Genomic DNA, 62,769 nt, shown 5'->3' with positions numbered 1-62,769 from the left:
AGAAGGACATCATGCTTGGTAAAGTAGAGGGTCAGCAAAAAAGAGGAAGACCCTCAACGAGATGGATTGACACAGTGGCTGCAACAATGGCTGATTGTGAGGATGGTGCAAGACTGGGCAGTATTTTGTTCTGTTGGACATAGGGTCACTATGAGTTGGAACCCACTAGATGGCACCTGACAGCGACAGCATATCCTTGGTGGGCCCTTAACTCCATGTTTTCTCCTGCTAACCTCAGATGACTCCTGAACATTCTGCTTAAGTTCTCTACCTCTCAGTTGTTATCAGGAATTGACAAATACTTTGAGAGGAAAAATAGTGAGGTCTAACTTCTCTATAAGGAGCTCTGGTGATGCAATGGTTAAGTGCTTGGCTGCTAACAATAAGGTCGGTTGTTCGAACCACCAGCGCTCCGTGGGAGACAAGACCTAGTGATCTGCTTCTGTAAAGATTATAGCCTAGAAAACCGTATAGGGCAGTTCTACTCTGTTATACAGGGTCATTATGAGTTACAGTTAACCTGACAGCACACAACAATAACCTCTATGCTTCCCTTCTTTCTAGAATTTTTAGCTCCTCAGGTTCTCACTGCATTGGTAACCCTGTGATACCTTCAAACAGATTCTTAATAGAGATAATTGTAGGTTCACTTGCAGTTGTAAGATACAGTACAGAGAGATCCCTTGAACAGTTTTCCCAGTTTCTCCCAGTGATAATACTTTATAAAATATAGTATAATATCACAATCAAGATATTGACACAGGTCCCTAGGTGGTGCAAACTGTTTGCACTCGACTGCTAACCGAAAGGTTGGCAGTTAGAACCCACCCAGCAAAATCACGGAAGACAAGTCCTGGCAATCTACTTCAGTTAAGATTACACCCAAGAAAACCCTCTGGAGCAGTTCTACTTTGTAACACATGGGGTCACCATGAGTCAGAATCAACTTGACGGCAACTAACAACAACAATCCACTGATCTTTAGATCTCCCCAGTTTTAGCAGTACTCATATGTGTATGTGTGTTCATTAAGTTCTAGACAATTTTATCACTGGTGTAGGTATCCACTACCACAGTCAAGCTATCAAACAGTTCCAACACCACAGGATCCCTTGTGTTGCCCTTTCGTATCCACACGTACTTCCCTCCCACCCCCCACTGCATCCGTAACCTTTGAAAACCACTAATTTGTCCTCGGGTTATAAAATTTTATTGTTTCAAAAATTTTATGTATATATAACGGTATATAACATTTGGGGGTTGGCTTTTTTCGCTCAGTATATTTCTCTGGAGATTCACCCAGGTTGTTGCATGTATCAATACTTCATTCCTTTTTTATTGCTGAGTAGTAATCCATGGGTGTTGTAGATTGAATTGTGTCCCTCCAAAAGAAATGAAACCCTAACTTACCTATAAATACAACCCTGTTTGCTGATAGGGAGCTTTCTTTTATTATGCTAATGAGGTCATACCAGAATAGGGTGGGTCTGAAACCTAATCATTTCTGAGTGATGTCTTATAAAAAGAGCAGAATAGATATAAAGATATACACACAGGGGGAAGACAGATGCCAAGGAATGCCAAGGAGCTGCTGGGGCTGCCTACAAGGGTAGACACGCTAGAGCTGATGCTCTGATTTGGACTCCTAACCTCCCAAACTGTGAGACAATAAATTCTTGTTCTTTAAAGCCACCCACTTGTGGTATTTGTGTTATAGCAGCACTAGGAAACTAAGACAATGGATATGTACCATTTTCATACAGTACATACTTAACGGTAGTACATAGAGGGGTATGTACCATTCATGGGTTGAAGGACATCTAAGCTGATTCCAGTTTTTGGCTATTAAAAATTAAGCTGCTATAAACACTTGTGTATAGGTTTTTGTATGAACATAAAATTTCATTTCTCTAGGGTAAACGCCCAAGAGTGCATTTGCTGGGTCATATGGTAATCATAGTTCTGTTTTGTAAGAAATTGTCAAACCGTGTTCCAGAGTGGCCATACCACTTCAGGTTCCTACCAGCAATGTATGAGTCATCCGGTTTCTCCACATCTTTGCCAGCGTTTGGTGTTGTCACTATGTTTTATTTTAGCCATTTTGATAGGTGTGTAAAAGACTTTACAAAAATCTTTTTTTATCCAAATTTTCTAGAATTCTTCAAGAGGGATTTGATTTGTAATACGCTAAACCATTATAACTGATACTGAATTGTTTTTCTGAGAGACAGGACACGGGAATCTAGACATTTTAAAAAGCTTCTAGGGTGAATCTGATTTGTGGCCAGGGTTAGGAGACTCTGGTCTTGGAAGATACAAGGTTCGAAGGAAATGTTATCCTTTGAAGAAATGGCCGCATCCAGTGATGTGAATTTGATAGGCAATGAAAATATGTGGTGGAATAGTAGAGCTGAATAACATTTCAGAGATATAAACAAGAATTGACCCTGGAAAATAATATGTTTTGGAAAGTAATTTTTAAAACTTGAAAATTCAAAATAGACTAATTGCAAAGAGATCTACTTAGACCAAAAAAAATATTTTAAATGTGAATTTCTAATCAGAATTAATTCGATGGCAACCACCACCACCACCAACAAATAATATATGGTGACCTAGAACCATGGAAGAGTTCTTTATTAATAAAAAGGTAAAGAAAGAGAGAGAGCAGAGAGAAAGTAAGTTGACAAGGAGATGTATAATTTTCCGATTCACCTAGAATGGAAAAAAAAATAGAAAAAGTTCAGGTAGTGACTAAGCAAGTTAATTGACTAATTTGATGCCACCACAATCTCTGATGACCAGGAAAGTTTTGGACGGTGTCTCTAGGGGGAGCTGAACTACCCAAAGCAAATATGAATGGACTATGTTGAAAATTCCAAGAGCCAAAGAGTAATGTCTCAAGAACAGCAGAAACATCACTTAGAAAAAGGAGCAAGCTAAGAGCAAGAGGTTGAAGGGAAACAAGGAAAGAGAGAAGTGTCTTCCCAGTCCTCTCTCTGCCTTACTCTGGTAACAGACTCCATACTACTCCGTCTCTCCAGTGGCCTTCTGTCACATGCAACCAAAGCGTCCTAATAGCAGAAGCTATGTGCTACTTTGGAGAACTGGTGGTAATGACACCAGAATAGCTAGTCAGGGCCAGTCAGCGCAGATAAGGTGGGTCTAAGCAGTCAAACCTGCTCACCCCCTGTGCTTCCTGCCTGGATTTATAGCATGAGTATCCGCCCAGTCACTGAAGCCAAAAACCTGGGCTTCATTCTGGACTCCAATACTTCCTGCTGATGATGTGACTAGTTTTCCTACCTATCTCTCTTAGACATTATAGTGAAAAATTCCCTCTGCACGTCAGAATAATCCCTTTCACAACAGACTGTGGGACTCAACCTTCTGCTTCCTCACATTCCCCACTAACGTCATTGTCCTAGTACCAGTCTCTCCTGGAGATGCTAAAGGGCACTCAGGAGAGTTTTCAGGGCACCATCTACAAGCCCACACACTCCAGCTTGAGTATTATATACTTTTAAAGGAAAACATTTTAAGACTTCCAGGATTGATTTATTATTTAATATACTAAAATTATGTTTAGCATAAAAAAAAAAAACCAAAAAACAAAAACCAAACTCATTGCCATCGAGTTGATTCCAATTCATAGCAACCCTATAGGACAGAGTAGATCCGCCCCGTAGGGTTTCAAAGGAGCAGCTGGTGGATTCGAACTGCCAACCTTTTGGTTAGCAGCCGAGCTCTTAACCACTGCGCCACCAGGGCTCCGTGTTTAGTATAGTGTTGCTTAAATATGTCCAAACCTAACATTAAGTATAAAGTTCTTATGTTTATAGCTCTCACGCAACTGTAAAATCAAAACAAATCTGTATATTAAATATAAACCAAACTATGTTGTTGTTAGGTGCTGTGGGGTTGGTTCCGGCTATAGCGACCCTCTAGGACAGGGTAGAATTCCCCATAGGGTTTCCAACGACAGGCTGGTGGATTTGAACTGCTGACTATTTGGTTAGCAGCTGAGTTCTTAAGCACTACGCCAGCAGGGCTCCAACCAAACTATAGCTAACAAAATTAAAACTGATGACATTAATTTACTATGATGGCTGATGTTGTTTTGCTGGAACTAAGTTACCTCTAACATCCTGGATTTGGCACCAACTGCTTTAGAGCACTTTTTTTGCATTTGGCAAGTTGATATTACCTTAGGCAGAGCAGTGACTTGATTATGAAACTTTTCTCTAATTAGATTACATTCCCTTGGTTTATGCATTCTCAGTTAATAAAGTTTAGATTTTAAAAAGTCTGGATATTTACACCTGCCATTTATTTTAAAAGTTTTAGGCTTTGTGAGTTTTTCTCAAACCAGAGATACTCTGTGACATGATATGGAAGAGAAATTCAGTTGCTACTACTGTTGATACCAAAAAGATGTTTACCTGTGTTTGTTGACTACACAAAGGCCTTCAACTCTGTGAGCCATCAATGATGGATACCATTGAGAAGAACGAGATTTTCAGAACACTTAATTTTACCCATGTGGAATCTGTACATGAATCAAGGGGCAGCTGTTTGAACAAAACAAGGGTATACTGCGTAGTTCAAAATTGGAAAAGGATGCAGCAGTGTTGTATCCTTTCACCTTTCTTATTCAGTCTGTACTGGATCCATGAAGCTGGACGATATGATGAGGAATTCAGCATCAGGACTGGAGGAAGACTCATTAACAATCTGCAATGCGTAGATGACACACCTTGCTTGGCAAAAATGAAGACAACTTGAAGCCCTTATTGATGAAGACTAATTTACAGACTCCAGCCTTTAGTGCAGATACAGCTGAACATGAAGAAAATGAAAATCCTCACATCTGGACCAATAAACAACATCACAATAAATGAAGAAGAAATTAAAGTTATCAATGATTTGACTCTACTTGGATCAATAATCAACATCCATGGAAGCAGCAGTCAAGAAATCAAATAATATATTATGCTGGGCAAATCCTCTTTAAAGTTTTAAAAAAACAAAGATGTCACTTTGATGACTAAGGTGCATGTGAACTAAGGATTAATAGTCTTTTAACCCGCCTCATATGCATGGGAAAGTTGGATAATGAAAAGGAAGTCGGAAGAATTGACGTGTTCAAACTGTGGTGTGGCAAAGAATATTGAAAATGCCTCCAATTGTCTATACTGGACCACAAACCGATTGTAATTTAGAAAGGGAACATCAGATGTGAAATAAGCATTTCTGTGTACGCTAAGCATTGTTGATAATAAAACTTTTCTAATGGGAAGGGTTTTCTAAAAATACGCCACCCTGAGCTAAACAGTGAAAGAGACTCAATGTTCCATAGTAATATGCAGTCAAGCTGGCCTTAAATGCTTGCAAATCAGATTGAACAAACCAGGACCTCTGCTGGAGATGTTAAAAATAACCTGAAGCAATACGACGACAAAAGCACAAACAGCAAAAGACAAAATAGATAAATGAAACCTCATAAAAATGAAATATTTTTATTCATCAAAGGACTTTATCAAGAAAGTAAAAAGAGAAACTACAGATTGAGGGACAATTTTTGGGAAACATATATCTGATAAGATTCTCATATCCAAAATATATTTAAAAACTTCTACAACAACAAAAAGAAAAAATCCAATAAAAAAAATGGGTGAAGGACTCGGACAGTTCACCAAAGAGGATATTCAAATAGCCAACAAGCGCATGAAAAGATGCTTAACGTCACTAGCCATTAAAAAAAACCCATTGCTGTTGAGTCGATTCCAACTCATAGTGACCCTTCAAGACAGAGCAGAACTCCTCCATAGAGTTTCCAAGGAGCGGCTGGTGGATTCGAACTGCCGAAGTTTTGGTTAGCTCTTAACAACTGCACCGCCAGAGCTCCCATTAGCCGTTAGGGAGATGCAGATCAAACACACTAAGAGATACCACCTCATCCCTATTACAGTGACAATGATTTAAAAAAAAAAAAAAAAGGAGAACAAGGTGTGTTGGCGAAGTTGTGGAGAACCTGGAACCCTCATCCACTGGTAGTGGGAATATAAATGGTACAGCTACTGTGGGAAAGAGTTTGGTGTGGTTCTTCAAAAACTTGAACATAGAACTACTATATGACCCAGCCATCCCAGTTTTAGGTATATACTCAGAAGAAGTGAAGGCAGAACGCAAACAGAAACCTGTACACCAGTGTTCATTGCAGCACGTCTCACAACAGCCAAAAGGTGGAAACAACTGAAATGTCCATCAGCACATGAATGGATAAACACAATGTGGTCGTACACACAATGGGATATTACTCATTCATACAGAGAAGTGAAGTCCTAATGCATGCCACAATATGGATGAACCTTGGAACATCATACGGAGCAAAATAAGTCAGTTGCAAAAGGACAAGTATTGTAGGATCTCACTTATATGAAATAAGCAAGCATAGAAACGAAAGATTATTAGTGGTTACCAGGGGTAAGAGGAAAGTGGTAAGGGGGAGTTTCGATTTGGGGGGTACTGAGTTTATGTTAATGTGGTGGAATGACTTTGAAAAGGATAGCCAGAATGGGTGCACAACTTGAAGAATGTCATCAAACTCCCTGAATTGTACATGTAGAAACTGAGTTGGCATATGGTTTGTTGTATACATTTTCACAATTAAAACCAAAACAAAACAAAAATAAACCCGAGGCATAAGCAAAGAGTTCACTCTGGTTGCCAGGCAACCCTGTCAGGGAACTCCTTCTAAGCTGACGTTTTCTTTTTTTTTCCTACCCACATCTCTTCTCCACATTTTTGCCTTCTGGGCCTCCCTTGATTCATTTCCTATTAAATGAGTACTGTGTACGTGGGTAAGGAGCCCTGGTGGCGCAGTGGTTAAAGCACTCGGCTGCTAAGTGAAAGGTCAGTGGTTTGAACCCATCAGCCACACAGCGGGAGAAAGATGTGGCAGTTTGCTCTCGTAAAGTTGACAGTCTTGGAAACCCTATGGGGCAGTTCAGTTCTGTCCTATAGGGTTGCATGAGTTGAAATTGACTCAGTGGCAATGAGATTTTTTTGATTTGTTGTGTGTGGGTTGGGGTCCAGGGAGGTCACACCACACGCTCTGAAACTAAATAGGGCAGAGTCCTTGCCCTGAAGTATCTTACACTCTAATACAAATGGCAAGGCAAGTATACAAAACCAAATACCATGATTATATTCCTTTAACATAATCCTTTAAGATCCTTAATCACATCTGCAAAGACTTTTTTTCCAAATACGGTAACATTTACAGGTTCCAGGGAGTAAGACCTGATATCTTTGGGGGAGATTTTTCAGCCTACTAAAGACGGGGCGGAGCCCTGGTGGTGCAGTGGTTAAGAGGTCAGCAGTTCAGATCCACCAGCCGCTCCTTGGAAATGCTATGGGGCAATTCTACTGTCCTATATGGTCGCTATGAGTTGGAACTGACTCGACAGCAATAGGTTTTTTTGGAAAGGTGGGGCACATCAGAAGCCCACTTCTGAGGGTAAGCACTGAAGTTCTATTTGTCACCTGAGTGGCCAGATGACCACTACAGCTAAGACGTATTCAAGATGATATCCTGGTTCTCTGGGAGCCTAGGCTGAGATGTGTTCTTCTGCTGACTTTACCCTTGCTTCCTCAAACTCTCATTAACTCATCTTGGCACGTCTCTGTTGCTTGCAAATTGAGAGTCAAACGCAGCAAAATGGCTGATGCTCCTAAGAAAACTAGTTCATTTTGCATATAATTTTCATGCTGTAAATTTACTGCCAAAATATCAATAGTTGTAGATCTTTTGGGAACTGTTGGTTTAGCCTCCCCTCCCCTTTTCTGAGAATGACCACCTACGGGGATGAGCACCTTTGGTCATGATCTTAGTATGTGATAACACCCCCCGACCAGAGCTGACTGGACCAGGGGTGGTCACTTGACTAAGCTGGACCAATCTGATCCTTTTCAAGAACTTGAAACTTGGACTTGAAACATTCATTGCTCACTTGGTTCTCGGCATTGAATGGGTTGCTGATGTAGCCAGGAAAGGGCATCTTTTGCCAAGTGAAAGCTGTTAACATAGAGAGAAGCAGAGACAGATTTGTATCAGAGAGACTCAGAGAGACTAAAGTGCAGCTGCCTTGCTTCTCAATGGCTTCGCTGGTCAGAGACCCCAGTGAAGCGAGCTACATTTCTACCCCAGGTCAGACAGAATTCTGCCCCCTTCCTAACGTCCTGATAGTAAAAGCAAATTTCCCGTTTTGCTTAGGCAGTCTGAGAGTGTGTCTGTTATCAGTAACCAAAAGAGGTTTGATGAAGACTAATGTCTTAATCCTGGTTTAAATACTTCTTACCCTGCTCCTAAAAAATTATTCAGTCTCAATAGCCAAAATGATGCCATACTTGTGTGATTTTTCAAGATCCCTCTAGATTGTCTATGACCAGGTATTCCTTCCTGACATTTTAATAAATGTCAGAATCATTAGATAGGCACTGTATGCCCCAATATTATGATTGTGTTGTTTTCATTTCATAAAATGGTGGCATGAAAGCATGTCTTAATGGATGGCTAATCTCTTCACTTTCAAGTAAGGAAACTGAAGCCACAAACGGCCAAGAGTCTTGCCCAGCGCTGGGATTAGAACCTTGTTTCTCTCAATACTCAGCCAGGGTCCTTTGTCACTGAATTGTTTAGGGTCAAGAATGGTATTCCCCTTTCATTAAATTCTAAGTGAGATAACTAAACATTTACTAATTACTCAATTAATTGGTCACGACTCTTCGTTGTGATAAAAACCTAGCTCAAACTAAAGAAAAAAAAAAATTGGCTCATAGAACTAGGAAGTCCAAGAGTACACTCATTTCAGGCATAGCTGGTTTGAGGCTCATAATTCCTGAGGATTATTTCATACTCTTTCCACAATGCGGGGAACCTCCACACTAGCATCTTGTCAATTTAGTAACCGCAGCAGTACATGTCAACTTTTCCCCATTGTTCCAAAAGAAATGACACCCTCCCTGCCCCCACCAGAGGACTCTGACCAGATCAGGCTTGTGGACCCTCCCTCGGAGTCTTCCTGTTGTCAGAGTAGAACTGTACTCCACAGGGCTTCCAATGGTTGACTTTTTGGAAGTGGATTGCTAGGCCTTTCTTCTGAGGTGGACTTGAACCTCCAATATTTCAGTTAGCAGCCGAGTGGATTAACAATTTGTACCACCCAGGGACTCCTAAATTTAACAACAGCAGCTACTACTTATTGAAAACTGTTTCTGTCATGGTGCTGAGTGCTCTGTATATTTTCATTATTCTCACAACCCTTTAAGGTTAGTAATATTAATGCCCTATTTAATAAGTGAACAAATCTGTCTTGGAGGAAGCACAGCCAGAATGCTCCTTAGAAGCGAGAATGGCGAGAGGACGTATCATCAGGAAGGACCAGTCCCTGGAGAAGGACATCATGCTTGGGAGAGTTTCAGTGAAAAAGAGAAAGATCCTCAACGAGACAGACTGACACAGAGGCTGCAACAATGGGCTCAAACACAGCAACAACTGTAAGGATGGCGAAGGATTGGGCAATGTTTCATTCTGTTATACACGGGGCGCTATCAGTCAGAACTGACTTGACGGCACCTAACAACAACATTTAATAAGTGAAGAAACTTAGGCTTTAGAGAAGCAACTTGCCAAAGATTACACAGTCAGTGGTAGAGTTGGGATTCTACTAACGTCTAAAGTTAAGCTGTACTACGTATTCCAAAATGAAAGCTTTGGAAATAGTTCTTTAAATCCATTTGAACTGTTTTTTTGTCAACATGGCTTAACATTTTTTTCATCACATTTTTCTTTTTTGCCAATTGGATATGACGTTTTAAAACAAGAAATGATAGGGAAGTTTTTAGGCAAGATGAGCTTTTAGGAAAATATAATATTCCTTCTAGAATTAGCTGTATAATTTTAAAATCATCACTTTATATTGAAAAAAGCAATTTTAAGACTATTTAGAGATACACTTTTTTTTTTTTTAAATTATAAAATCACATGCTTTTCTAGAAAGATACTGCAGGCCATTATGTCATTATAAAGCAAAGTATAAAACATGAAGAATATATATGTCATTGAAGCTATTTAAAAAACAATAAAGAGGAGTTGTAACAACTTCATTTTATTTTAGTTACTTATGGTGCTAATTGGAGCCCTGGTGGTGCAGTGGTTGAGAGCTGTTGAAAACCCTATGGGGCAGTTCTACTATGTCCTATAGGGTCGCTGTGAGTCGGAATTGACTCGACGGCCATGGGTTTGGTTTTGTTTTTTAGATGGTGCTAATCAGTCTTCAGGGGAGCCTGACCCCAGCCACACTGAACTTTCCAAACCACCACCACCTAAACCTGTTCTGGGTAGAAGTCTTGTGCCATCTCCAAGGACTGAAACCAGTCCAACCAGCCTGGCTGTAATTGACCACACTGGAGATTGATGCCTGAGCCAAAGAGAAGACACAAGAAAGCCAGCTACCCCTGAAGATGTTTCACTTTAAAACTCTACCCAACCAGGGGCTCCAAGTGGATAGAGGCAAACAGACCCAATCAAACCTCTTTTGGGGGAAAAATATATATGACAAACAAAAAATATGGTTCCCATCAGGTCAGGTCTTATCTCTGAAGCAGTGATGATCAACTTTTGGCATCATCTTGGCTATTAACTTCCTGTGTGACCTTGGCAAACTAGTTACCTAATCCCTTGGCATCTCAGTTTCCTTGTATGTAAAATGAAGATAATAATCCTAACCTCATTGTATTGTGCATTCAATGAAATAATGACTGGAAAGCGCTTCAAAGATGTTGGTATTTTCTGATTCTTAAGTTTGGTGGTGGTAGCGGTGGGGTAACATGGGTATTTTATTATTATTTGAAATATACCTAAAACCTACACGGCACAGTTAAGCACTCAACTACTAGCTGAAAGGCTGGTAGTCTAAACTCACCAAAAGGTGCCTCAGAAGACAGATTCTGGAATCTTTGTCTTAGAAACATTAGTAAAACGTAATTTCAACCAAGTCTTTGGGCAAGAACATGTTTTCCAACTTGATAAGGCTCCTGACAACATCTTGGTTCAGTGGCAGAATTCTTGCCTTGCATGTAGGAGACCTGGCTTCGATTCCCAGCCAATACTCCTCAAGCACAGCCACCACCCATCTGTCAGTAGAAGCTTGTGTGTTGCTGATGCTGAACAGATTTCAGCAGATTCCAGACTAAGACAGACTAGAAAGGCCTGGTGATCTACTTCCAAAAATCAGTCAATGAAAACCCTATGGATCAAAATGGTCCCATTCTGTTGTACATGGGGTCGTCAAGAGTCAGGGCCCACTTGATGGCAGTTATAACTAATGTGGTGAGCACGTTTGGGTTATGATGTGGGCTTCCATTAGCCAGAAGGTTGGATAAGACAACCAAGGTCCTTTCCAGAAAAGTAATTATGCTTTCAATTTTCCTGGGTCCTCAAGTTACTTAACATCTGTGAATTTTGATTCCTGTGGCATTAAGATACAGGAGATCATCCACTTCATTGATATGGAATAAAACTGAAATGTAAGTAACATGGCTGGTATGTGGTCAGTATTCAATGAATATTAGTTGTCTTCCCCCAAATTTTAATGTCATCTACTATGCGAAGTATTACCCAATTATCTATCTTCCTCAAGTGTCCTAAAATTTATACAATGGAATGGTATGATTCTACACGCGACAGTCAGTTTAAATGAAGAATCGAGATTATTTTTTTAACTTAAAAAATGCAGTTCTTCAAATGTTTTTATTGGATTTAAATTTAACTTAAGGGATATACAGATATACAACTAGTCTGATCAGCTACTAAAACATTTTGGCATCCCTTTATTTTTGCACCCAAGAGCCAGTTCACTTTTTCTCCATGTTTAATAGTTAGCTTTGGTAAAATGTCACCACGTTCTTCCTCATCTGTTACTGAAGCACTAGTGGTTCCACCCTGCTTGGCATAAGTTGCTTTTTTAGTTTTCCTCTTGTGGGTATGTTTTGTAGGACTCTTCTGTTTTTTCTCAAGTTCACTGCTTACATCCCACAACATTATCTTCCCATCATTCCCTCCAGTAAGCAGCAAGTAGGATTCTGGCAGAAAGTTGACCTGGGATACCCCCAAGGTGTGGGCCTTAAATCCCAGTTTCTGTTCACACTTGACTCCCATCACCCTGAAGATTCGAACCTTCCCATCTTCTGCACCACAACTAAAAATATTGCCACATGATGCCACAGAGACAGAGTGGGCTAGAGCAGGATTTAGGAGCTGACCAGGTGATTGTGGGTCTTCCATGTCTTCTGACTCATCCTCCTGTAAATTTGTAATCCAGAGTGGCCGGGCTTTCTGAAGGTTCCACAGCATCACCTTTAAATAAGAGCAAAGAGTCACATAGTCAGAGTTCTTGCCATTTTGCTCAACTATCATGCTTAGCCAGCTTCTGGTAAAACCATCAAAGTAGTCTGAGAATGGTTACTAGGATACATCTCCAGCAATATTACAAAAACAAAAACTGGTCACTATCACAACATGCCAGTGGAATGTCACCCTGGGGCTAAAACCAGAATGCCAAGGGAAGTTAGGGGGAATTGACCACAATAATCTTGAGTAACTTCTGATTAACAAATCTCATGGAAGTGCAATACATATTTTTTAAGCAATGCCAGTTTAAGTCATTCTACCCTTATCTCTTCAAGTAAAACTAAAGATTATGAAATATATTAATTTTAGTCTATGGTAGTTACAAGTAAAAGCTCTATCAATTAAATAAGCTAAATCTGGAATTATCATTGAGATCATTCCAATCTGGAATGCTTTTCCTTTCCTTTCACATTACCCAAACCACCCATTCTAAGGGCTTAGCTCAAGTCCCTGTCCCTCCAAAAAGGCTTTCCTAACTATTCTAGCCCACTTCTCTCTTTGCCGTATCTAATTCCTACGGTGCAGACTGGTTATTACCCTATTTCAGTAATTGATGTATACTACTAGCTTGTCAGTATAATTCAACTCATGGTTTAATTCATCTTTGCTGATGTCTAGAGCCCTGGTGGCAGAGTGGTAAAAGAGCTTGGCTGCTAACCAAAAGGCCTGCAGTTCAAATCTACCAGCTTCTCCTTAGAAACTCTATGGGGCAGTTCTACTCTGTTCTATAGGGTTGCTATGAGTCGGAATCAACTTGGTTTTTTTGGTTGCTAATATCTAGTGTAATGCCCGGAAAAGAGCAGCAGAAATCCCAAACACGTCTATTGACTACACTCCCTGGAATGATATCTGGCTTTTTGTTGTTGTTCTCCTACCACTCTACTGGATCTGTTAAAGTGATTTAAACTGAAATGCTAATTAAAACCTGTTTAAAACAAAACAATAAGCTTTGTGAATGGACTTTACACTATAATCTAGTGATTTATTCTCTTCCATAGTAACCAGTTTGAAAAGGAAAATATTGTCAACACTTCCAAAGAGAATAGAGTTTTATTTTACCATCTAGTTTTATCCTTGAATTATGACTCTCAATTTAAAATGGACAGCAGGTTAAGAATGACCTTGTTTAGATGTCCAAAAGCATAGACCTAAAATGACAAGATTATCAACAGATGCTACTGAGGTCTTTGTTTTCTATTTAGAGTAACTTCCCTCACTACCAGTATGATTACTCTCATTCGAGCCTGTTTTCAAAAGAAGTGACAGCTAATAACACCTACATTCTATTTCTACTGGAGGAAGCACTGAAAATCCTTCTGGGTTGGATTTATACTATGTAGTGGTTAGCAATCACTATCTGGGCAAAGACAAAACGCTAACAAATTGAAATAAACTAAAGAAACAGAAAATATTCACGGAATCCAGACTTTCTGGAACCACTGAGGCTGGATGAACCCCCGAAACTATCACCCTGAGATCATCTTTGAACCTTAAACCAAAAATATCTCCTGAAGTCTTCTTTAAACTAGACAATAGTTCAGCTAAATTAGTAAAGAATGTCTTCCTTGAGCATTGTGGTGTTTTAAAGAACTATCTGTAAGGGATTAAATTGACAACAGCAACTCAAAAGGTTAGAGAAGAACTTGGGGGCAATGAGTTCATGTTAACGGTGGAGGAATAACTTGCAAAAGGAGGGTTAGAATGGCTGCACAACTTGAAGAATATAATCAATGTCACTGAATTGTACACACAGAAATTGTTGAATTGATGTATGTCTGCTGTGTACATTTTCAACTACAAAAATAAATTATTAGAACAAAGAAATACAGAACATAAAACATGAGTACTGAAACTAGATATGAAAATAGTCTCTAAAAAAACTGAACACAGACATTCCAGAATCTGATAGCTTAACTATATTGGCAGATATCCCAGTTTCTTTTACACAGCCCCCATAATTTCTGGATTATGTTTTCTGTCCTAAGACAAACAAATTACACCCAAAGTATTTTCAACATCTTAAACATTTTTGTATTTGACTTAAATCACCAAAACATGTTAATAGCCATCTCAGATTCTACCAATTCCAGAATCATGTCCAAATATTGAGGATTTCCAGATTGTTTCTGCCTGGACTTCCTCTTTATACTTCTTTATTCTTCCTAACTACCAAAGACCCAGAGGTGTTTCACACTCAATTTCTCAACCACCCATTCAAGTAGTAGCACCTTAAACAGGACAGCTAGAGATACGTAGGAAAAGCATGTAGGAGTTTGGGGTTTACGATCCTGTCAAACGACAAAGGGAGACAAAGTGGACAATTGGCAAATGTTCAGAAGTGAAGGCAATCATATCGAAGTGACCCTGCCCAAAGATTCTCCCTCCATAAAAATATTTTTCACATAAAGATTCATTTTCAAGATAAAGAGCCTCTTTTAAAAATGTCAAGACCTCCTCCTCTGCCATCCTGATCCTTAAAGTGTTGGTGTTAGAGATCTTACAAAGACCAGAAAGAACAAGCCTTTGAACCATTCACTTTCTGATGTGGAAATGTGAAACGAGAAGAAAAAAAAAAAAAATCAACATGTATGCTACAGAAATATAGGATGGTTTCAAATTTCCAAAGGTCCTTATGAGAAAAAACTATAGTTCAGTGGTGAGTACACAAGTATTTATTTAATATTATTGTAAAAATGGTGTGGCGGGGACATCTGACCTCCTCTAACTTCACAAGGAGGAAGAAGAATCAAGATCAGCAGCTCAAGGCTGATTCTTATAGGTAGAGGTCTGACATACCTCCACCCTCCAACCTTTTTCCCAATTCTGACACCAACCGTCCTTGCGACGTCACTCTCTACTCCTTTGCCGAGCTCAATAATTTGCTGCAATGGCCACACAGAACTCACCGACAATACTCATAAAATTAAGGGGTTAATTAAGGAAATAACAGGTTACAATTCAGGTTCTGAAACGCTCAAGATAGAATTCTTCCATCAGGACAGCCTCTCTCAGCCATGCCCGCAGGCACTCCTGTCTCTGGCACCTCGACCTCTGCCCTGCTCAGGCAAGTGTTACAAAGCTCTTTTAGCTCTGCCAATAAGTGCCCAGAGGCACGTCACTCTACCAGTAGCCTTGGCCTGAAGGTGCTCAGCTCTCTCACTCTGGGAGTTGGTGAGCCTAGCTCCACTGCCAAGTGCTGGGAGGCACCCCACTCTGCCAGGAAGCCTCCTGCCCAAAGATGCTCAGCTCTTTCTGTGGGTCGGCACACCCACTGCAACTGCATTGCTCTGTGGGCCAGGAAGCCCACTGTGCTGTCTCCTGCCGGTCTCCTAGTTCGGAGCCTCTGCTGCCGCTGTTTCTCTGTCACTGCTTCTAACCATCTCCAGTGTTGCAGCTCTGTCTCCTGGGTTTAGGAGGTCTCAGCACAAGGATCCCAGGTCCAATGGGCGTGCTCCACTGCCAGCTCTTCTTTCTTGATGGTAGCAGGTCCCCCTTTGCTCTGGACTGACTGCTGTTTTAAGCCTAGCAGGGTGGCAAAAGTGACCAATCCCCTCGTTAGGGTTCCACACACCTTATTTGCATGGTCCCACCCCTACAAGGGTACCATGCATCTTATTTACATTATTAGCAAGTTATCCAATCCCCTTGGAGGGACACGAGCACCTCATTTGCACAGCCCCATCCAGTCCTTTGGTGGGAGCTACAAGACTATGGCTAGAAGGGCCATATTAAGTAATTCATTGCACTGCAGTTTTTCTTTGTATCTTACACATAAATTATAAATATTATACCTATTTAATAAAAAATGAAATAGTCTCGAGTGTCTTAATAAATCACACTTTGTTCTTAAAATCTCTCCCTCTTTGAGTGAGCTTCGCCTAATTATTTAAACTTATCTACATCAAAGGATCTATGAGGCAGTGGTGGTTTAGTGGTAGAATTCTCCCCTTCCATGCAGGAGACCTGGGTTCAATTCCCAGCCAATGCACCTCATGTGCAGCCACCACCTGTCTGTCAGTGGAGGCTTGCACGGTGCTGAACAGGTTTCAGTGGAGCTTCCAGACTAAGATGGACTAGGAAGAAAGGCCTGATGATCTACTTCTGAAGATCACAATTGTACCATTCACAGTGGTCGTGGTGACGGTGGAGGACTGAGCAGCGTTTTGTCCTGTTGTGCGTGTGGTCACCATGAGTCGGGGGCTCACTCGATGGCAGCAAACAACAGTAACAAATCGAAGGACGAAATTTTATAACTTCTATAATAACAAAGATGGGTGTGCTGAACGTGGTGATAATTCAATTCCTGCCTTGAGATAAAATGCATTTGCTCAGAGAAATAACTCAAAATTAACCAGGTAAGAAGTTCCTTCCACTATTATGCCTATATTCTTGGGCTCCTCCAGAGGCCAGCTATTCTTAAACTGGATAACCAGATTTTAAGAAGTAAATGGTGGAAGAAATTACGGTTTCAACTTAAGTATGGAATCTCTTAAAAGCATGGTTGTGAAGAACGTAATCTACAGTAAATTTTCAGCAATTCTGGCAGTCAAATCAAATAAGCAATTACTTAAGCCTTACTTTTTACAAAATACTGGTTTCCTAGGCTGTTCTCCAGCTGTCTGCTACTAAAACCTCTGGTGCAGAACTGGAGGCAAAATGCTAAATTCAGGATGCCCACTTGTCATGGATTGAATTGTGTCCCCCGAAAATGTGTGTCAACTTGGCTAGACCATGATTCCCAGTATTGCGTGACTGTCCACCATTCTGTCATCTGATGTGATTATCCTGTGTTATGAATCTTAACCTTCACAGTGTTAATAAGGCAGGATTAGAGGCAGTTTATGTAAATGAGGTAGGACTCAATCTACAAGATTAGGTTGTATCTTGAGTCAAACTCTTTTGTGAAACAAAAGAGAGAAGCAACCAGAGAGACAGCGGGACCTCATGCCACCAAGAATGAAGAACCAGGAGGGTTCCTGCGCTGAGAAGCTCCTAGACCAGGGGAAGACTGATGACAAGGAACTTCCCCAGAACTGACGGAGAAAGCCTTCCCCTGGAGCTGGCACCCTAAATGCAAACTTCTAGCCTCCTAGACTGTGAGAGAATAAATTTCTCTTCGTTAAAGCTATCCGTTTGTGGTATTTCTGTTATAGCAGCACTAGATGACTAAGACCGTGCTCCTTGTCTGACCTGGAAAGTACAGATCACTTTCTGCACACTTAAATGTCTAGTGCCATGCCTAGTGGTTAATTTATGACCCAGTGACTGAAAGTTGGTATAGCCGACGGGTGAATGACTACTCAAAGACACACTGCTCAATCTGCCTACCTAAAACAGACATCCACCTGGCTGTGTAGGTGTTTCTGTACACCCATGTAGGCAGATACCACTAGGGTGCAGAATCTAGGATGCTTATGCTTGGTCAAGACCTAGGAGTAGAAAGGGAGCTTAGAGGTCCTAGGGTCACTATGCCTCATAAGGGTAGAGAGATTCCCAATAGAGGCATTATAGATATTTTGGTGGGACAATTCTTTGTTATTCTTGGACTGTCCCAGCACTGCAGGATGTTTAACATCCACTGATTCTGCCTACTAAATACCAGTAGTTTAGGGGGAGAAGGATGCAATCATTTTGACAACAAAAAGTGGCCCCATCTATTTCTAAGTTATAATGAGGGGGAAGGTGGAGGAGGACGTGGCTAAAAAGATGAAAAGAAAACCTCTGATATTATGAATAGGATCACAGAGTCTTAGATGAGATTGTATAATTGAGAATGTAGATTAAATGCCTGGAACACTTCTGGGCATATGGCTCATTAATAAACAATGGCTCTCTTTCCGGAAGTCACCTGTTCCAAAACCCAGAACCTTTGCTACCACATTACTGGTGACATCCTGCTTGAATATCTTTGGTTTCACATAAGAAAAAACATACATTTGAAGCCAGAGAGACTGTGGTTTGAATCCCAGTTTAGGCAGTTATGTGGATACTTAATTTAAGTCTCAGTCTCCTCATTTGCAAAAAGGGAATAACTATCTAGTAGGGTATGATTAGCGGGAAAACTAATATATGTAAAGCACTGGCAATTAGTAGGTGCTCCACAAACAGAAGTCATGATTATTTCCACTGCTGAGATTTACCCTCTTAAGAGGAAGAACTTCTCATTGCTGAAAAGATTGAGCTAGCTGAAAGCTCTTTCGTTAAACCAAAATCTGGTTTCCCGTGACGACTTCTGCTATGTAAACCATCATATTCCATTTTTCCCCCCTCATGAAAACCAAGAATTAAACACCTCCAGTTTCCCACATAATGGGGTTTCTAGATACATATACTCTACGATGGTCTTCTTCTGAATTTGGGCCAATTTGTGGATATTCCTGGACACCAAGACAAACATTTCCATTAATGCATCCCAGAATTTGGAAGTAAAACAGACCCAGCCCCTCCAACTTATTTTAAACAACAGTTTGTAGAGAATGGGTGGTAAACTCTGCCTTCTGCATTCCCTTTTGTTTATTTACACAGATATTTAGAACCAAATATCTGAATTCTCAGGTTTTATGAAGGTCTTAAAGCATAGAGAGAGGAAGACTAAAGGAATAATGAGTACTTTGTGAATAAAATCTACTAGGTTTTGTCAGACTGGCATTAAATGTGCACTCGAAGTAAAGCTTATGGTTCAGTAAATGGATAAGACATGTTAGTACAGGACAGAAAATACAAAGATATATTTAGCCAGATCAGTAATCTGATTCTGTTAACAAATCTCATTTAGCAATTACCCAAGTACTCCCTGCAAAAGCATCACCTGCATATCCAGTCCACATGACACCAGGCTTTGAGGTCTCTGAGGCCGAAAAGCTACAGAGGAACAGATATTGGAATGTCTCTTCAGGGATCTGCTAACTTTCTTATTTTCCAAGTCTAGGATTTTGATTGCCCCAGAGTCATCAGCGGAAGCCAGCAGGTTTTCAGTTTCATTCAATGACAGACAATTGACTTCTTCTTCATTTACATGGAAATGGTCCAGGGAACCTTTGAGGGACCTGACATCCAGTATGCTAATGGTTTCTCCATGTGACGCATAAAGCTTGGTGGGGCAGGTGTTGGAGAATACGACACTGGTAACATCATCAGCCCCTTGGAACTGCATGTGTCCTAACGGAGTTCCATCTTCACCCCAAGCCACGAGATCTCCACCTTCTGCCCCGGAAGCTACTGGCCCTTCTTTACTTGCATTCAGGCAGAGAATAGGAGAAGAATGTCCACCAGTCCACGTGACTGCCATAATGGCCCAGAAGACTCTGTAAAGAGGGGAAAAAACTATCATCTTGTGTTTTATACAAGAACTTGATGGAAGGAGGCAAATGCAACAATATTTCATTTAAATATTTTAAAAAGACATCTAAAAATTTTAAACAATTAAAAAAAAAAGACACCTAAAGATCAATTCTACAAAAATGTCTTCAAATATAGAGTTGTGGTGCACTGGCTGGCACATGTTTAAGTGAACTTCCCTTGCCATCAGGGACCCAGGTAAGCCTGGCTTTCCAGTCTTTAACATGAGACTCACATAAGAATAAACACTAAATATATTTATTTTAAACTAAGAAAAAGTCTTTTAAGTGGTAACTTTGGTGAAGGGTAAGACAGTACACAATACCGGGGAAGCCAGCACAACCTGTACAAGAAAAGGTCATGGAAGCTCCATAGACACATCCAAACTCCCCGAGAGACTGAATTGCTGGGCGGAGGGCTGTGGGGACCATGGTCTCGGGGCGCATCTACCTCAATTGGCATAACACAGTTTATAAAGAAAATGTTCTACATTCTACCTTGGTGAGTAGCATCTGGGGTCTTACAAACCTGTGAGCAGCTATCTAAGATACTCCACTGGTCTCACCCCTTCGGGAGGAAGGGAGAATGAAGAAAACAAGACAGAGGGAAAGATTAGTCCAAAGGACTAATGGACCACAACTACCACGGCCTCCACCAGAGTGAGTCCAGTACAGCTAGATGGTGCCCAACTACCACCACTGACTGCTCTGACCAGGATCACAACAGAGGATCCCGGACAGAGCTGGAGAAAAATGTAGAACAAAATTCTAACTCACAAAAAAAGACCAGACTTATTGCCCTGACAGAGCCTGGAGAAACCCCAAGAGCATGGCCCTCAGATACCCTTTTAGCTCAGTAATGAAGTCACTCCTGAGGTTCACCGTTCAGCCAAAGATTAGACAGCCCCATAAAACGAAATGAGACTAATGGGGCACAACAGTCCAGGGACAAGGACTAGAAGGCAGGAGGGGACAGTTAAGCCGGTAATAGGGAACCCAAGGTTGAGAAGGGAGAGTGTTGACATATTGTGGGATTATTAACCACTGTCATAAAACAATATGTGTACTGTTTAATGAGAAACTATTTGTTCTGTAAACCTTCATCTAAAGTATAATTTAAAAAAAAGTCTTTTAAAGAGAAGACCGCATAATCATTATGTGATACCTTTTATCTGCATAGTGTTTTAGAGAGCGAGTTGCAGAGGCAGACTCTCTAGGTTTGCCATGGCTCTACCACCTATAATCTGCATGACTGTGGGCAAGTTACTTAACCTCTACAAAATGAGGATAAAAAGAATATCCCCATTCCTTCTCTGTAAAATGAGGATGATAGTAATAGCATTTATTTCATAGGCTTGTTGAGAGGATTAAATGAGATCATATATGTAAAGCACATTTAATAGTGCCTGGTACGTAATGAGGGCTCAACGAATGTTACTGTTATTATTTTTCCTATTTTTATTAAGCTGATCAAAGTGGCATCCTATATACTACACCAGTGGTTCTCAAAGTGTGGTCCCCAGACTAGTAGCATCAGGATCATCTGGGAACTTGGGCCCAGGAGTATGTTTGAACAAACCCTCCTGGTGATTCTGATGTATGCTGAAATTTGAGAACCTATACTGCACCGATAATCATTTCGGGAACTGGTTAAAAATGCAGACCCCTGGGTCTTACCACCAGAAACTAATTCAGTAATCTAATGTTATTCTCAAAACTACCCTCCTGGTTGGCATTATTTCATTTTACAGATAATAAAACTGAATCACAGAAAGGCTAAATAATTTGCCCAAGGTCACCTGGCCCTTAGGATCTGTACATGAGATCCGGTATAAAAGAACTGCAAACTTTAAATAACAACCCTTTTCTAACAACTCCACTTGACAACAGCTTTATTTGTTAGTATTCTCTGAGAAAGGAGCCTGGTGATGCAGTGGTTAAGTGCTTGGCTGCTAATCAAAAGGTCGGTGATTTCAAACCCACCAGCTGCTCCATAGCAGATATGGCAGTCTGCTTCCATTCTGTACAGATTACAGAAATTCTACGGGGCAGTTTCACTTTGTCCTGTAGGGTTGCTATGAGTTGGAATTAACTCAACGGCAACAGGTTTTGTTTTTTTTAATACAACGGTGGTACTGATGTGCAAAATTTAGATTCTGGATCCAATTCCCCAGGCATCCCAGATCCATAAACTAAGAATTGCCACATACTACTACTATGCCATAACTGCCTGTCACGTAAGGCAAAAAAGAAACCAGGGCAATTTATCCACTTCTAATGGACACGTGCAGATGAAAGGAAGCAAACAGGTTTATCCGGGCAAATCTGATGTTTCACTTCACAAGCCGAGGAAGAAGTCGGCTAGTGAAAAGCTGCCACAGTTACTGTACTATTTTCAGAAAAGACAGTTGACTTTAGTCCAATGGTATGGAGATAAATTTCTTAACATTGCTTTAAAAAATTTATTTAAAATAATTTGGCAATCTGCCTAAAGTTTCCAGTCCCAAGACAGTTGTACTTCCTTCCCACTTTCAGTCACACCAAAAAAAAAAAAAAAAAAAATTGCTATCATTATACTGCAAAAATCCATTAATCCTTTAGTAATCGAGGTAACAGAAACATGGTCACAAAATCAGATAAAGCAATTTTCGTAAAGACAACAAACTAGGAAGACAAAAACATACTTTTATTTCATCAGCAGTACCAATTAGCATACAGAGGAAACTAAGTCAGTAGAGATTGATGTGAGTAAGACTTAAAGGACAGGCTTGGAGAGGAAATGACTCAGAGGGAGGCAAAGACAGGGAACCCTAGTGGTTTGATTTTTGCTGACAAGTACTGAAATAGATAATTTTCTGCCATAACACTGGCTCTTGCCAACTGCCCCAGATACACCAAGAAGAAAGGATGCTCAAATGAAAGGTATTGATATTACTATACAGGCTAAGGAACTGTCATCTGTGGTAACATCTGATTTACCCCATGATAAAGACAATACCTTATCTTCACCTATGAAATTAGAATGTAACTATTGAAAAGGCCATTTACGTTACAAATAATTTTGTTTAACCCTAATCCTTAGAGTGTTGATAACTTCTTTCCTAAGTTGCAGTTTTAATTTTGCTATGATGAATCAACTTTAAAGTCTAAACGTGTACACTCTACAGCTTTAAGATTTGCTGAGTTTTGTGTGCACACACCCCCAAGTATCTGTCAGTTTGCCGTACTATAAAAAGAACGGGGCATCAGGATTGGAGGAAGACTCATTAACAACCTGCGTTATACAGATGACATAACCTAGCTTGCTGAAAGTGAAGAGGACTTGAAGCACTTACTGATGAAGATCAAAGACTACAGCCTTCAGCATGGATTACACTTCAATATAAAAAAAAAAAACAAACACAAAAATCCTCACAACTGGACCAATAAGTAACACGATGATAAACGAAGAAAAGACTGAGGTTGTCAAGGACTTCATTTTACTTGGATTCACAATCAACACCCATGGAAACAGCAGTCAACTCAGACAACGCATTGCATTGGGCAGATCTGCTGCAAAAGACCTCTTTAAAGTGTTAAAAAGCAACGATGTCGATGTTGCTTTAAGGACCAAGGTATGCCTGACCCAAGCCAAGGTGTTTTCAATCGCCTCATATGCATGCAAAAGCTAGGTCATGAATAAGGAAGACTGAAGAATTGATGCGTTCGAATTACCGTGTTGGCAAAGAATACTAAATATCCCATGGACTGCCAAAAGAACGAACAAATCTGTCTTGGAAGAAGTACAACCAGAATGCTCCTTAGAAGCAAAGATGGTGAGACTTCTTCTCACATAATTTGGACATATTATCAGGAGTGATCGGTCCCTAGAGAAGGATATCACACTTGGTAGAGGGTCCGCGGAAAAGAGGAAGACCAACAAAGAGATGGATTGACGCAGTGGCTGCAACAATGGGCTCAAACATAGGAACGATTGTGAGGATGGCAAGGACCGGGCAGTGTTTCATTCTGTTGTACATACGGTCACTATGAGTTGAAACCTACTCGCCAGCACCTAACAACAAACAACAATAGCAACAACAACATTTGCATACAGGTTTTGGATCCTGACTGGGATTTTAGCTTTACTCTAAGACAAGAATGAGTAAGGGTTTCTAGTATTTCCATTTCTCCATCATAGTTCCACCCACAGGGATCCAAGTAAATGTTGACTGGCAAACAGAGTTTTAGCAGATTTTCGTCTTAATAAAAATCTTTTCTGGAAAGCTTTAACTCAATTTTTAAAGGTAAATGGATTTTGCACTTAAAGCGACTATTATAAGCAACAATACAGTTCCTATAACTTCTTCCATAATGGAACCAGCAGTAACTCTGGGTCTGTTCTCACAAAATCTAAGGACAGTTATACCTTAAACTCCATGTGTCAGAATAAAAAACAAATTAAACTTCTAATCTCTAAATCACATGGGTAATATTTACTGATCACCTAGCTGGTCAGAAAAAATAGACACCTATTATGGGAAATGCTAAGAAAAAGAGTTGGGAAAGCCCCAGAAATCCATATACTCTGTGAGGCTGTTAATTTTAGTCAATCAACATTCATCGTGAAGTGTACTGATTGATGATTAAAGAGCCTCCAAAATAATTTATTTACTTAATCTATGAAATTTATATTACTTGATTATATGAAACACACCATCAAAAAAGTGTTAAAGAATCAGACTGCTGTGGGTAGTGGGAAAAAAATGTAATTCAATCTGGGTTAAATCAAAACAATCTTTCATAAATAAGGTGTCAAGCTATTTTTGTTTTTCTATTACTGGGACTGGAAAGTCTACCAGAAATAGGTAAGTGCCACCATCCCCACATTTAGGTATCAAGTCAACAAGTGTCTCTTCTCATATGAAGAAACCTTAAACAAGGGTCAAGCACAACAATTAATCCTATTGAGTTTTTTTAAATTAGATAATAGATCCCTTCCCTCCAACACCTAATGAGACCACAGAGCGGGTGGTGAAAAGGTGCGGTAATTTGGGAGCATTTTTCGAAAGGGTGGGGCGCTGCTACAGCTGGCAGTTCTTTCCAGCCAGAGGGCAGACTGAGGGTACTCAACATGGGGGAGAGGGAGCATGGTAGGGGAGGGTGATGACTGAGTAAAAGATTTGTAGAAAGAAAAGGAGGTAGGGATAAAGGCAATCTTTTCCTACTTTGAAATTCTACCTGGGCCACTTGGGGAGTAGTCTGCCACCAAAAGTTACCTTAATGACTGAACTAGATTAGCACCAGAATTACCTCATCAGATCCTGCAAAGGCTCTACCTCACCTATACCGCGACAAACAGAATAAAGGCCAGCTTCTTTAATAACTGAATGATCTCTAACTACTTTTCTCCAGTTGTATCTCCACTTACCCACTTGTCCTTTTAAAAGAGCTGTGCCTTTAAAGCTGTTCATTCTGCCTGGTCCTTTGCCCCCTTCTGAGATGGACCAACTCTACTTATCCTTGAAGATTTAAAAAAAAAAAAAAAAAAAAAAACTGCCTTTCAAGACAAAACTAGGTCCTCCTTCCTTAAGTGTCTCATGGTTGAAAGCTGAATAAATGAATAATAAATCAAACTCCCTAAGCTTGCACTATCATTCAATTAATATAATCCGAGAGTCAGTATTACTGTAATCAGTATAGTTCAAGTATTCCCCACGTTTGGGTTTTCCAGGGTTGGTCTTGTGGAGAAGCTGGATTGCAACCAAAATGATTGAAGAGCTGTAGTACTAGTATTAGTAAGAATGAAATGAATCTGGGTTACTGAGCTTGGGGAAAGAAAGAAAAAAAAAAAAAAAACACCTGGGAAGAAGGAACTAGCAATAATCAAACATCGTGTATCAGAGTCCGAAAAGTAGTTGTCTTTACCAGAGAACAGAAATGGATTACACACAATAGGGATTTCAGGAAAGACTTCTTACTACATAATAGTTGCAAGACACTGGAGTTGACTACTAAGGGAGTCTGTGAGCCCTATTATTGTAATAATTACTTAACCTCATAGAGGTGTTTCAAAAATTATATAAAAATCCGCGTAAAAGATCTAGTGTAGTGCCTGGCTCACACTGTGGCTCAAACGATGGTTATTAATCTCTTCCTAAGCGTTCTTTAAAGACTGACTACCAGAAAAACTTTTTGGGCCACCTAGGAAGATGCAGTATGACCAAATAATGCTAAAATTCCTTCCCTTTCATGAAGCCGTCTGTAATTACAGCCTCCACATCTTTCTATTGGAACACTTAAATGACAAAAACACATTGCCTTAACACGCCTACAAAGCAGTGGATCTGGGAAAGATTACATTTTGTCCAAAAGAATGTCATAACTAGCACTTACACGGCACTTCGTAGTTTTCAAAACGTTGGGGGTTGGGCGGTTTGCAAATGTGGCCACCTTGTTTTTCGAATACACGCTGGGACACAAGTTCTAATAAGTACCGATGCTTAGACAAGAGGGCCTGACCAGGAAAAGACGGCCTCAGTTGCCGAAAATAAAGAAAGAGGCTCCAACTGAAGACGAAGGTGGCAGAGTCCGGACTTGGCTAGCAAAAAGAGAGGGAAGTTTCAAGCGTTAGGTTTGCATCTGAAGCAGGAACTTGCAAAGGGAAACCTCACAGGAAAAGGGGCAGAGGACAGCTGACGAGGGGCCACTAGGGCAAAAAGAGGAAAAGCACTGGAGGACAGCCAGGAACCCATCAGCGCCAGCCTCATACCTGCTCTCCCCGCTCGCCTCCTCGACGCCTCGTGATGACCTCACCTGCGGCGCCCAATCCCAACAAGCGTAGGGCGCGAGGCGCCTCAGCCAAACAGTCACATCCGGGGCCAAGAGGAACCGCGAGAGAGCGGGGCGTGCGTCCTTGCTTCGTGCCCTCAATTGGCATGGCGGAGCTACGGGCGCGCCGCGGGGAGGCCACGCGAGTCGGGCGGTTCCGGCGCCCGCCCTGAGCCTCGGGAGCGGGGGAGGGGCGGGGACGCCCGTGCGGCCGGCGCGTCTGCCCTCAGTGAGGCGGGGCGCGCGGTGGGCGCCCCCTGGCAGGGGCGGGAGTCGTGGAGGTGCCGGGCTGTGAAAGGGGCGGTGAGCAAGCTGCTCCGGTCTCAAGGCGAGGCTTGGCCTCCAGAGCAGAGACGGTGGAACGCGGCGGCGGCAGCGGCCTTCGGGCCGGCTGGTGAGGCGATGGCGGCGCCGACCCCGGGAGCTGGAGGAGCCTCGGGCGGCGCTGGCTGTAGCGGCGCGGGCGCCGGCGCGGGCTCGGGATCCGGGTCTGCGGGGGCCGGGGGCCGGCTGCCCAGCCGGGTGTTGGAGTTGGTGTTTTCCTACCTGGAGCTGTCCGAACTGCGGAGCTGCGCCCTGGTGTGCAAGCACTGGTACCGCTGCCTGCACGGCGATGAAAACAGCGAGGTGTGGCGGAGCCTGTGCGCCCGCAGCCTGGCCGAAGAGGCTCTGCGCACGGACATCCTCTGCAACCTGCCCAGCTACAAGGCCAAGGTGAGGGAGCCCCGGGCCACGCCGCTGCCCCCCGTCCCGCTGCTCGGCGCCGCTCTCAGTGCTTCTCATCTGAGCGTCTGAGTCAGACGCTCGCCTCCCCATCCCGCCTTTCCTTCGGTCCGGTTAAGACCTCACCTCACCTCTCCCCTCCACTGCCCTCCATAAAGATCCTCTTCTCTTTGGATTGCTGTACACAGTGTCACTGTTAAGTTCTGCTCTTTAACCCACCCCACTTCTGTGATCCACTCTGAAGGACCAGATGCTTTCCCATCACTGGCTTCCATTACTTACTCTACTTTCGACAGTCTTTCCCCTTAATAAATACCGACCACTCCCATTGTTGTACCTTTTAATACTATCATCCCATTTTTCTTCCTGCCCTACAAATAGACGCTATTAAATCATTTCCGCTGCCTTATTTTCTCTTAATATCGGCTTAGTTTCTTAGATCTTTGCTTTCACCTCACCTTTTCCTTTATTTATAACCATTTTTTCTTTATTTTCGCCCAAGTTTCCGTTAAGTCTCTCCACAGTGTTTCAGGCTTACAAATGAGTTCCCAGGCATCTTGCTAACTTTCAAGATACAGGCATTCATAGAACATCCTCCCATCGGTACCACTTATTGTCTTAATATTGCTTTGTCCCACTAGTATTGATTAGCTCCTTGCCAACTTTTTCATAGGTCCCACCTTGATGGTGTGTCTCTTCTGTTCCATTTGTCATCAGACGTGATGTTTCCAGTTTTGCTTCTTCCTTTTTTCCCTTCTAGATTCTTGTGCAGACTCATGCCTTTCTTCATATACAAAATAAAAATGTCAAGTAACAGGTTGTGGTAGGGGGTGAGAGCATTCTCCAGGCACGATAAACAAAGGGCTCGGGCTTGGCTTCAGCTGGACCAATAACAGCTCTCCAGTGTAGCATTCACCCAGAGCGTATATGAGAGAGGGTAAAGTCTGTGACTTGGAATGTGATAAACATACAAAATACATTAATAACTAAAAAGAGAAGTCCCTTTTTAATGCCAATGGGTGTCAGAATAAGAAGTAAAAAAAGTTCATGTGAAATAGATGTAAAATTCATTTTTTTGTAGTAAAACCAGATTTTAGTTTAATACAGTAAGGAACATTGCTGTTGAATATGTTCACTTTTAAGTAGTTTTTATATTAAGTGAAATAACATGTTAATTTCTTAGGCTAATATTTGTGCCTGCTAGATGCTCAGTGTTTGCTAGTTATAATTTCTGTGGTGGAGTGCAGAAGGTTACAGTTTTGTCCTACTTTGCCTGATAAACATGTAGTTTTCATAGGTTTTATTTACTTTTTTTTTCTCATGAAGTGTATTGGTTTTAAGAAATTTTTATAATTGATAATAAATAAGATGTTCACATGATTCAAGATGGCAAAGTGATATACAGGAAAATGTCTTCCTTTCACCCTTGTCACTCAGCTACCCAGTTCCCCTCTTCAGAGGCAACCTGTGTTATCAATGTTATTTATATTCTTCCAGAGTATTTTAGGTTTCTGAAGTTTGTTGTTTGATTTTTGGTTTCTGAAGTTTTTCATACTTGGCATGTTGTTGTTGTTGTTAGGTGCCGTCAAGTCAGTTCTGACTCAGAGCGATCCCATGTGACAGAGTAGAACTGCCCCCGTAGGGTTTTCTAGGCTGTAATTTTTAGAGGAGCATATCATGAGGTCTTTCTCCCGAGGAGCCAGCGGGTGGGTTTGAACAGCTAACCTTTGGGTTAATAACTGAATGCTTAACCATTGTACCACTAGGACTCCTGTAGATATTGTAGACTTATACTAATGACATGTTCATTCAGATGTTGCAGGGCATTTTGCTTGAATATCTTGAGGATAGATAACAAAGACTAAATCAAAGTCAGTCAGATAGTCAAACAGGTGAACCCTTAGTCTAGTAGAGGAGAAAAAAATGTATAGAAATAACTGTAATGCGTGATAGGAATTGCTCCTTACTGTTAAAAAACAACCAGTTGCCGTCGATTCAGTTTTGACTCATGACAACCTCATGTATTGCAGAGTAGAACTGTGCTCTATAGGGTTTTCAAGGCTGTGACCTTTTGGAAGCAGATTGCCAGGCCTTTTTTCCAGGGTGCCTCTGAGTGGAACCCTTTTGGTTAGCAGTCAAGCACTTAACTGTTTGCACCACCTAGGGACTCCTCCCTTACTGTTAACCCAAACTGACTCTGTTGGACAGAGGAGAACTGCCCCCTCAGGAGTCTAAGGCTGTAGTCTTCATGGAAACAGACCGCCATGTCTGTCTCCCGCAGAGGGGCTGGTGGGTATGAACCTACAGCCTTTCCGGTTAGCAGCTGAGCACTTAACCACTGCACCACCAGGGCTCCTTCCTTACTGTTAGGGGTATAAAAAAATATGCTAGAAGTTCAGAGATTTAAAAGTTGAGTTGGGGATTGGAAAAGATTTGAGGTTGAGGTTGTATTTGAGCTGAATTATTTTAAAGGTGGGGAGGATTTGAACATTTTAGGAAGAGGAAATACCCTGAACAGAAGCAGGACAAGAATAAAGCAAAGGGTTTGTGTAGCAAACATTTTTATTCAAAAAGTGTGAGTGCCAGACACTATTATCTTGGGGATACAGTGGTGAATAAAACAGACAGGAACTCTTATGGATGTCTTGCTTATGGAGCTTACAGTCTAGTGGGGAAAATAGATATTCATGAAATAATCACACAATTATTAAATTGCATCTATGAAGGAGAGATACATGCTGCTCTGAGTGTCAGTAGTGGAGAATTTGACCCAGGTAGGCTTTCTCTGAAGGAAATGATGTTTAAACTGAGACCTGAAAGAAAGGAATAAATAGGCCAAGGGGAGAGAGAAGACCTTTCCAAGAGGGAACCTGCTAAGTATTACAGGACAGAAAACAGATCAATGTGGCTGGAGTCTAGAGAGCAAAGGTGAAGCAGGTTTGACATTAGATGAAAGAGGTGGATTAGGGCCAAACTACAGGGAAGCCATTTGAAATTTTAGGAAGAAGGGGTTAGGAGGGTAGGGCAATTTGCAGTGTTTTTGAGACATCTAGGCTATTTCATTCAGGTAGGCAACTGTTACAGGTTGGAGCTTAGAGGAGAGGTGCGGGCTAAAGATGTAAAATAGTTCAGTTAGATTTAATTGAAGGGAAGTAGTGGGAAATATGATTGTAAAGGTAACCTGGAACCAGATATATCATGGAGGGCCGTGAAATACAGCTTTCATTCTATAGTTTGGGCTTTGTTCTACAGTTGGAAACCATCAAAGCTTGAACAGGGGAGTGACAAAGTAAGAGCTGTGCTTCAAAAAGATTAGGCCATGACATGAATTGGAGCAGGGAGGGGCTGTAGAGGTAATGCTGACAGTGTTGAGGCTAGAGATACTTAAGACCCAAACAGGTGTAGAGGGGATGAGGGGATGTCTGGGAGAGCTGTTGCAGAGAACAAGTCCACATAGGCAGACAGCTGATGGGATGAGTGAGACAAGGAAGAAGGAGTAGTCAGTATGATTTTCAGGGAGCCTCGGTAACAGAGAAGGATGGGAACAGGTTTCAGATAGCATAAAACTGCAAAGTGTTTGGATTTGGTCAGTCTATTCAGGAGTTAGAGTTCCCATCCTTCTCTGTGGGAGCAGGTTTGGAATAGCAGAGTTTGGAAACCCTGGTGGTGTAGTGGTTACAAGTTTGGCTGCTAACCAAAAGGTCGGCAGTTCAAATCCACCAAGAGCTCCTTGGAAACCCTATGGGGCAGTTCTCTGTCCTGTAAGGTTGCTATGAGTAGGAATTGGCTTGACGGCAATGGGATTGTTTTTTTTGGTTTATTCAGGAGTTGTCTTTTAAAAGTTCATATTTTACATGTTACCAAGTAGAATCAATCAGTGCAATCACACTTGGAATCCAACTGCCATTCTCTAAATTTCATTCTTAGCACCTAAACTAGGTCTTAAAGCTGTTTGCTATAATGTAAAATCCAGGTTGTGCATGGGACTGTGAGACAAAACCATGGATTGTTTTTATTAATTTATGTATGTATCTTTCCATTTAATCTGAAATTTGCTGTATCCATCTCTAAAAGATAAGGATACTTTAAAAATACATAATTACAATACCATTATCACATCGGAAAAGAAATTAACAAAAATTTCTTAATGTAAAAAATGAAGTGTACAAATTTCCAATTGTCTCATAATGTCAAAGTTGTGGTTTTAATTTGCAGTTTTTTAAATCAGTTCTATATAAGGTTCCTATTTCAAACAGTTGATATGTCTCTTAAGTCTTATTTTAGTGTAGATTCACCCTCCATCTCCCAACTCCTACAATTTCTTTGTTGAAAATTGTTTACTTTGTAGAGTTTCCCTGGTCTGGATTTTGCTGATTTCATTCCCATAGTGCTGCATAACATGTTCTTCTGTCCTCTGTATTTCTTGTAGAGATTTGAACAATTTAGATTAGATTTTATTTTTGTCAAAATATTTTTTACTAGAATCAAGCAATTAGGCGTGTGTTGGAAAATAAGATCTACATAATTAAGTGTTGTATATACAGACTATGGTGGCTAGAAATTCAGGAGACAGAAACGAGGGGGATTGGATGACCTTAGTATAGCTTCGTGGAGGTGGTAGGACTGGAGCTGGTCTTAGAGGACAAGTGAGAGGTAGAAAGCAGGTTTGATACCACAAACAAGGAGAACAACACAAAGATAGAAAGGGGAATAGGAGGAACCAGATCAGGAGGGCTTTGAAAACCAGGCAGAAGAACTTAGAATTGATATGGTAGTAAATGTGGAACCATCAAAAATGTGGAAATATTGAACTGGGATGTGATGTAATAAAGGTGCTACTTTAGAAAGACTTGTCTAGAGAGAATTCAGGTAGAAGGTTAAGGTCTGAGTCTGGAAAATTTGCCGGGGGGTGGGGGTGGGGGGCAGAGGTAGGGTAGTAACCAAAAAAGGATTCAATGAAGGATCAGTTCAAGGAAGTAGGAAGATAAAGAAGTTTGAGGAAGAGGTTGTGAATGGTGTCATTGTGACAGAGAATAGGATCAGAGAAAAAGCAGTTGGAGTTGATAAGAATTGGGGAATAAGCATGGGGAAGTATTAATTAAATATCTTATAATGAGGAATTAGTCTCTTTATAATATTTTCTTCAGTTATGTAGCAATAGTGAATATTTTGGGGATATTCTCCTCCTTCATTTAATCCTATGTTCTGATATTTCACATACCTTAAAGTGTTTGTGTTATAACAGGAACAGATAGGAAAAAGTTTAGAAATACTTCACTTTTACAGTAAGCCTCCTTATGAAAACATAGGATACCTAAAACATGCAGATACTGTTTTAAACTCTCTGCTCTGCAGTGCAATAATGAAATAGTAAAGTATGGGCTAACGAGACTCTTGCACTAACTGGCTGTTGACTTTGCCCAACACAGCCTTTTCGGTCTGTGTCCCTGTCTTTGTGTTGGACTAGGTTATCTTTAAGGTCCCTCCCAATGCTGACATTCTGTGACTCTGGAATTGATTTCCCAGTTTAACTAGAGTGATAAGTCCCAACCGTAGGCTGCTTTTTTCTAGTTTCAATAAGGTACAGGGGGGCTTTTTTTTTTAACATACAAACCAAAAGTTTTAAATTATTGAAACATGAGAAATTGCTATTATTTGTATAGAATAGCTGTTTCATAATGTCTTTATTTTAAAAGCTTAAAAAAATCTCTAATTATTGAAGGGTCAACTAACCTGTCCTATCAGTGGTGGCCACTGCTCTTAATGACTCTTTATAAATGCCAGCGGTTGAATTTAGAGCTGCTGACCAAGGTCTCTATTTTACTACATAATTCTGTTTGGTGACAGCAATGCTAACATGGAAACTGTGTATCTTTAACTTTTCAATATAAAAATATCAAGCATAAACAAAAGTCAAGAAAATAGTTTCATGAACCTCCCAAGACTCTTCACTCAGCTTTAACAGTGAGTACTTTGTGGCCAATTTAGTGTCGTGTGTATCCCTTTACTATCCCACTACACCCCTGGATTATTTCAGAGCAATTCCCAGACATCAGTATATCATCCATAAACAGTTTAGTATTCTCTCTAAAATACAAGGATTCTTGTTTATGTCTTTGTGTTAGTATTTTTGTCAAACGATGAAGAACCAAGTTGGCAATTATTTTTAATGTTAAACATTTTATTATATTAATATCCCATCCCGCAACTTTAACCATTTTTTGGAAATAACTTTTTACATTATTTAAAAAATATATAACATTGTTATTTAAAAACATGTAGCCTCGGGTTTGGTACTGTCTTAGTTTTCTAGTGCTGCTGTAACGGAAATACCACAAGTGGGTGGCTTTAACAAACAGAAATTTGTTTTCTCACAGTTCAGGAGGCTAGAAGTCTGAATTCAGGATGCTGGCTCTAAGCGAAGGCTTTCTCTCTCTGTCTGCTCTAGAGGAAGGTCCTTGTCTCCTTTGAGCTTCTGCTCCTGGGCGATCTTCATGTGGCTTGGCATCTCTCTTCCCCTATCTCTGCCTCATGGCTTGCTTGTTTAATCTCTTTTATATCTCAAAAGAGATTGATTTAAGACACACCCTACACTAATCTCATTAACATAACAAAGACAACACATTCTCAAATGGAATTGTAACCACAGGTGTAAGGGTAAGGATTTACAACACGTATTTTTGGGCGACAATTCAATCCATTACGTTTTACGATTTAAAAAAACTCCAATTTCTGTTTCTTTGGTCTGTTTCTCGTCTTTTCAGATACGTGCTTTCCAACACGCCTTCAGCACTAATGACTGCTCCAGGAATGTCTACATTAAGAAGAATGGCTTTACTTTACATCGAAACCCCATTGCGCAGAGCACTGATGGTGCAAGGACCAAGATTGGTTTCAGTGAGGGCCGCCATGCATGGGAAGTATGGTGGGAAGGCCCTCTGGGCACTGTGGCAGTGATTGGAATCGCCACAAAACGGGCCCCCATGCAGTGCCAGGGTTATGTGGCATTGTTGGGCAGTGACGACCAGAGCTGGGGCTGGAATCTGGTGGACAATAATCTGCTACATAATGGGGAAGTCAATGGCAGTTTTCCACAGTGCAACAATGCACCAAAGTATCAGGTGAGAGACTGGGTATTTTCTCAGATATGGGCCTTAGTCAGATAACATTTGAATTTGTTTTAAATTTACAGATTGTTATATAGCAGCTTTGTATCTCTTTTTGGTGTAACTCAGCTGTTGTGGTAATAAGCTTTTAATATCTCAATATTTGTTTCCTAATACATATTCTCCCTTGAACAATTCATATTTGCTGTAGATCAGGGCTTGGCAAACTTTTTCTGTAAAGGGCCAGATAGTGAATATGTCAGGCTTTGTAGGTAGCATAGTCTCTGTCACAGCTTCTCAACTCTGCTGTTGTAGTACAAAAGCCGCCATAGGCGATATGTAAATAAATGAGCATGGCTATGTTCTAATAAAACTTTATTTACAGACTGCACACCAGATTTGGCCCAGGTGCTGTAGTTTGCCAACTCATACTCTAGATTGTCATCTTTCCAATATCGAGGCACATCCACATCTTTCCAGAGACCTCATCCCCACAGATGCACGTGTGTGTGCGCACACAAACTAATCCTCTGCTACTTATTAATCTGTTTGTGGATTCAAATCCCCTGAAGGCTTCAGTGATTTCTGTAGTGATAGGAAAGTTCAGGTAAACTGTATTTTTTCGTTCTTTTCTTCATTTTAGCCTTAAGCCATACTCACTAGACTCTAGAGTCAGAATTATAGTTCCTATTTATAAAAAAATCATATTATTACCATCGATTCAGCAGGGTCTAAAATACAGTAGTCTGATAAGAAATGGAAAGTCTTGAAGAACTATAGATTATGTATTTCAGAGCCACATGTGGCTTGAAAGCTCTAGACTCAGTAATGATGTCAAGTCAGGCATACTAAAGTAGAAGAACTAAAAATATATTCCATTTCCTGAGGTATAAAAGCCTGGAAGGATTCTCTTTTATAGAATCCTTTACTTGCTGTCCTTTCAGGCACTGCAAAGACCCTAAGGAGAAGGGTGTCTGAACTTAATAAATCACTGAAGATAAAGTCCTGTGACTAGTCTTGTTATGGTTTTGTAGTGAAAGTCCTTAATTCTTTGTTTTTTAGAGAATATACTGTATATGATTTCAATTCTTTTAAATTTATTGAGACTTGTTTTATTCCTAGCATATGGTGTTTCTTGGTAAGTGTTTCATGTGTGCTTGAAAAGAAAGTGTATTCTGTTGTTGAATGGAAAGTTCTGTAAATGACAGGTCAAGTTGGTTGATAGTTGCCAAGTTGTTCTATATCCTTACTGATTTTTCTTTCTACCTGTTCTATTGTTTACTGAGAGGAGTATTGAAATCTCTAACTATAGTTGTTAACTTGTCTATTTCTCCTTCAAGTTCTGTCAGTTTTTGCTTCATGTATTTTAGAGCTCTGTTATTAGGTGCATATACATTTACAATTGTTATATATCTCCCTGCCTGATTAACTCTTTTGTCCTTCTTTGACTGTAGTAATATTCCTTGTCATTAAGTCTGTTTTATCTGATATTAATAGCCAGTTCAGCTTTCTTATGCTTACTGTTGTATGGTATATCTTTTTCCATCCTTTTACTTTCAGTCTGCTTTTATATTTAAAGTGAGTCTCTTAGACAACATATAGTTAAGTTAGTTGGGTGTTGCCTTTTATCCAATCCAGTCTCACAACCACTGGCTTTTGATTGGAATGTTTAGTCCATTTATATTTATTTAGTGTAGTTACTAGACAGCTTGATATTGCCCTTGTTTCTGTGCCTCTGAAGCTGTGTTCGTTTTTGGTCAATCTTTTTTTCTCTCTGTTATTTGGATTGGGTAATTTCTACTGCTGTATCTTCAAGTTCATGGATTCTTTCTTCTCCTATCTCAACTCTGCTATTGAGCCAATCTTAATGATTTTTGGTTATTATAATCTTCAGCTCTAAATTTTCATTTGGATCTTTTTTATAGTTCTCATTTCTCTGTTAAGATTCCCTGTCAACTCATTAATACTGTATTTTTCATTAATTCTTTCAGCATATTTATAATAGCTGCTTTAAAGTCTTCGTCTGCCAAATCCAACATCTAGGCCCACTTGGAGCTAGTTTCTATTGACTACCTTCCCCCCCCCATCTATGGGTCATATTTTCCTGTTTCTTTTCATATCTAATAGTTTTTTATTGAAAATTGGACATTGTAGATAATATGTAGTAGTGACTCTAGAATGTTTTGTTTCTTTAGAAACTTTTATTCTTCTGAAGAGTGTTGATTTTCTTGTTTTAGTTGGCAGTTAACTTGCCTGAACTCGTAAACTGTCAACTCTGTCTCCCGCATAATGTGCAGCCCCTAATGTCTTTGCTCAGTTTTTTCAGCTTCTAGCTGCTGCATTTGCAGCCTGGTCTCCCCTGTGCCTGTGTAATACAGTGGTCAGACAAGGATTTGGAGAATTTTTTCTTAGCTTTTGGGGCTCATCTTCTCTGTGGTTCCCTTGCTTTTGGAGTTCATCTGAGTTTCCAGTTGCTCTGCCATCTCCAAGTTTTGCCCGTTGACACCTAAAGTTAGTAAGACCTCTGCTTTCTGCTCCCATGCTTGTGTGTATGCTGTGTGTTAGTCAGAGGGGGAGCAGACTTGTAAATTTCACCAGGAGTAGTTCTATCTTCTCAATTTTATCTTCTGTAAAATAGGGATAACTCCTAGGATTACTGTGAGAATTAAATAAGATAATACAAATAAAGCACAAAACAAATACCCACCACAATACTAACTTTCATTTCTGTTTTTCGCTGTGCATGTTTTAGTAGTAGCAGTAACAGTGATGATCGTTTGGAGATTCTTAGGTCTATAAAGTGGGGTGTGGATTAATCTGTGAGTTGGGTAAAGGGAGGAAAAAAGCAAGTGTTGGCGATTATTTGTGATAGGAAAGACACTAAAGGAAAATAAATGATAATGGCAGGTGTTGCCGTGATCAGGAAGTAGTAAATTTTGATTTTTGATTGCAAAATTCTGCCTCAAAGTATAGTTTGACAGTCATTGCTGCTGTTTTTATAACAGATGTTTCAGAACAGTGAACCAAAAAAGGCCATTTAATAAGCCTATTCTGCATCTTTTAGCATCTATAGTCAGATTTGGCAATTCATGATTATATCCACTCCATATTATATGTGGAAGTGCATTGTAAAATTTAAAGACTATGTAAGTGTTGTTTTATTATAGTAATTTGAGAAAGTTATTTAGGCAGCCTTTTTTTGGTAAAATATACAAAGTTGTAGATTTCAGCGGCAATCCTCTTAAGAAAAGTCTTTAAACAAAGTGTAAATAAAATCTTAGGTCTTTTAAGGGGATACATTAAATTTTTAGCAAAAGTGTAGATCTCATGTGAATCTTCAGTTTAAAAACAACAAAAAACTACTAAAGAAGTGTGCTTGATGAGATTGATGTATGTTCTTTCGTCTAGATGTTTCTCCCTGGCCAGAAACCTTCCTTTTTTATTTCTTTTTAGACAACTTTCAGGATATATATATATATATATTTTTTTTAAGATATGTATTATTAATAATACATTCAACTTTTTGATTTATGTTATAGTTCTTGTAGCTGTCTGTACCCTTGGAGGTTTTCTTCTAACCTTTTTTTGATGTCTATTTGCAGATAGGAGAAAGAATTCGAGTCATCTTGGACATGGAAGATAAGACTTTAGCTTTTGAACGTGGATATGAGTTCCTGGGGGTTGCCTTTAGAGGACTTCCAAAGGCCTGCTTGTATCCAGCAGTGTCTGCTGTGTATGGCAACACAGAAGTGACTTTGGTTTACCTTGGAAAACCTTTGGATGGATGACAGTGGCTTCGTTGGGATGAAAGACTGCGTGGAGGAGATCTACTTGTGGAAAGTAGAATCACGAAGTGACAGTGTCATACATGCATGTCCAAGAAACATCTGAAAAACGCACGGGATTGTAGACTGGAGAAGCAACTCTACAGCAGTGATTATCTTAGTGTTTCCTCCTTCTACCAGGCCAGAAAAATCCTCAGGGTTGCAGTTGGTTGAGTGGGCAGTTGACATATGCATGTTGCAACAGATTTTGTCTCTAAGTTAGCAGTGTGTGATTTCCAACTTTTAAGGTGAGATACAGAGATGCCATAAAAGGGATAAGATAAGGAAATAGCAAGATTTTTAAGTAGTGTGTTTGTGAAGAAAGACTGATCCCATTTTACAACTGCCTGTTCTTTCTCCAATCCCTTTTTTCCAGCCAGCTTGATTATTAGAGGAGTATGAAGCTGGTTACGTTTTATTTAATATTTTTAATATATTGAGAAGCATGGTCTGCCTGGACTGCACTTCTCTGACAGTGAGATATAAAGTTGTGCAGCTATTTTAAAAATTGTATATACAATATGTGTGTAAAAAAAACTATATAAAAAAAGGACAAAGGGGTTGCTTTGTTCTAGTTCGTTTTCTTAAAAACCACTACATGGTACAAATTTAGAATAACATTTAGGGACAGACAAAGGAGAAGATTTTTAAAAGATATGTGTTGTATTGGCTCATTTTGTATTGTATTTGGCTTACAGTTTCCATAGCAATTATAGCCTGGGTTTTTTTTTTTTTTTAAACAATTAAAATTATAATAAAGATACACTTAATCTCCTGGCTAAAGATTGAGGGAAGGCAAATCTATTTCTAATTATACATGTATCAGTAAGGATGATCTAAACATCATCATAATGTGCTTCTTCTAGTACCTGGTTTTATTTTTTGGCCTTCTGAGAAAAGTGTCTCATAAGAACACAGAACATCTTATAGGCCTCAAATAAGAAAGCTATTGGTCATAGACCCTAGGAAATGAATTGATTAATTGTCCTTTTATTTTATAACTGTCTAATGCAATAGATATTATCAGAAAATTTTTAATTCTGTATTGTTTACATCATGCAACAATTTAAGCTTTAGACCCTTCATTGGGGCTATCAAGAAAATGTTTACTCACCCACCTGAAACAGTGCCAACCTGAACCCAGGTTAAGGATGTGCTTAATCTCATAGATAATTGCCCCCATGGGACTTGAAATCTGTAACACCTTGTGCTGAAAACTTCAGGTTGGCAATGTTTTGGAGGTTTCATTGTAGAAATGCCTAACATTAATTCCTGTTCTCAATTTTTGACTGATAAATCTGATTTCACTGCACTAATATCACTCTTTAGAACTGATAATCCAACACACATGAGTTGAGATTTTCTTTTTTTAGAAGAGAAGCAGACATCATCTTTCTGTATGAAAGTATAAATTGTATGGTCTCAGATCCGTCTTTGTGATATGAATTGACTAAGACAAGTGGAATCTTTGTGCTTTTTAAGTTATTGCTGTATGTATATTTTGTTTTAAATCTGATAAAATTAGGGACAGCGAGCAGCTGACTGGGATTCATGGGTTGCTCCTTGGGAGTAAGGATTATCAATACTCCTGTGAAGCAGGGGATTTCAGCCATTAGAGCAAAGATACATTACTTGTTGTCACCTGAAAGGTTTACAAGTATTTATTGTGTATTTGGTATGTTGCTTAAAGATGAAATTTGTTAAAAAAAAATTTTTTGGCTATCCATATCAAGAAGAAATCTCCTAGAATGAAATTCTTTTTTAAATGTATTAGAGAATATAGTTGCTACAAATCGATTTTTCTTGGTGAAAGAATAGTTCCATTTGGCAAAAGTTTAAAATTTGATTGAAGAAGAGAACTGGTTCGGGATGAAGATTGCCTGGTTAGAGAATTATGAAGTCCTCTAAGTACTTGTTTCTTTTTCAGGTTGTGCTATTGCCAGCTCCCAAGAGCTTTTGCTGAGCGTTTTATTTATACCTTCTGTTTTGTTGTATTAGTAAACGTTCATTTGCAGCAAAGTTTTGAAACTGCTGAATGGGAAACAGAAACACATGGTTATTGCATATTGAACCTACAATCGGTTACTGCTTAAATATGTAACAGGCCATTCTTATCTCAGAGCTTTCAATTTCCTAATATTCTTTTTGCAGACTTTATAAAGCAGAGGTTTATAGGATGGGCAGCAGGGGGTGAAGAGCCTTCATTCTTAACCTGATAAAATCATTTTATTCCCAGAGGTCAATACTGGCTGTACAGAATAGTAAAACAAACCGCTATAGTTTTCGGGGAAATGGGATCTTCTTTTTCATTGGTGCTGATACAGTGTTTAGGTAGAGGACAGTAGCACCTGGAGATGGAGTATGAATCACCTAAGCCAGTGGTTCTCAACCTGAGCTGTACTTTGGAATCGCGTGCATTTAAAAAATACTGATGCTTGATTCTGACCCTGAGATTCTGAGATGTTGGTCTGGTATCTGACCCGGCCATCAGGATTTTTAACAACTTCCCTAGGTGTGTTCAGTATGCGGCCAAGGTTGAGGACCACTGACCTAAAGTTCACCTTGAGTTTTCTCATCTGCAGAATGGAAAAACCATCCCTGCTCCCTCCCGTGACTACCTCACAAGGACATTGAGGGTGAAGGAGACAACAGCGAGAAAGCACTTGTTGTGCTATGGATAAAAGTGCTCTTGAAAGGCAAAGTAGTATCTGTTGTATTTTCATTGAAATTATCAGGACAAAAACGTGTATTTGAACTTGCCTTGTTGACATGGGAAACCGGGAGCACTTTTCTTTGGTTCTTAGTGAAGCATGCAGATGTGGAAGCAAACGTTTCTGTTATCTTATTCATACTATGTTCTGTCATACTTGAGATAGGCTGTTTGAATTATCTGGTTTTACATAGGAAAGAAGAAATAGTAAGGCTTGAAGTCTGTAATGGTCAATGGATCATAATTCATTAAAACTTTTCAGACAAGGAATTCTGTGGCTAATATCATTTCATAGTTGCCATTATTTTTTCATTATCTTGCTTTTGAATGTTACGCCATTTCACATCCCTCATCCTGATTCAAATAAGTTTAGACATAGATTTGGTAAAGCACGTAAAATAAGTAGGTTGTGCCCAGTTGAATATTTAAGGTCATGGTTCAATGATTAGGCAGCTTCTGCCTTTTAGATATGATTTGACTGGGGAAAGAGTTTAAAAAATAACAGGAACCTAAATCCTACAGAAGCTGTTATATTGTAATTAACTTTTAATTAATTCCCAAATTACTATTTATATAGACTTTAGTATTAATACTTTATTGATCGTTTTAAGAAATGAACACTTTGAAGAGAGAGAAGCTTAAGGGGTTTTAAAGATTAGTGTTGAGAAGATTACTTTTCAGAAACTGAGACCACTGTGATCAGGACCACTTTGAAGCCTTTGTTAGAAGGAACAGTCCATACCTAGCTCAAGTGCTATCTTTATAAAGCATTCCTCAGTTCTTCCAGCTGAATGTAACCCCTCCTTCCTTGAAATTTCCCTCTTTATATTTTATCTATACTTGCCATACTGTATTACTTTATACCTTGTATAAAATTATTTTTATTGATTATTTATTGGTGTCTTATTACCCCTAAACATCTTAGGAGAGTATCTCTGATGGACTCATCTTTGTGCCCCACGTCATCTAAGTCCAATGGGCAGGTGCTCATCTATTTGCTGAAGGAACAAAAAAAGAGCTATATAGGAGGAAAAATGCTCCTCTGAAGTTTCAGACTATAGAAGCAAAAGGTAGATGAGGGAGAAATTCTGTGTCCTATTCCAAGGGAAACGGGAAGGAAAGGGATGCAAATCTGAGACTAATAAGGAAGAAATAATTATTGTGAGTGCATTTCAGCCACACCCCTTTATTCATAAATATTGGTAAACTCTGATTTTTAGTTGTTGGTGTAGATTTCATTTTGTTTAGAATTAAAATTAGAACTCTGTATTTTAATTATTTTGAAATTCGTCTGTTTTGCTTTAGTTTCTTAATAAAAAGTTAAACATTAACCACTTGTAATTGCCTACATTTTAAAAAAAGAACCTTTTTACACATTGGTCAGAAAGAAAAATTGGGGGGCCTTAGTTGCCAAAAATCGTAATAGACTTTACCTGTGAATTCCGTGGCTTTTAATAATGGAATCCTTATTTCCCATGCTTAGAATGGAACATGGACAGGGAACAGTCATTCATTCGGATCCTGTTCCCCAGTTGCCTCCACCCCTAGCTAACAGTTGTTCGCCAAGAGTTTTAAGAGTTAGGCATGCTATTCCTGAACTGGCTGAGCAAATGGCTTCTGTGACCTCAAAGCTTAAAAGAAATTAATCAGTTGATCATGTTGCTAGAAGCTGCTAGATACAGTAATATGTCAAAATTCATAAAAAGGGTTTTAATTTTCTAAAGAAAAGTAGGTGTAAAATTTCTGTATTTTTTTGTTCAGTGGAAAAAGATACCAGGGACAGCTTTACCAGTCTGTTGTCCTAATTTCTTTTTTGGATCCTCCCCCGAACCGTTTGCTTTTTATTTAATGTATTCATTAGAGTACTGTTGAGAGCATGTGTTCTCTAGTCTTCAGAGGAGTAGCCTTACTTCGCCAAAGAAGACATTCAGGTGGCTAACACACATGAAGAAATGCTCACGATCGTTAGCCATTAGAGAAAACGCAGATCAAAACTACAGTGAGATACCATCTCACCCCAACAAGGCTGGCATTAATCCAAAAAACACAAAATAATAAATATTGGGGAGGTTGGGGAGAGACTGGAACACTTATACACCGCTGGTGGGAATGTAAAATGGTACAACCACTTTGGAAATCGATTAGGCGCTTCCTTAAAAAGCTAGAAATAGAAGTACCATACAATCTAGCAATCCCACTCCTTGGAATACATCCTAGAGAAATAAGAGCCATCACACCGATAGATATATGCACACCCATGTTCATTGCAGCACTGTTCACGATAGCAAAAAGGTGGAAACAACCTAGGTGCCCGTCAACGGACAAATGGATAAACAAATTATGGTATATTCACACAATGGAATACTACACAATGATAAAGAACAACGATAAATCCATGAAACAACATGGAGGAATCTGGAAGGCATTATACTGGGTGAATTTAGTCACAAGAGGACAAATATTGTATAAGACCACTATTATAGGAACTCAAGAAAAGGTTTAAATACAAAAGAAAACATTCTTTGATGTTTACGAGGGTGGGAAGGGAGGGAGAGGGTTATTCACTAACTAGATAGCAGACAAGAATTAGATGAAGGGAAGGACAGCACACACTACAGGACAAGTCAGCACAACTGGACTAAACCAAAGCTAAGAAGTTTCCTGAATACAACCAAACACTTTGAGGGACAGTAGCAGGGACAGAGGTATGGGGACCATGCTTTCAGGGGACATCTAGGTCAATTGGCATAACAAAGTTTATTAAGAAAATGTTCTGCATTCTGCTTTGGTGAGTGGCATCTGGGGTTTTAAAAGTTAGCGAGCGGCCATGTAAGATGCATCAATTGGTCCCAACCTACCTGGAGTAAAGGCGAATGAAGAACACCAAAGTTACAAGGAAAGTATTAGCCCAAGAGACAGAAAGGGCCACATAAACCGGAGACTGCATCAGCCTGAAACCAGAAGAACTAGATGGTGCCTGGCTACCACCAATGACCGCCCTGACAGGGAACACACTAGAGAGTCCCTGATGGAACAGGAAAAAGTAGAGTGCAGAACTCAAATTCACATGAAAAGACCAGACTTAATGGTCTGATTGAGACTGGAGGATCCCCAGAAGGCATGGCCCCCGGACTCTCTGTCAACCCAGCACTAAAACCATTCCCGAGGCCAACTCTTCAGACAAATATTAGACTGGACTATGGGACATAAAGTGTTACTGGTGAAGAGTGTGCTTCTTAGCTCAAGGAGATACATGAGACTAAATGGGCAGCTCCTTTCTGGAGGTGAGATGAGAAGGCAGAGAGGGTCAGGAGCTCACTGAATGGACATGGGAAATCGGGGGTGGAAAGGAGGAATGTGCTGGCACAGCATAGGGAGAGCAATTAGGGTCATATAACAGTGTATGTATACATTTTTGTATGAGAAAGTAACTTGAAATGTAAACTTTCACTTAAAGTGCAACAATAAAATTAAAAAAAAAAAAAGGAGTAGCCTTCAGGATTTAAGATTGTCATTATTCAGCTTATGTATATAGGATTTCATGATGAGTAACTCAAGAATAAGAATCATTTAGAGAGTTTTTTAGGTCACCCTATTAATAGTGTGTTATTTCTGTTTCTTTCAAGACAGGAAAACATAAAAAGATTGTTGTTAGGCACTGTCAAGTTGGTTCCAACTCATAGCGACCCTATGTACAATGGAACGAAACACTGCCTGGTCCTGCGCCATCCTCACAATCTTTGCTATGCACGAGCCCATTGTTGCAGCCACTGTGTCAATCCATCTCGTTGAGGGTCTTCCTCTTTTTCACTGTCCCTGTACTTTACCAAGCATGATGTCCTTCTCCAGGCACTGGTCCCTCCTGATAACATGTCCAAAGTTAAATCCTGTTTATTGTATGGTATGATACTTAATAAGTCATGTATCTCTGCTCCCTTTCCTCTATAAATAAAATGGGGAATGAAATTGAGAAATGGAATGGTTTTGAAGTCCTATCTTCCTTAAGGTGAGGGGCCCTGGTGTGCAGTGGTTAAGTGCTTGGCTGCTAACCAAAAAAAGGTCAGTAGGTAGGTTGGTGGTTTGAACCCACCAGCCACTCTATGGGAGAAAGATGTGGCAGTCTGCTTCCGTAAAGATTTACAGCCTTGGAACCCTATAGGGCAGTTCTACTCCGTCCTAAAGTGTCGCTGTAAGTCGTAACTGACTCAATGGCAATGGATTTAGTTCTTTATCTCCGTTAAGAAAGGCTCCCTGAAGTAATTTATTAAAATGAGAATGTCCAAAGTTTAAGTTGATTGAAGGCATAATGGAATGAGAATAGACCAGATATCTTTGTTCATCTTTATTCTAAGGTAGCAAACTTGTTCACTTTTTCCAACCAGTGTTAAAAGTGTATTTTATTCATCTGGCCCCTTTGCTTGTCACCTTGACCTGTGAAGGAAGGGAGGCTTAAGAAAATGTCTATAAAGTTGGAATGATATGTCAATGACATCTCTCCCCCTTCAACAGAACAAAGAGCAATATAGTTCATGACCAAGTTACCCAGAGCAGTAGAGGGCATGGATGAATAGCCATTTGCTGAAAAAGGTATTGGTAGCAGAAACTGGCTGCATTCAGTTTGTGGATGCAGCCAAATGCATCCACCGTTCCAAGCACAGCCTACTGGAATAGTGAACTGAAGTGCTTATGGCGCCACATGGAACCTGCAGTGACTCCCTCATGTGGCCATAACTGAGCCATAGCTTCTGAAATTGTGAAGGATCTCCTTGCGCATCCAGCTGCTAGCCATCCACTGAGTGACTTAGAAAGAATGAAAAAGCAGAAAAGGTGATTCATAATTCATTAGCTATTTTCTGAACACTCATTAGTACCAGACTCTTGCCAGGTCCTAAGGATGCAGAAACGAGAGGAAAAAAACAAAAAACCCTAAAAACTAAACAACAGAAACACGGTCTTTTCTGAAGTTGCTCACAAGCTAGAGAGAAAGCAAATGTGGAAATAGACTACCATAGTACAGTGGAATAGTTTCTTTAATGGACTTACGCATGAGGTCCAGTGTGGAAGAGGAAAAGGACTACTCAACCTGGAGTGATATTTAAGCTGAATCTTAGAAGGTGAGTAGAGGTTAATGAGGATGGATCCACCATTCTAGGCAGGTGGAATGTATGTGTGATGACACAGGGGCATAAGTAGACCCGTACCTCTGGAAGCAGGACGCACACTGGAAGGGTGGTAGGAGAGGTGAGCTGGATCATGATTGCCATGCTAAGGAGTTTGGGTTTTAGCCTATTTTCATGGAGAAGTCATAGAAACGGTTTCAGCAGGGGCATGCCATGATCCATCATGTTTTAGAATGATTACTCCAGCTGCAAAGGGTGGTAAAAGAAATGTGGGACATCAGTCAAGAGGTCTAGAAAGAAAATGAGGAAGAGCTAAACTAAGATAATGACTATAAGGAAAGGAGGTAGAGAAGTGGATGGATTTAAGAGATAGTCAGGAGGATACATGGACTATAGAGTGTGAGACACTTTTGGTGTGACATTTGGGAGAATAATGGTTCTCTTTACTAAGACACCCGTTACTGTTGAGTCGATTCTGACTCATAGCGACCCTACAGGACAGAGTAGAACTGCCCCAAAGGGTTTCCATGGAGCAGCTGGTGGATTCGAACTGCAGACCTTTTGGTTAGCAGCTGTATCATTTAACCACTACGCCACCAGGGCTCCTTTATTAAGATACGGAATTAAAAAGGAGAAATAGATTTGGGGGGAGTTGTGTGGTGCAAACGGTTTGCGCTTGACGACTAACATAATGGTTGGTGGTCTGAACCCACACAGTGGTGCCACAGAAGAAAGGCTTGGCAATCTACTTCCATAAAGATTACAACCAATAAAACCCTGTGGAGCAGGTCTGCTCTGTAACACATGTGGTTGCTGTGAGCAGGAATCAACTGGACAGCAACGGATTTGGTAGTTTGTTTTTTTTTCTTTGGTTTGATGAGCTCAGTTTTGAACATGTTGAATCTGAGGTTGTTATTGTCGTGAGTCGTCATCGAGTCGATTGTGACTCATGGCGACATGCACAGAAGGCAGTTGGAACTAAAAGTCTGGCGTTCAGAAGAGAGGCAGCCAACCAGGCCACTGAAGAGTCAGTCCGAGCTGCTCATGTGTTGCCCCTCTCTCTGGCTGTCCCGGCTCCACTAGGCTCCATAACGCAGTGGGCAGTGAGGGGAGGGTGCCTGGAGCACACCGAGAGGACAACCCGCTGCCCTGCTAAGTCACGACTCTACCAACTAAAGGCTGGGGGTGGTTTGTTTGTTTTTAAATTTTAGCTCGTCCCACACCTTACAACGTACTCACCTCTGAGTTACAATCACGGCACTTTGAAATTTTCAAGTGTTTCTTTTTTACTTTTTTGAAGAGCTCCATAACTTTATGTCAGTTTGGTTTTAAGGCAGGAACACTGGAGTAGTTGTTCAGGAGTCACAGGTTCTAGTCCTGGCAGTGCTGGTAGCCACGACTTGAGTCCTGAGCCAATTAGATTTGTTCCTTTCTAAGGCTGTTTCCTTATCTGCTAAAATGAGGATGTTGACCTTGCGTAACCAAAAACCAAAACCCATTACTGTCGAGTCGATTCTGACTCTATAGGACGGAGCAGAACTGCTCCATAGGGTTTCCAAGGAGCTGGTGGATTCAAACTGCTGATCTTTTGGTTAGCAGATGAGCACTTAACCATGGCGCCACTAGGCCTCCTGACCTAGCTTAATGGTTTTTAATTCAAGATGCCCACGAGAATCACCTGGGAAGAGTGTGTTTGTGTGTGCGTTTTAACAGCTTTAATGAGATGTAATTGACCTACAATAACTGCACATATTTAAAGAGTTCAATTTGATACGTTTTGACATATATGTACACCCATGGCAATCAAGATATTGTATACGGGGAATGTTTTTACAGATAAGATGCCCAGGCAAATTAAATGTGATGGCGTGGAGAAACGGACTCAGGAATCGGTATTTTTGTAAAGTTCCCAGGTAGTTATCTCCTGAACTAGGAGATTACCATTTGGGACAGAAGTTTGAGGAGCCTGAGAACGGAAGTTGCATCTCTGTTTTATGACCAGGAAAATATATATAGAGAAAAAAGAGATCTAGCCCTGACTGAGGGCAAGTCAATGGCAGAGCCAGAGCAAGTACTCAAGGCGTCTTTCCACGACCTTAGTGAGGTAAATTTCTGCAGTTATTTAAAAGAGCTGGGAGCCCTTATTAGGCTTCTCTCAGGGAACAGTGGATTTGCCGTCCTTCCTGAATCAGGGCGGCAAGGAAATGTGAATACTAAACCAACGCTGCACCTGTGGTTTGTCACATCTTAGAATCGAACCTTTTCACCTCTGGGAAAAAAAGATATAATTATTGAAAGCTGCTTCGGAAAAGAAATGATGAAACATGGTGAGTTTGCTCTCTACCAATTCTGTCTCTCTGGAGGCGACCTCAATGCTGTGTTTGGTTTTCCACTGGAACGAGGGGTAAAGACCAGGAACAATTTTAGGGGTGTTATAGATTTGTTAGGAGTCTCTGGATGGTGCAAACGGTTAAGCACTCAGCTGCTAACCAAAAGGTGGAAGCTTGAGCCCACCCAGAGGCACCTCAGAAGAGAACCTTGTGATCTCCTTCTGAAAAATCGGCTGTGGAAAACCTTGTGGAGCACAGTTCTACCCTGACACACACACGGTGACTCCATGAGTCAGAAATGACACACTGGCAACTGGTTTTAACTGTTTTTTTAATAGATTTGTTGGGAGGTCTTTTGTCAGGTTGCGTTTGTACCTTGGTATTTGCAAAGTTCGTAATGTAGTGGTGAGGAGCGTGGATTCTGGAGTCAAGACTGCCAGGATTCAAACCCCAAACTACCACTTATTGGCTCTGTGTCTTTGGGCAGGACACTTGATCTCTCTATGCCCCAGTTCCCTTACCTATAGAATGAGGGAAATGGTGCTATCTGCTTTAAAGGGTGTTGCGAAGACTAAATGAAATGCACACTGAGCTGCTTAGAACAGTGCCAGGAATAGTAAGCATTCAATACCTTTCTCATTATTACTGAACTGTTTCACAATAGTTAAACACCACTAGGAGTCGATCATGAGAGAAAAGCAATTTTAGTTCCGTGTGTGGTATGTGTGTATTTGAAAGAGAGCGAGCGAAAGAGAGAAATACAAAACTTTCAATTCTTCTGGTTCTCGACTAAGAATAAACCAAAACCAAACCTGTTGCCAGTTAGCAGCCAAACACTTAACCACTGGGCCAGCAGGGCCCCAAAATTAGGAATAAAAAACCTTTAAAAAAATATCTAAAGCAACAGAAATTTGAGCTAGTTTAAATGAAGGAAATTTATTATAGAGATACAGGAGTATCTCACAGAGGTCCGGGGCAGGAATGCAGTTGGTCTTCATGAGGGACTTGGACAAGGCAATGGGAAGCCACCGGGAACCCGGGAGCAACACCTCTCCCTTGTCCCTAAGTGTTAGATAACTAAGACATTAAGACAACTCTTCACTCGTTCCCTAAACTCTCTCTTCTACGCAGTAAACATTATGGAGAACGGCCACTCATACCTGCCCTCCACTTAAGAGACTAGCTCAGTGTGAGATTGGGTTCATATAGTCCCAATACTAAATTCCAAAGGTAGTGACCCCATCTTAGTTATGTCAGATGACAAAATGGTGGACAACCACATAATACTGGGAATCATGGCCAAGCCAAGTTGACACACATTTTTGGGGGACTCAATTCAATCCATAACAGATCCCAAATCCCACTTTAGTCCAATCAGCTACAATCATGGAGGTGGCCGGGGACGGATTCACGTAGTCCCCAGGAGACTGCTTGAGTCTCAACCCTGTAACCCCATGGCTAGAGGACAAGGGTGAGGAGCAGTCACAGAGAAGAGAGGCTGGATACTGCACAAAGACACTAAAAGTGTGCTTTTATTTCAGTTTGGCCAAGTAAAGAATAGCATGTTTAGGAAATCTGGGAGAAAACAGACAAAGGAGGCTGAGAGGGGTGAGGAGAAAAAGACATAGAGGCAGAGAGAGCAAGGTAATTCCACAGAGTGATAGAGGCTCAAAGCAAGACAGGCATCTAGAGACTGTGTCTCATTGCCAGACCCAGGACTGTGCCCGCCGTGCCTCTGCTCTAGGAGGCAACAGCTGCTGCCTGGGCTGTCAGGGGCTACATCTCACCAGGAGCTGGTTTGCTAAATCAAGGCCAAGAGTAAAAAGCCCAGGTCTTCTGGATTTTGAAAAAAAAAAAAAAAACACGTTTCTTGCCTTACACCTTTGTTCCTTGCTTTAAGAGAGAAACTGAGGGATGAGTCCCTGGGTGGTGCAAATGGTTAACATGCTGGAGTTTGAGTCCACCCAGCGGCACCTTGGAAGAAAGGCCTGGTGATCTACTTTCCTATGGAAAATCGTATGGAGCATAATTCTACTCTGACACACATGGAGTCGCCATGAGTCAGAGACGACTCAACGGCAACTTTTTTTTTTTTTTTTTTTTACTCGTTTAAGGAATGGTGAGGTTTGGAACTCAAAGGAAAGTCAAGTCAGTGGTTGGCTCTTTGTTGGGCTGATCTTGAGCCATTAGCACCCAGCTGCTCGTTGACTGCTCATTTTGAGCATTAAAAATGAGGGAATTTCATTGTTAATAAGTTATTCTCTTTCTCATGGGCATTGTGCTTACATTTTCATAGGACTCCTTTCCTGGAGACGCTAGGGTTTAATTTCGGCAGCTCTTGGGGTGAATTGAGGGTCACGGTCTGGAGGGGAATTTGCTGATGAGGTGAACTGAAGAAGTATTTTAGGGAAAAGACAGTAAAGGAACTATATGTTCAGACCCTCTATTGCTTCAACCAAGTGAAATGTTTCTGCTTCTCACAGAACTGAAACTTAGAGCTGCAGGTTTTGAGGTAGAAAAGGAACTCTTGAAGGAAGGTGGAGACAGGTACCTGCCCAGAGGCTTCTTTTATTTTATCTTTTTAACCAGTTGCTGTTGAGAAGATTTCAACTCATGGCGACCCCATGTGTGTCAGAGTCGAACCGGGCTCCATAGGGTTTTCACTGACTGATTTTTCAGAAACAGATCGCCAAGTCTTCTGAGGTGTCTTTGAGTGGACTCAAACCTCTAACCCTTCGGTTAGCCACTGACCACATTAATCATTTGTACCACCCAGGGACTCCTGGGCTTAAGAGAGCCTAAACCTGTTTGTACCCTCAGGCCTCTCCTCTCTGCCCATGCCTACATGTGTGGCCTGATTTCATGACCAGCGGCTCTCACACCCACGTCCCTGACTCAGGGTCCCCCACGAGGAGCTCAAGGCCCTTCCCTGCAGCTGCCCTCCCATGAGGAAGCATTGTAAAGGACTAGGGTGTTATCGGGCCTGACCGGGCCTTGTCAGAGGGGGCTGGTTGAGAATTCCTGATTGACACCTTCTTATCTCCTTTTCCTTCAGAATCATGACTAGCAGCAAGAATGAAATACTAGAGCCTGTAGTCCCGATAATCAATATAAAGCTCACATTCCTCGCTTTGATTGTTCGTCCCTCTTCCTTACATTTGTTGAGTTCTTCCTGTGGTGCATACACACAGCTAGCCCTGCTAGACAAGGTCTCTACACTCCAGGTCTTCAGAGGTTGTGCTTCACATTTCTGATAAGTAAATGAGAGACAATGTGCTTTCCCTCCACTGTCTCATTTATTTATCACAACATCTCGATGGTTATTCACATCGTATAGACGAGGAAACTAGGCTCAGAGAGAGTAGTGACTTCCTGAAGTTACACAATTTTCAGAGTACGGATTTGAACCCACATCAAAAATTTGGTCACTTTTCACTCAAGGGGAAGGCAGACATGCCAACGGACAAACATCCTGTAACAAGTTAAGTGCTCTCAAAGAGGTGGAAGCAGCTGACTTGCCTGGGGAGTCAGTGGCTGAGGAGACACATGGCAGCAATATACGTTCCCTGCCCACAAAGCACATTCAGGGCCCAGGCTAGCTATTCTCTACTTCCCTTCTCACCTCTGTGAGCAATGAGACAAATACTGCAAGCACCATACTTATACTAAATAATTATTCATTATTTATCTTGAATTCCATTTTCATTGGACATCCTGTATTTTTATTTGCTAAATATGGCAACCTTAAAACCCAGCCAGAGGCCTCTTGCCCAGTCCTGACAATCAGCAGCAACCTCACCCATAATTAAAAAAAACAAACCCATTGCTGTCCAGTTGATTCCAACTCATAGCGACCCTATAGGACAGAGTAGAACTGCCCCACAAGGTTTCCAACGATCAGCTGGTGGATTCGAATGCCAACTTTCTCGTTAGCAGCTGAGCTCATAACCACTGCACCACCAGGGCTCCTTACCCTTCATAACCCTTGGCTTTTCTGTGTAGCATCCTGACAACAGCCTGGCTCTGGCACTTGGTCCTCCCCAACCATTCTTCATCTGCTGCTGCACATGCCCCAGCACGAGCTGGGTCTGCTGCTGCTGCTGCAGAGAAAAGATTTCATCTTACTTTCTTGCTTTGCTTCCTCTGACAGCACCTCTCTGGCACCACACTGACAGGCTGGCCCCGTAGGCTGAACCTGAAGGTAGAAATTGGCAGAACTTCATCTCAAAGGAAATGGCCTAAGAGGGGAAAATATTGAAACAGCAAAAGTCTGTTAGAGACATCCTGCACTCTGCAGGCTGGGAGAAGCAGACGTTTTTAGTTATTTGATCCTTTCCTCTTTCTCTTCTCCCATTTTCAGATACTCAACGAAGGGTCTACTGTGAGCACCATACAGTCAGGCAGGCAAAAACAAGTAAAACCTTGCCCTCAAGGATCTCATGGCTCAGCAAGGAAGGGAAAGCTTTCTAAATAGTTGTAACATGTGGTATAAAATGGTGACGCCAAGGGAAATGCAGAGAGAATATTATGGGTCTTCAGAGGAAGGAAGGCATTTCTGAGTGAGGGAGGGTTTAATTCAATCAGTTTCATGGAGGGAGTGTCACTTGAGAAGAACGTCAAAGGATTATTGTTGTTGTTAGTTGCTGTCGAGTTAGCGTCCACTCTTGGTGACCGCATGTGTAACAGAACAAAACATGGCTGAGTTCTGCACCACCTTCATGATCATTGCTACGTTTGAGTCCATTGTTTCGGTCACTGTGTCAATTCTTCTCACTGAGGGTCTCCCTCGCCTTCGCCAACCCTCCACTTTACCAAACATGATGTCCTTTTCTAGCAATTGGCCTTTCCTGATGACATGTCCAAAGTAAGTAGTATTTAAACATGTATCAATTTGCCAAATACCAATTTGTTGAACACTAATTGGAAGAAGACTCATTAACAACCTGAGATATGCAGATGACACAACCTTGCTTGCTGAAAGTGAAGAGGACTTGAAACACTTACTGGTGAAGATCAAAGACCACAGCCTTCAGTAAGGATTGCACCTCAACATAAAGAAAACAAAAATCCTCACAACTGGACCAATAAACAACATCATGATAAATGGAGAAGGATTTCATTTTACTTGGATCCACAATCAACACCCATGGAAGCAGCAGTCAGGAAATCAAAAGATGCATTGCATTTGGCAAATCGACTGCAAGAGACCTCTTTAAAGTGTTGAAAAACAAAGATGTGACCTTGAAGACTAAGGTGCACTTGACCCAAGCCATGTATTTTCAGTCACATCATATGCATTCGAAAGTTGGACAATGAATAAGGAAGACCGAAGAAGAATTGCCACCTTTGAATTATGGTGTTGGAAAAGAATATTGAATATACCACGGAATTCCGAAAGAACAAACAAATCTGTCTTGGAAAAAGTACAACCAGAATGCTCCTTAGAAGGAAGGATGGCAAGACTACATCTTACGTACTTTGGACATGTTGTCAGGAGGGATCAGTCCCTGGAGAAGGACATCATGCTTGAGAAAGTACAGGGTCAACGAAAAAGAGGAAGACCCTCAACAAGATGGATTGACACAGTGGCTGCAACAATGGGCTCAAGCATAACAACGATTGTGAAAATGGTGCAGGACCGGGCAGTGTTTCGTTCTGTGGTGCATGGGGTTGCTATGAGTCGGAACCAAGTTTACGGCACCTAACAACAACAACAATTGATTAATAGCAGTTTACTAATTTAGCAATTCATAAATTACCAACTCTTAAAACCTCGTTCCTTTTAATTATGAATAGAGTTTATAGCAATTTGTTTTTCACCAAAACTTCCAAATATTCATTTTATTTTATTTTTTAATTTCAGGTGATGTTCATGTCCCAAATGTTATAAGGTTGATCTCTCTCTTCCACCAGTTTTAACTCCATTTTGCTGCCTCCCTGGAATTCTGTGACACCCACCCACCCCCGGCTTGATGCCTACAGATACTCCCGTTTGCAGACAGGTGCTTGAAGCTTTCTCTACCATGCTAAGTCAGTAACTCTTTTGTTTTTTTAAAAAAATTTTTGATGTCTTTGAAATACACAGAAGAGTTAAAGAGAATAACAACAAACACCCATGTACTCACTATTCAGCTTTCACACATCTTAACATTTACCTATTCACTTTAGATCATTTCTTCCAGAAACAAAACATGACAGATTCAGCTGACAGCTCCCGCATTGCCTTTGCCTGTGGTTTGATTCCTTTCCTATCCCTTCCTCTCCAGAATTTGAAACTTGTCACCCTAATGTTTGTTTTTATACTTTTCTACATATGTACGGTTTCATAAAGGTTTAGTATTGCTTTTCATATTTCCAAATCTTATATAATATGCCATAATACTGTTCATGTCTTTCTGCAACATTATGTTCTTGAAATTGATCCATATTTAAACAAAGACTTGTTAATTCATTTTTTCCGTCCTAGGTCTAGCAGACTCAAAGCCTATGTTTTCTTTCTTTTTTTTTTTCAGTTGTGATAAAAATATACATAACAAAACGTTTGCCAATTCAACAATTTTTACATGTATAATTCAGTGACATTCTTCGTGTTGTGCAACCATTATCACCATCCTTTTCTGAATTATCCCACCACCATTAACATAAACTCAATGCCCCCTAAGCAATAACTCCTCCTTTCTCCCTCTCTCCCACTCCTGGTTTCTATATATTTGCCTATTTTGTGTAAGTGGGCTTATGCAGTATATGTCCTTTTGTGATTGACTTATTTCATCCAGCCTAATATTTTCAAGGTTCATCCATGTTGTAGAATGTATCAGGACTTTATTTCTCTTTATGGCTGAGTAATAGTCCATCGTATGTATATACCACTTTCTGTTTATCCATTTGTCTTAGGCTGGGTTCTCTAGAGAAACAAAAATCAGTAAAGTGTATAAATATATATCGAGAGAGAGATTTATATCAAGGAAATGGCTCACACTGTTACAGAGGCTGGAACATTCCAAGTCCGTGGGTCAGGCTGGAGGCTTCTCCTGATTCACGTAGGCTCAGGGGCTGGTAAACCCAAGATTGGCAGGTTAGACAGCAGGACTTTGGCTCACAGGCTGCGAAGACCTAAATCCCAAATTGGCAGGCAAGACGGCAGGTAAGCTGCTAGTTCAGGTTCCAAGAACTGGAAGTCAGACAAACAGGAGCCAGCTGCAGGATCCAGAGTGAGCCTTGCCAGAAAGTCTCCCTATACTGGATGCAGGCCACCCACAAGGAAACTCCCTTTCAACTGACAGATCCCATCATGGAGGTGATCACATTATATTAAATCTCATCATGGTGGTGATCACATCATCATACGACTGCCAAACTGCATCGTAACTGCCAAACCACTGAGAGACATGGCCCAGCCAAGTCGACACACAACCTTAACAATCACACTGTTCATCTGTTGATGGACATTTAGGTTGTTTCTGCCTTTTGGCTATTGTTCATTGCTGCAGTGAACATTGGTGTACACTTTGCTGTTTGCCTTCTGTTAATTCACTTTTCAATGTATAGTATTGAAGTTTATAAACATATTACAATCTTGTGTTAAGAAGTATTTTAGAACTTTCAGTTTGTATCTGTAATAAGGGAGAAAATGTATTTAAAAATTTTTTTTAAACTACAAGTCTTTAACCATGTAGAATTTATAGGTCCCTGGGTGGCACACATTATTTGTGCTTGACTGCTAACTGAAAGGTTGGCAGCTTGAATTCCCCGAGTGGCGCTGTGAAAGCAGAGCCTGGTGATCTACTTTCCTAAGGTCACCAAAAACAAAACAAAAGACCAAATTAGTTGCCATCAAGTCAATCTCGGCTCAAGGTGACCCCATGTGTGCAGAAAAGAATCGTCCTCCAGATCTGTCTTCCGAGGTACTTCTGGGTAGGTTCATACAACAGTAGTTTGCACCACCTAGGGACTCTTTCAGAGTAGATTCCACGCAACTGGTCTATAAGATTATAGCCACTGAAAATCCTATGCAATACAGTTTTACTCTGAAACACGTGGGTTCTCCGCTGGGAAAGTAGGAACCTCATTATTTAAAATGGTTAATAAGTTATCGTAATGCTATTTATTGAATAGTTTATACTTTCCGCCAGTGATTTGCAATTGTCACCCCATCAAGTTTCCATGTATGCATTGGTCAGTTCCTGGGCTTTCTGTTCTGTACTTTTGGTCTATTTGTCCATACACGGGCTAACACACGCTCTTAGTTGCCCTTACTCTATAACCAGTCTTCATTTGTGAAAGAGCAAGTCACTTAACTTTGTAATTAAAAAAAAAAAAATGTTTTGGCTATTCTTGGCCCTTCACTCTTTTATGTGAATTTTAGAATTAGCTCATCAAGCTTCCTAGAAATTCTGTTGGGATTTTTACTGAAAATAGAAAATAATACAAATCAATATAAGTATTAAGTCAATAGATTAATTTGGGGGGGAACTGATATTTTTATGATAAAATACATTCTCATCTATGATTATGAATAGCTCACCATCTTTTACATCCTTTAATGTTGTCTTTGAGGGGTTCAATACATAGATAGGATTCCCCATTTGGGTTTGAAACAAATTGAGAAATAAAGGAGTAGTACCCAGGGGGAAAAAATATTGCCTTTATTGCTGCTAAAGACCAGATTAGAGAATATGGCTTTAGGGCTGATAGCCAAGTGCTTGGTAGATCAAGCCAACAAATATTAGTAAGCATTCAAATAATTTATATGAATGATCTAACAGATGTATATATATAGAAAGCACTGTCAATAGATTGCTCCCCAAGAAGAAAAGCACAACTGAGCCTATCATGCCCAGATTATTCTTCCTAAATTTAGTATTTAATGTCACTCTGCACTCCGAGGAGCAGAATGAGTAAAAGGGGAGGGAGACCGAGTGCCACACCAGTGCAGCTCCCATCAAATGGAGGAAAGTCTTAGGAGTAGGAAGCATTCCTTCCTCACAGATACCAAAGGTGTTGGTTTAATTGAGAATTGAACTTGTATCCTGTTACATTTTAGTATTGGTTATATGAGTGTATAGTAATTCAGCCACCTTAGAACAACCTTATGAGGTAAGTACTACTATTGTTATTCTTCTTTTAAATGAGGAAAATGAAGCATAGAGAGGTTAAGTAACTTGTTCAAGTCACAGAGAAAGTGGTGGAGCCAGAATCTGGACTAGGCACTCTGATTCTAAATCTCTACATGAACTTTGTTCACACTAATGAATGGTACCCATCGAATGGATGACCCATCATTTATTTACTCAGTCCCTATTTATGGGCATTCAATTTACTCCCTGTCATTTCCTATTACAGATATACTGCAATAAATAACCTTGTACATATGTCATTTCAAACGCATGTAAATATATATTTAGGATACATTTCTAGCGTGTCCTAGGTTCACCTTGCACTTTCTCTGCCCCAGACCTGCAACCAATTGTTTTTCCAAGGAACACTGGTTCCTCTTAGTGGGAAATGGTATTTAGAAACTGATATCTTGGCATCTGATGTATATCTTTTAGTGAGATGCTTTTAATCTTTGAATGTCTAGAAAATATCTTTATTTGCCCTCACTCTTGAGTGATATAGTTTGACTAGTGAAACAAGTTCAAAATTAACGGCTCCTTTTCTTTAGCACTTTGAAAACATCAGGCCATTATCTTCTGGCATGAATAGCTGGTGGAGAGAAGTCTGCTGTCAGTCTAATTGTCACTTCTCTGTAGTTAATCTCTTGTGTCTGATAGCTATTGAGATTTTTTCTTTGTCCTTATTGTTCCACAATTTCACTTCAACGTGCCTAGGTATGAATTTATTTTTACTTATCCTTCTTGGTACTCATTGTGTACTTTTTATATGGGGATTCATGTTTTTTTTCAATTCTAGAAAATTCTCAACTATTATTTTACAGCTTTATTGAGATATAATTCATGTATCATGAAATTTGCCACTGTAAAGTGTACAATTCAGTGGTTTTTAGTATACTCACAAAACTGTGCAACCATTGCCACTCGCTAAGTCAAGAACATTTTTATCACAGCAAAAAGAAACCCTAGGTTCATTAACAATCATTCCCCATTCCCTTCTCCCCTCCCCCAAGCTCTAACAACCACTAATCTACTTTCTGCGTCTAACAATTTGCCTATTCTGGACATTTCATATAAATGGAGTCAAACAATATGTGAACTTTTGTGTTTAAGTTCTTTCACTGAGCACAAAGTTTTCAAAATTCATTCATTTGTAGCATATATCAGTACTTCATTTCTTTTTATCACTGAATAATATTCCACTGTATGGATATATCACATTTTGTTTACCCACTCATCAGTTAATAAACAACTGGGTGGTTTCCACTTTTTTGATATTATGAATAATGCTGCTATAAATATTTGTGTACAGGTTTTTGTACAGACATATGTATGAACATGTGTTTCTATTTCCTTGAGTGGAATTCCCTAGGAGCAGAATTGCTGGGTCATATAGTAACTATATGTTTAACTTTTTGAGGAACTGCCAAACTGTTTGCCACAGAAGCTGCAACATTTTACATTCCCAAAACCATGTATACAAGTTCTTTCCAATTTCTCCACATTCATGCCAACACTAGTTATTTTCTAGGATTTAAAAAATATATGTATATAGTTATTATAGCCATCCTGCTGGGTGCAAAATGGTGTTTCATTGTGGTCTCAAATGATGTTGAGTATCTTTTCATGTGCTGTGGTGCGATGGATCACTTTTACATGGCCTTTCTAGCCATGGTCTTGAAAGATTGGATGGGACTATGCAAATAAGGTGCTTGTGGCCCACCAAGGGGATTGGACAGCATGCTAACAATACAAATAAGGTGCATGGCACACTTGCAGGGGTGGGACCATGACAATAAGATATATAGAACCCTAAAGAGGGGATTGGTCAGTTTTGCCATCCTGCTAGACTTAAAATGAGTCATCCCAGAGGTAGAAAGGGGAGACCTGACTATCACCAAGAAGAGAGGGGAGTGAAGCATGTCCTTTGGACCCGGGATCCAAGTACTGAGATCCTTCTAGGTCTGGCCCATGGAGCAAGAAAGCTGAGTGCCTTCAGGCAGGAGGCTTGCTGTTGGAGTGGCGTGCCTCCACACATTTATTGGTGGAGCTAACTAGCTTTGTAATACTTGCCCAAGCAGGGGAGAGGCCTGGCCGAGAGGCTGAGGGCCAGAGAGAGGCCTGCCTGCAGACACAGCTGAGAAGAGGCTGTCCTGATTGAAACTGTATCCTGAATTGTAAACTGTTACTTCCCTGATAAACCCCATAACTGTTAGTGTGGTCTGTGAGTTCTGTGTGGTCTTTGCAACAAATTATTGAACTTAGCAGAGAAGTAGAGAGTGCTGTGGGACGGCTGGTGTCAGAATTGGTAAAAAGGTTGGAGGGTGGAGGCATGTCTGACCTCTGCTTCATAGCAAACAGCCTTGAGCTGTTGATGCTGATAATGATGGTTCCCTGTTGTGAAGTTAGAGGAGGTCAGACACCTCCATCATGCCATTTTTACATGTGCTTATTGGCTATTTGTATATCTTCTTTGGAGAAATAGCTATTCAAATCCATTGCCCATTTTTAAGTTGAATTATTTGTCTTTTTGTTGTTGAGTTGTAAGACTTCTTTTTATATTCCGGAATAATGGTGTCCTTTTGAAATACAAAAAAAAAAAAAAAAGTCAATTCTGATGAATTCCCATTTATCTATTTCTTCTTTTGTCACTTTGACTTCTGGTGTCCTTTGTAAGAAACCATTGCTTAATCCAAAGTTACAAAGATTTACTGCTATGTTTTCTTCTAAGAGTTTTATCTCTTAGATTTAGGTCTATGATCCATTAGTTTTTGTTTATGGTATGAGGTAGGGGACCAACTTCATTCTTCTGTATATGGATACCCAGGTGAACTATTATCTTTTCAAACTTTTCTTCCTCACCATTCTCTCCACTCTTTTCTTCTGAGACTTTTTAAACAGAATAGGTTATAAACTCAATCTGTTCTCTATGTCACTTGCCTGCTGTTACATATTTTTTACTCAAAACATTTTTTTCTTTATAGTGTTGATCCTCTACTGTGTTTTGATCACAATTTTTTCTGTGTTCCATCTGGAGTTTATTCTGTCCACTGAATTTTTAAAATCACTGAATATTACATTTCAAAGATTTCTAATTCAATTTTTTTCTGATTAAAAAGTAAACTAATTATTTTCAAATATGCAATAAGCACATAGTACAAAATTTAAAAAATACAAAATACAATGAAGAAGTTTTTAAAAAATATATTTTATTGTTTTAGGTGAACGTTTGTAGAGCAAATTAGTTTCTCATTCAACAAATTGTACACAAAGTGTTCCGTGACATTGGTTGCAATCCCCACACTGTCTTAGCACTCTCCCTATTTCCGCCCTGGATTCCCTGTTTCCTTCTGTCTGGTTTTCCTACCCCTTCTTGCCCTCTCATCTTTACTTTTGAGCAAATCATGTCCTTTTGGTTTCATATAATTGTTTGTTCTACAAAGCATGTTCTTTTCAGGTGTTATTTTTTATCTTATAGGTCTGTCTATTGCTTGGCTGGAAGGTGGTTTCTGGGAATGGCTGCAGTTCCAACACAGAGGGGTGTCTTAGGGCCATAGTCTTGGAGGTTTCTCCAGTCTCTATCAGGCCAGTAAGTCTGGTCTTTTTTTATGAATTAGATTTTGTGTTCTACATTTTTTTCCCGCTCTGTCTGGGACCCTCTATTGTGGTCTCAGTCATGAAGAGGCCTATTATTATTATTATTTTTATTTTTAATATCTACCTGTAATGGGTTAAACTATGACCCTTAAAAAGATATGTTTAAATCCTAACCCTGGTACCTGTGAATATGACTTTATTTGGAAACAGGGTCTTGGCAGAAGTAATCAAGTTAAGATGAGGTCACACTGGAGTAGAGTGAGCCCTAAATCCAATTACTCATGTCTTTGTAAGAAGAGAATACACAGAGAGAGAGAGAGAGGAGAAACAGGGAAGAAGGCCATGTGAAGATGGAGGCATAAATTGGAGTTACGCTGCTACAAGCCAAAGAACGCCAAGGATTGCTGGCAACTATCAGAAGCTAGAAGAGGACAGGAAGCATTCTTCCATAGAGACTTCAGAGGGAGCATGACCCTGCCGACACCTTGATTTCAGACTTCTTTTCTCCATCACTGTAGGAGAATAAATTTCTCTTGGTTTAAGCCACCCAGTTTGTAGTAATTTGTTATGGCAGCTCTAGGAAACTAATAAGCTACCTATTCTTGTTTTATTTTTGTCAGTTTTTGTTTCATAATTTTATACCTGTATAATGCATTTTATTCATAGAGCTATAAGAGTGGGGGGAGGGGGTGACAGGAGAAAAACGATGGCAGGGAAAAGATGGTGGGAAGAAAAGAGAGAGTTCTGGGGAACAGAGAACGGTTCAGTTTGATAGGAGTGCAGCCTATGCAATGGAGAATAGTGGGAGGCAAGGCTAAAAAGGTAGGTTGGGGTCAGTCTGCGGACTTTGAAATAAGAGATGAGAAAAGGATTACTGAAGAGTATGAACATTATTCTCTTACTCATGTAGTCTTTGAAGATTTTTTTTTTTTCCACACAATAAACACTGTGCTTTAGGAAGGTTACTATGTTTTAGATGAGCCAATGAAAAGAGATGGGTAGCCTAGGCCTCATTAAAAGCCTTCCATCTCAGATGGATAATCTCCCCCTTGCTCTGCCTTGACCCCTTTTAGCAGTATACTGATTATTAAGCCAGATGTTTCAGACATTTCGTGCAAAGATTTATTTGAGTGTCTGCCTATATTTTAAATACTGTTTCATTGTCTATTCCTAGAGACCCCTCCTCTCCTGCCTCTGCTGTGGAAAGTTGCCAGCCTCCAAAGGCATCCCTCTCCCGGGGGTCCAGCAGTGTCCTCCCAGCAGGGGGCAGCAGCGGCACACCTCAGTTGCTCAGTGCAGGGTGGGGTGCTATGGGGTGCCTTGTGAGGAGGAGCTTGCAAGAGGAAACTCAAAGAGTGGAAAAAGTTTACTAGTTCCTCAGACCCACTTCAGAGCCAAACCCACACCCTGTGGTGGATTGCGCCACAAATGTCATGTTTTCTGTGAAGCGGATAGAGTGCTACCCTTTGGAGGGAGGACAATGTACCCAAAAGACTTTTAAGGACTTAACTTTCTCATCTTTGCTTTTTCCCAGTTCCTTGGCCATGTAAGTTCTAGTCCCTCTCATTCTCCTCTTCTCTGTTTTCGTTTCCTCCATTTCCCCGCCATGATTTTGCAGCAACCC

The 62,769-nt window shown here is 40.4% G+C and overlaps 2 protein-coding genes across 2 annotated transcripts; one reads left to right on the top strand and one right to left on the bottom strand.

Moving 5' to 3' along the window:
* Positions 1-11,686: 11,686 nt before the first annotated feature.
* WDR53 (WD repeat domain 53) lies at positions 11,687-26,655 on the bottom strand. The gene is made up of 3 exons (XM_004373590.3): positions 26,564-26,655; positions 19,284-19,779; positions 11,687-12,421 (listed from the first exon to the last, which is right to left on the bottom strand). The coding sequence occupies exons 2-3, from the start codon at positions 19,761-19,763 to the stop codon at positions 11,831-11,833; spliced, it is 1,071 nt and encodes a 356-aa protein (XP_004373647.1). The 5' UTR covers positions 19,764-19,779; positions 26,564-26,655; the 3' UTR covers positions 11,687-11,830.
* A 234-nt stretch (positions 26,656-26,889) lies between these two features.
* On the top strand, positions 26,890-38,542 carry FBXO45 (F-box protein 45). The gene is made up of 3 exons (XM_004373589.2): positions 26,890-27,336; positions 34,110-34,466; positions 38,054-38,542. Exons 1-3 carry the CDS (start codon positions 27,025-27,027, stop codon positions 38,237-38,239), a joined length of 855 nt encoding a protein of 284 aa, XP_004373646.1. The 5' UTR covers positions 26,890-27,024; the 3' UTR covers positions 38,240-38,542.
* The last annotated feature ends 24,227 nt before the right edge of the window (positions 38,543-62,769 follow it).

Source organism: Trichechus manatus, unplaced genomic scaffold, assembly GCF_000243295.1.
Source record: "Trichechus manatus latirostris isolate Lorelei unplaced genomic scaffold, TriManLat1.0 scaffold00026, whole genome shotgun sequence".
In the NCBI taxonomy this organism is placed as follows: domain Eukaryota; kingdom Metazoa; phylum Chordata; class Mammalia; order Sirenia; family Trichechidae; genus Trichechus; species Trichechus manatus.
Note: the sequence above shows the minus strand (reverse complement) of the source record. Positions and strands in the feature narration are given on the sequence as shown.

Excerpts from the sequence above, each read along its gene's own strand:
- WDR53 (XM_004373590.3), bottom strand. The coding sequence starts at position 19,763 with ATGGCAGTCACGTGGACTGGTGGACATTCTTCTCCTATTCTCTGCCTG. Across the intron at positions 12,422-19,283 it reads CATGTGGACTGGATATGCAG|GTGATGCTGTGGAACCTTCA; the intron begins GTGATGCTTTTG and ends TCTTATTTAAAG.
- FBXO45 (XM_004373589.2), top strand. The coding sequence starts at position 27,025 with ATGGCGGCGCCGACCCCGGGAGCTGGAGGAGCCTCGGGCGGCGCTGGC. Across the intron at positions 27,337-34,109 it reads TGCCCAGCTACAAGGCCAAG|ATACGTGCTTTCCAACACGC; the intron begins GTGAGGGAGCCC and ends TCGTCTTTTCAG. Across the intron at positions 34,467-38,053 it reads ACAATGCACCAAAGTATCAG|ATAGGAGAAAGAATTCGAGT; the intron begins GTGAGAGACTGG and ends GTCTATTTGCAG.